This window comes from Sturnus vulgaris, chromosome 27 (assembly GCF_052056855.1).
Source record: "Sturnus vulgaris isolate bStuVul1 chromosome 27, bStuVul1.hap1, whole genome shotgun sequence".
NCBI lineage: Eukaryota > Metazoa > Chordata > Aves > Passeriformes > Sturnidae > Sturnus > Sturnus vulgaris.
In genome coordinates, this window is record NC_142269.1 from 674,944 (window position 1) to 735,991 (window position 61,048).

At 49.0% G+C, this 61,048-nt stretch overlaps 1 protein-coding gene and 2 long non-coding RNA genes across 3 annotated transcripts; all 3 read right to left on the reverse strand.

Annotated features, from left to right (window-relative positions):
• Nucleotides 1-318: 318 nt before the first annotated feature.
• On the reverse strand, nt 319-2,245 carry LOC148221029 (uncharacterized). Its single transcript, XR_015808618.1, has 3 exons — nt 1,917-2,245; nt 933-1,300; nt 319-833 (listed from the first exon to the last, which is right to left on the reverse strand). It is a non-coding gene; the product is annotated as an uncharacterized LOC148221029 (long non-coding RNA).
• Nucleotides 2,246-12,732: 10,487 nt separating this feature from the next.
• LOC106858280 (uncharacterized) lies at nt 12,733-14,117 on the reverse strand. The gene is made up of 2 exons (XR_015808596.1): nt 13,741-14,117; nt 12,733-13,456 (listed from the first exon to the last, which is right to left on the reverse strand). It is a non-coding gene; the product is annotated as an uncharacterized LOC106858280 (long non-coding RNA).
• Nucleotides 14,118-30,887: 16,770 nt separating this feature from the next.
• On the reverse strand, nt 30,888-60,348 carry MRC2 (mannose receptor C-type 2). Its single transcript, XM_014884785.2, has 30 exons — nt 60,196-60,348; nt 49,235-49,633; nt 48,786-48,959; nt 48,437-48,601; nt 48,164-48,277; nt 47,116-47,259; nt 46,438-46,626; nt 45,536-45,690; nt 45,155-45,262; nt 42,748-42,863; nt 42,461-42,609; nt 42,127-42,344; nt 41,762-41,904; nt 41,240-41,342; nt 41,013-41,151; nt 40,739-40,774; nt 40,094-40,254; nt 39,727-39,794; nt 39,357-39,457; nt 39,111-39,256; nt 38,605-38,719; nt 38,362-38,525; nt 38,041-38,149; nt 37,351-37,589; nt 37,095-37,263; nt 36,774-36,923; nt 35,600-35,719; nt 34,941-35,120; nt 34,509-34,535; nt 30,888-33,635 (listed from the first exon to the last, which is right to left on the reverse strand). Exons 1-30 carry the CDS (start codon nt 60,296-60,298, stop codon nt 33,415-33,417), a joined length of 4,425 nt encoding a protein of 1,474 aa, XP_014740271.1. The 5' UTR covers nt 60,299-60,348; the 3' UTR covers nt 30,888-33,414.
• Nucleotides 60,349-61,048: the final 700 nt, after the last annotated feature.

The window sequence follows — 61,048 nt, forward strand, 5'->3', positions numbered from 1 at the left end:
GTGTTACCTGCACTGCTGCCGGAAAAGAAAGAAAGCTTTTTTCTGGGTTACCTCCTTCAAAATGTGTGGTCACAGAGCGAACTATTTCCAATTGGTTTCTCAGGCTGTCAATAACCAAACCAGTCAACTGGTCCCATCAACTCACAGACGAAGTTCTCATAGAGAAAACCTCTGAGTCTGCTCAACCAGGTGTAACTAGCACACACAGTGTCACTGAAGCTGCCAGAAAAAACAAAAAACCCCACTCTCCAACAACATTTTTAGTGTTAGAGAATCAAGGCATTCCTTTATTCTGGACAGGGTATTGTTCTGGCCAGGATGTACAACATAAATAATTTCATACACACATTGCCCAGGTGTGTAGAGAAAATCGTTCCATGACACATTAATTTTACTAGATTTTTCCTAAACTTGATACAGTCAAAACCCATAGAATTTCATTGGTTCAATGTTCATTGGTCTGAAGTTATGCAGTTCTTAGTATTTGATTTCCTATCGGTTATGGATTTCTTCACCATTGATGCTAATTTGGTGCTCATTCCTTGGTTTTCTCATCAGTCTTTTCCAGACCAGATGTTTCTGACCACGCCAGGGGTGACATTTGGAGTTGATGATTGTGGATAATTGTTAATGGTCATTATCTTTTGTGTATCTTCTGTGCTACTCCCAGTCTGTTTTGGTTTTGTCAGCTTCTTTTTGCTGTTTTGTAACCTGTGCTTGGCAGGGGCCTGGGGCATCCTCATCCAGGCTCTTGGCTTCAGTAGCCTTCTTCCACTGCAATTATCCTCGCATGGGAACTATTAAGTCACAGACTGTACAATGAGACACAATTCCTGAAATAGAAATAAATTCCAGCTGTGGAAAATCTCACTACCACATTTAGAAGCACTTTAGCAGACACCTTGGAAAAAGCAAAGGTGATGTGCGATTACCTGGGGCCCCAGGAAACTGAGCTGACGGTGGAGAGCAAGCAGACGGCGAACAGCTTCCACTGCTTCTCACTCCAGCCACTACTGCAAGTGCAGCTTCCCTGGAATTTCATGTCCAGTGTGTCTCTTCCAAGCTCAAGACGTGAACAAACAAGTACTCCAGGATTTATTGCCTTTGTACTTTGGGCACCACAGACCCACCATGAAGAATTGGAACCCGAGGTCAAATCTAAAAATAGTCCTTCCTGCTTTCTCCCACTTGCTGCTCTCTTCGTTTGATTATTCCTGACTTTTCCAGTGCTATGCTTGCAATGATCCTTTGAGCACCCTAAGTACACATCCAATTCAGGGAACAGCAAGTTAGCTCTGAGCTGAGAAACAAAAGATAAGAAGTATTAAAAAATCATCTCTTGCCTTGAGGGTGTCCAGGCCTGGGAGTAAGCCTTTTCCACTACCGGCTTTGCCTTTTCCCAATCTGAGTAACTGGAAATATACGTCTAAACCCAAGTTAGACACACTGGAGTGTGTTCTGTGCACCAGACACCACAGCCTCAAGCACGAAGAGTCTGAATATGCTCTGGATTGCAATTCACAACCTCAGTATACCCTACATGGTAAAGCCTCCTCTGAGAGAGGAAAACACATGACAGCAAGGGCTGTCCTAGCTGACCCAGCCCTCGTGGCAGCTGCGTTGCTGAATGAGGTAATGCATTGGGTCTCACTCTGCTATTGTAAAATAATACAAACCCTGTGCTTCTGGGGTTTAAAAGTTACTTTTAAGTCAACAAAAAGGTCTCTTGCTGGGACAGTTCACTGAATTCACTGCTAGATCCCAAAATCTATTTCTAAGCTCATAAAAACCTACAGGAGCAAAGATTCCCACATGCATTTTTTTGTATTTCCAGCACACATTTCAAGACAGTGCACATCAGAATGAGGTCACTCGGTGCCAGCACAGTGTTAGAACAGGCACACTAGGAGACTCACCTGACAATATTCACTACAGACTCCCCATTCCCATCACTCCATCTGCAGCATCCTCATTTCTCACAGACACTCAGTTGACTCCCATTAGGAAATGGATCACTGTTCCCAGAAGAAATCCCATGGGTGATTTTTTTATTCACTGCAAACAGCAGGAATGACTGAGGACAGCTGCTGTCGTAGGAAAAAAAAAAAAAAAAGAAGATTGTCATGGTCAGACATCTTTAGCTGTGAGGGCTTTAGTTTCTGCCTGCCATTGCTAAGCAGCTCTGCCTTGGTACTCTCCATCTTCTTCAAAATGCCTCCATGGTGTTCAACTCCATCTCTTTGGATCTGCCACCCCCCTGCTCTGACAGGAAGTACTGACAATACAGTAGGTGAACATCTGAACAGGTACAGTCAGGAACACAAGAAGTCCACCAGGTTTTGCAGCACAGCTTATTGAGCTTCATGGCTTCAAGTTTTTGGTGCAGAGTCACAATTTAACCTAATCAAAAAAATCTAGCAAGACTTAATAATAACCCAGAGAATCCAATGAACCATCTGTGTGTTATCTCAGTCAGTTCAGTTGAGTCTTGTGGAGAAAAGCTGTATTTGAACCTTTATACAACCCTGTTCCAGTGATTTTTGATTTTGTTTTTCTCTGTGACAATGTGAGGGGTTTTGGTTTCTGGCTGCATGAATCCCAGGTGGTTTCTGGCTGCATAAATCCCAAACAGTATCTGAAAGAAACTTCACAGTTTCTTCTGGGAAAGACATATCTGCCTGGATTTATGCAGCCAGAAACCATAACCTTTTCCCAAAACACTTTCATATATTCATATAATTACTTATATAAACATAAAAATGTAAATAAATGTAATATAAATAAGATATAAAAATATATTGGAATACACTTTATATAAAATATATTAAAAACATAAATACATATAATTTATATATACTCATCTATTTAGACTATATGTGCACTTACTATATAGAATATCTATTTCTGCTTAACTTGTATTAACACTTGCACAAACAGTATATTTAGACTGTTTAGACTTGTGTATTTTGACACCAGTATCAGACTTCTCTATTTCAACTTAGATATCTACTTACATTGCCCTGCTGACACTGTGAAATGGATGATCTCCTCAGAGAACTACCACAGAAGCTGGGACCTGCGCCTGGAGCTCCCAAGCTGCTCCTGAGGACTGCTCATGCACCAGGGCCAGTTGGGAGGCAGCGGCAGCCACTGAAAGTGCTGATTCGCAGTACTGGATGTTCCCTACTGGGCAGCAGCATCAGTGTAAAAAGCCATGGCAAATGCATAGTCACCGTCAAATCGCTGCTCATCCACGCATTTTTAGGTGCAGTACCGCTTTTAGTCTGCAGGTGTCTGTACAGAGTCATTAAAAATAGTGTACATGCGCAATAGCTTGTACTTATCACCAGGTGGCAGCAGCGACTTAATTCCCAGCCAAGATCTCGGATGGCATTTCAGTCACGCTAAAAAGCTTTGAATACACAGAACGATTTCTGTTGCCTTCACAGAGATCATATTTTCTCCTGTTTTCAAGCCCTTTATTATTTAATTTATACAACAGAAGTTATATTTGCATTTTCAAGCCCTATGTATCTGTATTTAGAATTTCTTATTCTCTAAGATGCTGCACATAAAGCAGTATATATGGGGTTGTAGTTGGAAATAAATTTTTATTAAAAAAAAAATCTCTATATATAAATAGATAAGAAAGGTTGCCATTTTTAACTGCCCTAACCACTACTGCTAACCATTCCCCTGACCACTACCCTAACCACTGGCCTTAGAACTACCCTGATCACTACTCTTAACCACTACCCTAATCACTACCCAGCTGCCACCCTAACCATTACCTCCCACAACTACATCCAACTGGGCAACCCAGTGTCTTGTGGGCATTTCAGATGGCTTCCAGGAGTCCAAGGTCAGCCAGAGCCATAGATCTTGGCAGCTTTCTTCTGGGAGAAATCCTCATTCTTTCGCAGTTCTAGGAGGCAGAATCCCACTTTCAGCCACAGGTGCCTGGCCATTCAGTGCAGCTCCTTTCCCCAGCAAGGAAAGTCCAATGCCTGACTGTCTTTGGGGCAGCTGAGATATGGCCCCTTAGAAGCCAAGGCCAGTCTGTCCTGTAAGCTTTCATGGTGCCCGTGACTGAAAGTGGGGCTCTCTCTCCTAAAGCTGCAAACATCTAAAGATCGCTTCCTGACAGAAGCTCCACAACCAAAAAAGGATTTCTCGGTAAGATTGCAAACACCATTCTTGGATTTTAATGCACAAATTCTATTCTTTCATTGTTACTTTCAAGTTTCCTTGACTCGAGGGAGTTCAAATCACAGACAGGACTTCACTCTGCAAGCTCAACTAAGATATTAAAACTAGGCTTTTTAGCAAACTGCAAATAGGAATTGCCTTCTACACAGTCTTTCCAAAGTCTTGGGTTTCCTCTGAATGCCTGGTAGGAGTATGAATCCTCACTTCCACACATTAGAGTTTTCTGGTACTGGCAGCCAAGTAACAATGTTTGCATGTGAGTTTGCACAGAGTTTGGTTTAGAAGCTTTGAATTTGAACTGAGCCTCATTTCAAGCCTCATTTTGTAACTCACAACATCCTGCTTACACATTCCACACAAGGAGAAGTTGTAAGGCTCTTTCCCCGCCCAGCATTTTAAAGCTCAGATGAATTCCAAGTGGATTATTACTAGATTATTTAGAGTAATTGTGTTTATTTCTTGAAGTATTTTATATCTTATTATACTGCTGCAATTTTAGGCTATTATTTGTGATGCATTCCTAGTGATGCCAAAAGCACCTAAAACATATAGTTAGGTGTCCTTTTCAGCATTTCTACTCATGTAAATAAATAATTCAATGAGCCAGAGCCCTTCCTATTAACTAGAGAAAATGCACAATCTGGTAGAGGTGTCTTTCTCAGATTATTTGCAATAAACATTGTATATTCCTAATCTGCATGCCTTTTAGTTTTACTCATAAAATAAAATTATTTCCCAGAATACTCTGACAGAAGTGTTCACCAGCAAACTATTTTCTAGATGGTTGATTTGCCAGTATGTTGTAAAATACATATGAACAAAGCCTTTTACTTAGGCTGAGTTTGGCTGGCATTTTCTGAAAGCCTGAAGAATATCATTCTGGCTTGAGAAGAAAAGAATACAGAGAGCTGGGGAGAAAGGGTGGAGAAAGAGACAACAGTTAAAAGAACAATCTGAGGAACACTTATAAGCACACTAAAGCATAGAATAATACAGCGCGAAGAATACACCAGCCCAGTTATAGCCTCTCCTAGGGGTACCAGAATAGTTGACCCATGAGAGGGACACACCAGCACCCCCAAACGACCTAAACAAAAATCAAAGGCGTTTTGCTCAAAGCCTTGTGTCAGATAAATTCACAGTTAAGGGTGATGCTACTTTTATTTTTAGGCTAGCTGGTCCTGCCTCTTCCTACTTACAGTTTTCAAAAGGAGTATGGTAGCTCTCTGAAACACCATTGGTTGCCCGAAAGTAGATTTTATCAAGCTTGAATTTACATTCAAGATCCAGCATGTGCATTCTGTAAGTGCACATGCACAAAAATCCCTCCTGTCAGCCGTTCTGCTTCTAAACCCCCTTCAGCTCCGCCCCCCCGCCCCCATATGTACACAGCATTTTTGGTCCCTAATCAGTGGAATAGAGCCATCTCTGTCTTGAAATAAAGGCTATTCTTCCGTGACAGAAATACCATACAGTGTATTTACAGAGGAATAAATTATTAATTTCTATAGATCATTTCACTATTGGCAGCTGAGACTGTAATTACAGAGGGAACTGTAAACAAAACGCTTGCCAAGAGTGAGACAAAATAAATGTTTTGTCCTGAGGTTTGATTAGATTTGTGGGTGTTGTCATGATCCGCTGTTAATACAGGTGGGGGTCGTGATGGTTCGTTTTGATCTCAGTGGTGCAAAAGACAACAACAGAGGACAAATCAGTTTGCTCAAAGCAAAATACACTTTATTGAGTGCCAAAAACTCAGTTTTGTGATAGAGGGAGAGTTAAAGGAAACAAAGTAAAGAGAGAGAGAGAGAGAAAAAGGGGGGGATGGGGAATAGCTACCAACAGACGAGATGGATTTCCTCGTGGTCTGGCCCAATAGACTCCAGTGTCCTCGTGGTCCCAGCCAATAGACACGTCTTCTGTGGGGAGATCTCAAAGGCTTCTCCAGAGGGTGGCTTTCTTAACGTCCTTTTCCAAAGTGAGTGGCGTCTGGGCAAGAGGTGGGAGATTTATGGGCCATTGTGAGGTGCTCGAGACAGAACATGCAGTGGTTGCAGTGGTGGCTACTCTGAGAAGCAGCTGTAGGTGCAGTACCTGTTCAAAGGCTCTGTACTGTGGACAGCACAGCAAGCACAGAGCACCAGCAAACAGTCCCTTGGCCAGAATCCACCTCGGCCAGGCCAGAACTCCTGTCCAGAAGCGGGTGGGGGTCCTTGGGACAGCCTCTATCCTCGCGACGGTCATGAGGCAAATGAGGGAAACTCCAGACTGACTCTTACACCACACCGTGACTCACGATCGTCATCAGGATCGCTTCCTTGTAGTGTTGTTGTGAAGCCTTCAGTTGTGAGGTCTTCAGGACCTGTCCAAGCTGGTAGCATATCCCGGAAAACAGAGACAGACTCAGACAGAATAGAAAAGTAGGAAAAAGATAAGGGAAAGGAAAAGACAAGAAAGGAAAACAAAACAAATCAATTAAAATATATATTCCATTTTGATTGCTAAGAAAGAAACAATTTTTTCAATTTTTTTATAAAGAATTTTTTTCAATTTTTGATTACAAAGAAATAATTTTAATTCAAAATACCATGCAATTAAAATAAGCAATTTTAGTAAAAATAATATTTTATCCTATTTCAAGTACTCATGTAGTTCGTCTTGTGTCAAGAACCTTAGGGATGTTAACAGTGACTGGTTTGTGTACATCCGTTATAGATGTCAATTGTGTTAACTGTTTCATCATTTTCCAAGTCATGATGTATAGGACTGCTGATAAAACAAAATCAATCAAAACCAAAATCAAGAGAACAATGATGGGATGACACAATTTGTTCAGGACACCTGTAGCAGTAGGTGACCACCCAAATAGAGTATCCCACCACCTGTGTTCAGTACCTGTCTTTACTCTTTTCAAAACACAATGTATTTCTTTCACATCGTGATTAACAGTTATTAAGGTTTTTTTGTCTGTTTTTCTTGATCCTTTCCAAAATTTCAGTTAAATCCTGGTGAAGCAATAATTGCTTTACCAGAGTGAGGTTCATCCCAATGGGAGTAGGCATCAGACAGTGAATCAGTGTGTAATTGGATTGTAAAGGGTGATAAGAAGTAACTGGGGCTACATAAGAAAAATCACATCCTGCAATCCTAGTAAAGTTACAGACACAAAAGTTTGAATGATTTTTAGTATTCACTACTAAATTTTCTACAAAAACACTATCACAAGCAGTTCTAAAGCATGCACATCCATTGCCTATATACACCAGTACTGTTTCAGGAATCTCGTTTGGATGTATTTCAAAGTTACAAATATTCTGTTCTGTGTCCAAGCAGATATCTTGAGCACTATTTGCATTACTTTCACTGATAAACCCTTGTTGTTCCCAGACAATGCAAGTTTCCAAATTGGCAGTTTGCCAGTTCTCACCAATTTGACAGGCTCATTCTCTTGAAAGGATAGAGAATAGCTCCATCATGATTCAACCCTAATGCAATGATGGGGAATATTGAATGCACTGAAGCATTACGAATTGTCAGTACAAAAGCTGTGGCTCTGTTTGTGCTGGGGTCATAGGTAAAATTTACTAAGTTCCACTAAGATTGGAATTCTCTTTCAAAATCAGTGACACTATCCCAGATTATTTTCCGAATTTCAGTAGCAAAAGTGCCTTCCTCACCTTCTCTTATAATTGAAGCAGCAACTGACGGCATCCATAACTGAGCCTGGATACAGCTGAGAGCCAGAGAGATGTTCTTTTGTATAGCACCAAGTGCATCAATTATTAATTTGTGATCATTTACATTTACCTTCTCTCAATTTGGCATTATATTTAATAACAACTACTGTTGGGTTCCCAAAGCTGTTAAGGAAGACTGCAGTGGTTGCTGTAATTTGGTTAAACCTCCAGTTGTGGTAGCCAATTTATTCATTAATACTTCTGAATCGATGCTATTCAAAATTCCCAATCCTGTTCCCACAACACCGGTTATGTCTCTTGCCATTCGTTTTTTATAAGAATTCTGCTTTCACAACCAGGTTGTCCATCCCTCAAAAGAAGTTTGAAGAAAAGGCAAACAAGCTGGCTGAATTTCTGAGACATTGCATTGCATTAACAATTTAACTTGTTTAAGAGACCATGCCGTATTAAACAACATTTGTTGCTTGCCAGTTTTCCTAATTACAAATGGTCCAATTTCAAAAATTCTCGGGCTCAATACAACTGGTGGTTGGGTGGTAGGTGCTGCAATGTTGACATCAAGTTCCCCCCAGTATTTTATATTGTTTTTACCACACGTGATTTTATGGGAAAATTGTACAGCAGTTAAACCAAAAGTTCTGATTTTGAATTTCACAGTATAAAACACAGCCATAAAGTCCTGTGCCATAACTGTATACAGGTTCGATGAGGGATTCAGCAATTAATTTACGTGTTATTGTAACATCATCACCTCGTGTTACTATGAAAGGAGGAAAAACATTCTTTTTGTCATCCAACACTAAGGGGGTGCTTCTTCATGTCCCTCGGTGTTCTGTGAAAAGTAAACACAACAGAGTCTGCCTCCAGGAGGCAGAAAATTAAAATGATGGAACTATCCAGCACGTAACACAGACTGGAATTCTGTTAACTTACCAATCATTTTGCTGCCAAAAAGGGAGCCACTCTGTACCTCCTTTAAGCACAGCAAAAGGAGGCCACTCTGTACTGCCTTTAAACACAGCATAAGAGTCAGTGTAGATGTAAACAAGAGAGGTATTCTGTACCTCACATTGAAAAACACTGCAAACAACCCGAAAGCTGCCTCCTCCCGCATCAGTTACTGAGGCAGGTTTGTCTTGGCTGCTACCCAAGTTCTCAGTTTCTTGTAGTGTCAGATTTTTTACAGCTCCTTCTTTTAATCCTTAGAGCTTGTTGGAGATCTTTCCTGGACTCAGGCATTTTAATCTGATCTAAAGAGGTTAGGGTATCAGGTGGAATACATGTCATACCTCCTTTCCACCAAATTCCTTAAAACTTCACTTCCTGAAAAGGTTTTTGAATTTTCTGAGAAGAAATTTGCAAATTAAGGCTTTCCAAATGGGAGATTATTTTTTGTTTGGTATCTCCCACTACTTTTATTTCGTCTCCTCCCACCAGGATATCTACATTGTCAGGTTTGGGTATCTTTTCTAATTCCTGGGCTAAAGCATGGTGGGCCAAAGTAGGGGAGTGTTTGTACCCTTGGGAAAGCCTAGTGAAGGTATATTGCTTTGGCTCAACTCCCAGAGCCTGTGGAGAAGGTTGCTCTGGTACACTGCCCAAAACGTGTAGAGAAGGTTGCTCGGGAGGTGCATCATTGATATAATAATATTCTGTTTTAATCGCAGGTCTTAAGCTAGGGCAGCAGTGTTCTTCAAATTTTTCATCAAAGTTAGGTCTTTTTCAGGGTATATTTGATTAATGTGAACAGTTTCCTTCTCTTTCTTTTAGTGAGGCAGCATGCTTTGAATTTTTGGCCCATTCTTTTCTTAAGGCAGCTCGTAGAAATGGTTGTCATTCTTTTCTTCATCTAATTGTTTTTGCAAAATTTCGACCAAGTTTTGTAAAGAGTCTATAATTGTGCTTTCCTCATCTCTTCGCTTTAAGCGAGTTTCTATAGCAGCTATCAGACAAGCTCCCAAAAATGAACAGAGTATAGTTTTATTTTTACCCAGTTTGAATTTTGTTTCATGTTGCAAAGAACATATTCTATCAATCACATTTTCTAAATTAAGCCAATTACTGTTCGCCCACTCTTCCCCACCTTGGGAAGGTCCGGCATTGTATTTAGCTAATAGAGCATAAAATGCAGCTTTATCAGTCATTTTATGAAGGGGTAAGTAAAACCACAGCAGGAAGGTCTATTACTTAAGTCACAAAAACACAGAGAGAGCTTTCGCTGTGTGCCCCCCTTCACTTCCTTGTGTGGGTGAAGAGATCTACTGGTTGGGAGGTACACCTTAATTACAAATCTCTGGCCGTCTCTTCACTACACCAAGCAGTCAAAATTCACACAAAAACCAACAAAGAACAAAACCACAAAGTCCTGCCTTTTGCACCAAGGGATCCTTTGTGAAATTCTGATGGCAGAGCCCTTAAATGAGCATGGGGATGCTTTACATCTAGATGTGTGCAGTTTGCAGGAAATTCGAATTTCCCCCCCTTGCTTTCTAGACAAGCTCACTCCTTTCAAGGTGTCCCTCTAGCTGCGGCTGAGGCAATACATTTTCCCCTAATTTAAATGTCATGATCCACTTTTAACACTGGTGGGGGTCGTGATGGTTCGTTTTTGGATCTCAGTGGTGCAAAAGACAACAACAGAGGACAAATCAGTTTGCTCAAAGCAAAATACACTTTATTGAGTGCCAAAAACTCAGTTTTGTGATAGAGGGAGAGTTAAAGGAAACAAAGTAAAGAGAGAGAGAGAGAGAAAAAGGGGGGGATGGGGAATAGCTACCAACAGACGAGATGGATTTCCTCGTGGTCTGGCCCAATAGACTCCAGTGTCCTCGTGGTCCCAGCCAATAGACACGTCTTCTGTGGGGAGATCTCAAAGGCTTCTCCAGAGGGTGGCTTTCTTAACGTCCTTTTCCAAAGTGAGTGGTGTCTGGGCAAGAGGTGGGAGATTTATGGGCCATTGTGAGGTGCTCGAGACAGAACATGCAGTGGTTGCAGTGGTGGCTACTCTGAGAAGCAGCTGTAGGTGCAGTACCTGTTCAAAGGCTCTGTACTGTGGACAGCACAGCAAGCACAGAGCACCAGCAAACAGTCCCTTGGCCAGAATCCACCTCGGCCAGGCCAGAACTCCTGTCCAGAAGCGGGTGGGGGTCCTTGGGACAGCCTCTATCCTCGCGACGGTCATGAGGCAAATGAGGGAAACTCCAGACTGACTCTTACAGATGTATGTCCTAGAGTGATGTTACGGTGCTTGTACCCCCAATCGCGTGTTCTGTTTGTGCTTGGTATTATGTTCTGTGCTTTCAGGACTGACTCTGAAAGTGAAGGTTTGTTTTGTCTTGTTATCAGCCGGCTCACCTCCCCCATGGTCTGTGTTTAGGAGAGGCTAGGCTTGCTTGCTGGCTTGCTCGCTTGCTCTTGCTCCTACGATTTGCTTTTGCTCATTAGTTAGTTCAGCTAGGCAGTCCAATTTTTTCCCTGGACTGTTTTTTTTTTTCTCTCCCTTTCCTGAATACCATCTGAACCTGTTCCAGACGGCGACCTGGGAAACACCAAGAAACACCGGGAGTCTGCATTTTGTGATCTGTAGCAGTCATTCCCCAGTGCCAGAGACTGATAAATGGGCGACCACTCGCAGGAGATACTTTCTGATTTTGTCATCCATTCAGAGCGGTGAAAGAGTTTTTGTCATCTGATGTTGTTCATTTTTTTTGTGCTGGGGAGTGTTTTGCTTGTTAAATAAACAGGCTTTTTTTTCCCACTCCTCTCTGAGGAAATTCTTCCCAAACCCAGTGGTAGGGGGAGGAGTCATGTGGGTTTGCTTTCTGGGGGCTCCCTCCGGACGTTTTCCCCCAAATTTGCCCTAAACCAGGACAGTGTAAAGAAGGGATTACAGGCAATCTCACCCGTAATAAGTCACAGCTGTACTAATTACCAAAGAAGAGGAACAGCGTTGCCCTTAATGGGTTGTGGCTTTGATTAATAAAGATGAGTTTGTTAAGAGGGGTGGGTTAGCTGGTCAGTGGGATCCTTAAGGACATGAGAAAAAGGACCTTGAGGAGGCAGAGGAACCCTGAGGAAGAAGGAACGATTCAGAGAGATACAAAGAAGAATGAAACAAGAGAGCGAGTTGCTGCAGTAAAAGATCCACGAGAGGTGGGTCTGGGTCAGATGGAGTCAGAGCCTGCTATTGGAGTCTGCAGTCATAGTTGAGCTAGGTGAAAGCCTGCAGTCAGAGTCTGCAAACCAATACTTGCAGTCATAATCTAGCAGGAAATAGCCAGCAGTCAGAGCTGGACCCTACAGTAGGAGCTTGCTGTAGTAAGTCAGGATCACTAAGCTCTAATGAAGAATAAACTGGTACCCTTTTCATGTTGTTAAATGAGAGTCTGTGTCTTGGCTCATTTCTACCTCTAATGAGATGTCTGCTGCGACAAGATTCACTATTTTAAGAAAAAGTTCAATTAGAACCATAGAGTGCAAAATAAATTACCCTCATTGAACACTTCCAGGGTGCTGCATTTTTGTGACAGTTACAAGTACCATGAAATGTTCACTACCCACAGGTAGTCAAGAGCTCTTGCTGTATGTCCCTGAGAACTGGCACTTACAGAGAGCTCACACATCTTTCACGATCTGTTTCAGGAAAGCTTAACACAATCTGATTCTGCACCTGCGTTCCCACTGTGCTAGGATTTTCCTTAGAGACCTTCCATCTAGCAGTGCAGAAAATTAATCCCTTGTTTTTCATATTAGTGATTATGTAGCCGTGGAAAGGGATTTTAACCCTTTAAGTGCGTCGGAAATAAGATGCACGGCTACATGGTCATCTTTCATCATAGAAAGAAAGTTTATTCAGAAACACACTTGGTTTATAGCATGACTCGCAATTCCAAGAATAGAAAAAAGGTGATTGGTTCAGAGAGAAGGCACCCCATTCCCAGGGCCTGGTCACACACCACAACAGGTGTTCTATCTTGTTATTAATTCCTTTTTATTTTGACCAAATTATCACCCTGGGAGAAATTCTCCCTAGCCTTGAGCTGGACCAGCTTATCGGGTGGGAACAGAGCTGAAAAGCTCCAGCCTGGAATATTTTTTAGGCTGTAATTTTCTTACTTTCTCAATACGTGTCCCTACAGGTCCCCCTTCTGAAATATATTAAAAAAGGCAGAGAGAAGTGTTTGTGCTTCCCAGCAGGGCCAGGAAAAACAAACACAACCCAAAGACCTGAGGATATTTAAGTGCCAAGGGTTTGGTGTCTTTTCTCTGCCCAAATCCCATCACCAAGTGAAGTACAACGGTGGACAATTCACCACTAAGTGATTATACTAATACAATTGTGAAAACTGCAACCATTTCACACAAACACATATCAACAGTTCAATGAGCAGATGAATGTCCATTCCCCACATGTAGAGGGATCATCCCGTTGGTGTTTGGTTTGTTGTGCAGCATGGAAACTGAACAGTGACCACATTCTGCTTCCTCTGGTCAGGACAAAGTGAGCATTTCTTGCAGGTTACAGCAAGACGTGTCTCATCCAAAGCCTGTAATGAGGCAAAGGTGATTCACAAAAACAGGATTATTTTGATCTCTTTTTTCTCTTTTTCCAATTTCTCTGTTCTGCCTTGGAGACAGCAACAGAATTTTGCTGTTCTGCATTTGAGACAGCAATAGCTATAGGAAAAACCTGTGCTTCTCCCATTTGACTGTCATCCATGCAATTTGCCAGGAATTCTCCTGCAGAAATTGACTCAAGCACAGAAACATCTGCCTGAGAATTCCCTTTCCCCATGCCCACCCCAAGAATGGACCGAGACCCAGCCCCTACCCCTTTCGAAACGAGAACAGGGTTGTTGCTGGTGTCAGCACAGGGCTGGAGCGATGCAGCACGGTGGATCGGTGGGAGGAGTCCTTCTGAGACCGGACAGACAGACAGGTCTCCTCTGGTCAGTGAGATCGGCGCTGGGGTCAGCAAATCCGAGGAAAAAAATCATCTCTTCTTGGCGAATGAATGATGAGGCTGAGGGGGAAAGAGAAAACACCCTTTCCTCTGCTGGAGCAGAGAAAGAAGGCAGAGACCCAGGCCCCACAGAGGAGCTAGGCTCTGACACCAGAGAGAAGCGAGGAACCGGCACCATCCCCGGGCTCAGGAAGGGTGCCCGCCTCCGCCTCTCAGCAGCAAGCGGGTCGGGTTCCGACATCATCGTGAAAGGGCGGGCCAGCACCGCCGCTCTTTCTGAGAGCGAGGGTGTCAGCCCGGCAGGGGAGGGGGGAGTTGCCACGGCCCCTTCGGCTGGGGGGGGCGGCCGTGATGCCTTGAGGAGCTGGAACAGAGGTTGCACACAGAGTTAAGGGGAACAAACGGGTATTTATTGTGAGGCCCAAGAAAGGCCTACAAAGCCACACCCCAGCAATACAAGTGCCACAATCGTGGCCCCTGCCTGGATGGCTCCAAGATGGAAGGAAAGGAGGGGTTGGTCACGAGTTCTCACACCTTTATAGGCTTCAGTCCATTTGCATGCAGGAGTCAACTGTCCAATTAATAGTCTCAAATAGGGAAGTTTCATCCTCCTGCTTGCTTGTGTGTCCGCCCTCCTCTTTTCACGTTGTTTATGCTTAGGGCTTGAAGTTTAAAGATACTGTCCTTGAGTCCCTAGCTGGAATTGGACTGTTTTCATCACCCAAGCAGAACGGAAAAGCACATCCAAGCAGAACAGAACAGAAAACTTAAACTTAGAGGTATCAGCCGCATCACCCTCCCAGCATCCGGCGGCCCGGCCCCGGAGGGCAGGGCAGCCCCTGCTGGCGCTGGTCGTGAGGCTGCACACCCCCGTCAGAGGCTCGGGGGGGCTGCTGAGTTGGAGCGGCTGACGGCGAGCTCGCCTGTACCCAGCGGCAGCCAGCGGTATCAGCTCCGGGCGGGCGGCGGCGGCCACGTCAGTCGCCACGGCGATCGGAGCGCTCCCCGCCCCCGACCCGGTGAAGGAGGGGGCGCCCGGACCCGGCCGGGGAAAGGACAGAAAAGGCAGGTCAGCCGCCGGTGGCCCAGCTGCAGCAGCAGTGGCGGTGCCGGGGCTGGCCCCCGCCGGCGACCCCGAGACGGCAGCCGCCAGGGCATGGGCAGCAAAAGCGGGCACAGCTGCCGGGGACGCGCAGTCCCCGTGCGCTGCCAACTTTTCGCTCGCGGTGCCTCGAAGTGTCTCAGGCACTGCTGCGCTGAGTTGAGTGGCTTTTAAAACTTCTAGTTCCTTATTTACAGCTTGCATAACTTGTTCTGTGATAATGGCCATGAATTGAGTGACCACGCCACTTGGAAAAACTTCTGCCTCCGCGGGCGAGGGGGACACGTGAGCAGGGAGCCGGCGCTGGGAAAGCGGCTCGGCTGCCTCATCCCGTGAAGGGGGGGAATGGATGCCCCTTGGAGCGCGGCTGGGGGAGAGCAGCGGTCACCGCCGCTCCTCCCTTGGTTTGGGGAAGGTGGGGGACGAGCGGGGAGATCAACGCCCCTCGCTGGGCTCCGCGGGGCCCCCGGAGAGGCAGGGACCACCGCGCAGCCGTCCTGGCCGCTCGCAGTGGCAGCAGGCGGAGAGGGATCAGCCTGCATTTCTGCGTGCCTGGACTCTGCGATCTTGCTCGCAGCGAGAGCTCGGGCTTGTGCCAGCACAGCCCGCACGGTAAAGGGCCCCGCGCTTTCCCGCGGTGGAAAACCATCCCTCCCCGGGACGCAGATGGGGAGATTGGGAGAGGTAAAAGTTCCGGTGCAGTCCAAATCAATTAAAATGTCTCTCAGAGTTGAGAGCACGGTGTCCTGCTGTTTAGAATGATGAATTCCCATATTTAAAGAGAAACCCAGTCCTCCCAGGAGCGATCCTGGGGTTTCCACCGCCTAAAGCGAGGTAAACAATAGCTCTGGAGCAAAAGTGCTCCCGTTACCTCTGTGATGGAGGCACAGCCGACGAATTCCGTGGGATGTCCCGTCCCGCTGCAGTCGGGTGGGGATCCACGATCTTCCCAGATGGCTCTCTCGGTCCCGGCCGTCGTCACCGGTCCGGTCCTGACCCCAGGGTCCTGAGCCTGCTCCGGCACGACTCTGGCTAGACAAAGCTCAGTTCTAACGGCAAGCCCCGGTTATCGACAGCCTCGCTGGGTCTGTCCTGGTTCAGCAGGCTTCGGGCCTCGAATTCTTCGGTGCCCTTGTCGGCAGAGGTCTCGTGGACCTTCAAATGTCCATCGGTGGGACCTTCAAATGTAGCCATGGAAAGGGATTTTAACCCTTTAAGTACGGCGGAAATAAGATGCACAGCTACATGGTCGTCTTTCATGACAGAAAGAAAGAGACAAGTTTATTCAGAAACACACTTGGTTTTATAGCATGACTGCAACTCCAAGAGTAGAGAAAAGGAGATTGGTTCAGAGAGAAGACACCCCATTCCCAGGGCCTGGTCACACACCACAACAGGTGTTCTATCTAGTTATTAATTCCTTTTTATTTTGACCAAATTATCACCCTGGGAGAAATTCTCCCTAGCCTTGAGCTGGACCAGCTTATCAGCTGGGAACAAAGCTGAAAAGCTCCAGCCTGGAATATTTTTCAGGCTGTAATTTTCTTACTTTCTCAATATGTGCCCCTACATGATTATTATCTGCATTATAGTTGAATTAGTTTAAAAAATGAAGCAACCACCTCCTTCCAAAAACCATACACATGAGCCATCTCCCAGTTTTGGATTTTACATCTGTAGTCTCAATTGCACCATCACTTACTCCTTTTAATTGATGGTTCGAAGTTGCTATTGCTCTTATCTAGTCAGTATTTAACATTTTCTTTCTTCCTGATCTTCATTAATATTCACTGGGCCAGACACATATGTCTGATGCCTTTCAGTCATTTAATGTAAGAGAGATCAATGAAATGCAGGGTTACATATCTACCCAGCCACAAGACAGGTTGCCATTACTGCAACATGGCCTGAGTGTAGTTAGTTCTATCATCCTCATGTGTGAGAAGTGGATTTGTAAAGGATTATCGAAGCCTGACTGAAAGCTCACACAGTCCTGTCCATCTTATGCAAACTCTGAGATAAAGTGTGCTGACATAGAAAGGCCATAGAATAGAGAAGACATTGTTGAGAGAGAGACTGAACTAGAAACAAGTCTCGAACAATGGCCTTGCAAAAAGACCAGATATTTTGAAGAATTAGAACTGTGAAAGACGCATTGTAGCAAGACCACGTGGGGTAAAATAATAGGTGATTTGTGTTAGAAGTATCAGCACCATTGTGTGGCAAAAAGGTAATAGGCTGAAAAATATTTATAAGGTATTGTAACCAGGAAATAACTCAGCTTCTGATAGAATGGTGTAGAGTTTTTCATCTCTAATGTTTCAACCTGCAATGAGACTGATAATGGAGCAAAATCTTTTAAAACACCTCTCAATTGCCCTGTCTCTGTAGAGATGGGATTTTCTAACACTCATGTAGTTCAGCACAAAGCAGACACCAAGAAGGGAAGTACAGATTTGGGATTTACACACAGGCACAGCACAAACTTACAGATTCAGGCCTGCCTCCTGAACTGCATCACCTTTATTTTTAAAGACTTACAGAATTCTGAGACAGCAACATGCTGATTATCAGGAAAAGTGTAAGAAAGGTAGCAAAAGTACAGAATTTCTTGTTATCTTGTCGATAAAGGGTTACAAGGTTACAGGATCACATCCTCACTGCTTTTCTTCCGGGTATTACAGCACTTAACTAGTTCTCTTTTGTTGAGCTTTTTTTTTACCGGGAATGACTAAGGAATGAGGCCTATAAGGACTTTTTTTGACAGTGCTGATTTACATGAGGAGAGATACATCCCTTTCAGCTTCTCTGGCCGATGTTAACAAGTCACCAACTCTGTTCAGTAGTTTTGGCAGCAATGAAATAGGGAATCTTAATTAAACTAATGGTGAAAATGAGGGTTTTGATGAGGTCTTTTTCCAGCACTTATTCATACGACAAGCATCCCAATCCATGTGAAAACTTTTCTTGGCTTGGTGAATGCAATTTCCATCTTGAGAAATCCCTCATTTTTCCGCTCATTTCAGGCATATACACAGAGTTAGGATCCATTTGTGGTGCTGTCATTTGTGACCGAGTCAGAGGGTCAAGACTGAGGACATGCCAAATTAGAACCCACTTCTCTTCTCTTAGCTTCTTGCAAGCTGCAAAACAGTGGATGAAACTTTCCAGTAAATTGGCAGTCAAACTCTGCACCGAAATATGTTCTGTACCTTGCAAAGCTCTCTGGAATGCATTTTGATGTTTTTAAATTTCTAGAATATCTTTTCAGTGGAGCATTAGGACTGTAGTTTAGCTGCTCTAAAAAAAGTCACATCAAGTGATCCAGTAGCTGCTTTTGGTTTGTCTGAAGTCCTTCATCAGTCATTTTGAAACTACAGGGATAGTGACTTCCTGTCCTGACTGTCTTGAGGTTGGGAGGGATTTTAATTAGAACCCAGGCTATGAGATGTTGGATTTTTGTGAATCTTTTCTAGTCTTGTCATTTTTAAATGTCCACTTTAAAATAGCACTGTGATAAGAATAATTATTTTCTTTTATTGTTGTTATATTTGTATCCTTGAAATTAGTGGGTATTTTTGGCTTAGTTATGGCTGAACATCATTAAAAGCAAGACAACATCTCTCAAAAAACCCAAAGGACAAACCTCACAGTTTTCTCCTGAGAAACCATTCATTTATAATAAAAAGTGAAGTAACATTTTGAGATGAAGCACATAAGCCACTTCTCTGTGGTGTATTAGGTCTTGGTAGTTCCACAAATTCTCAGTCGAAAACTCACTTTGACTGTCTATTATAATATTAAAACCCTTCCATTTGCCATTCAGAATGCTGATTGTAGTGCCAGTGCTAACTGAACAAAGAATTTAGCACTCCCAAAAACTGGGCAAAAGGAGATTAATTTGAGATATTCCTAAAGCCAACATCAGTTGGCCACTTTTTAAAAGATCTCTGTAGAGTCTAAGATATAGAAATTTTCTATTCTATATGTGGTTCATCTTACCTTGCAAAAGATAAACAAACTGGTTACAGGAGCCTCACTGTGGAAAATCTCATCTTTTTAAGAGCATAACCAGGTAATACAGACATACCTCTGAAATGCTGGTTTCAGGTGGGAGATACCAAGCAACAGGTGAGAGGACTAGGTGTAGAATCTGCTCCGGTTGGTTGGACTCGAACAGCATCAGGACAGAATTATAGCCAGAATGAGTCTGGGTTCTGAGCAGCCTCAATTATTAGTTAATGACCCAGTATTACATGGTCAAATGTGATCAAATTAGTCCGACTCCCTCTGCTGTAACACAAGCCCAGGTCATACATGTGGTGCATTTACAGCAAGTAGGAGAAACAGTACAAAATGCCCAATATTTCAATTTGCCATAGTTTTCCTAAAAGAGTTGGAATTGAAGCGACAGCTTTAGTGTCAAAGGATGCAATGTTGCAGCCAGAGGTTACAAATGTCTGGGCTGAAAACTCTCCGGAGGAGGCTATTTGCAACAGGCAGAATGAAAGAGAAATCACTTTTAAACAAGCACTACAGAGGTAATACTGAATTAAAACACAGAGCCATGGCAGGGGTTCAGGGCGTATTTTCACAATCTTTTGTCAGGTAGTCATTCAAACATCTTGATACAGAACCATTTACATTCAGTTGTGAAGTCCATGTGCTTTTTGATACCTGAGTAAGTCCACTTCATGCAAATAGATTGTTGCGGGAAAAATAAAGGAGCAGAGATACTGTCTCAAAGGTGGCACAGTGGTGGGACTGCTGCATCTATGATGGACAATTAATGAGAATTTGATCCTGTTTTAATAAAAGTTTACCCTCAGTACTCTTCTGCTGCTGAGCTGTTTGCATCATTTCACATTTCACCCATGCAGGTCCATGTTTATACAGCTGGGATGGAGAGCAGGGACTGAAACCAGGAGCTTTCAGTTATAGGAGACCTTTGGGTTTTGAAAAAAGCCCTGTCCACCTCCCTCCTGTCAGCCAAAGCCCAGAGGGAGGATAGATATTTCCTCATGCTCCAGGTGCCATTCTGTGAGGAAGAGGCAAAAGACCTTGAGCTGAAATGACCACACAAGTCAAATGCCATGATCATACACCTCTCTTCTTTCAGTCTCAGTTTAAATTGGACTTGGAAATGACAAACACCAAGTGTAGATGCCACACTCTCTCACATGCATCTCAGAAGAACACGTTCTATTCTTTACTCCTAGTCTAAGTTCAGTTTTACTCCAATGTTTGAGTGTTATTAGAACATTATTAAATCCATAAAAATACTGGAGGGTTCTGGTAGTCTTTCCCCATGTAAAAAGTTGGTTCCAAAAGCCAACAACTTAAAAAAAATCATAAAAATGCACAACTTTAGATTTGTCTTGGTACCAGATGCTTAAATGAAATGAGCCTTTTAAGTATAAAGTAATAGATGGGTAAAATTTAATGGCAAACCAGTTATGTCTGTTTACAAGTAATTTTGATACTGAAAGCAATCCAAAGCTTTACTGTATCTTAAGTATTTCCGCACTTGTCCTGTTTTTTAAACATTTCCATACTTTATTTTCCTACAAAGCATTCTCTTAGCTTTTTCCAGCCACATTAAATTGTACGTCTAATCAGTGTTAAAATGGGAAACCTTTATTAATCTTTCTCTGAGTGCTCAAGACAGCCTAAAGCAGAGGAAAATGAAAGTCAGCTTTGGAGCTTAGCACTCCAAAAGATCTTAAATTTTTACAAAATTCTTGTTTAACTATTCCCATTAATTATGAACAATCTCATGAATTGTCAAGAAAGACGTTAGATATAAATGAAACACAATATACATCAAAAAGAGGTAGGAAAAAATTCAGGAAATGTTCAGAAAGGCAAGTTTCAGAAATTAGGAAAATTTACATAGTATCAACTGTGAAGTAAAGATATTTAACTGAAGTTCTCCACAATAGCAATAAAAAATGACAAGAAAAAATAAACCCCCACAGGGCACAAATTCTGGCTATTGAGCTTTAGTCTTTAATTCTTGACTCGGTTTGAAAGACAGGTATCTTCTAAAGAAAGGCGAGAACCCCTTTCCTGAGATGCAGAATGCAACCCCCTCCCTTTTAATCATTTTAGTTTCAAATCAGAGGCCTTCAGGCAGGAGATATGGGGATAGGAATAACAGTTCTTTACTGATATCTAACAAGGCAAAATAGCAGAAATAACAACAGCTATAAAAACTGACAACAGAACAGAACAGTCTAGCTCGGCTCCAGTCCCTTCTGGCCGCAGGCCGTCTCCCTGTGCTGTTACCGGTGCTGGGGGCAGGGCAGGTCCCGCGCAGTTGAAGAGGGCTGGGTGATGGCGGCCGCGGCCCAGGGGAGAGAGGGGATGGGGAAAGTGACTCCCCCCTCACGGTGTCGGTCGTGGTGCTCAGCAGTGTCCGGAGATAGTAGGGTGAGGTGGGAGAGCAGCAGAGCGATGTCCAAAGGCAGGGAGTGTGGATCTCAGTGCTGGGATGGCAGGGGAGATGCCAGAGCGGAGCCCCGGGCTGTCCTCCCACTCCATGAGCCAAGTGAGAGAGAGAGCCCCGCTCCAGACCCCCCGTCCCACCTTTCCTTTTCCGGTTCCCGCCCCCCAACACCCACCTCCCTGCGAGAGAATAGTATCATTCCTAATGTGTAGCCACAACTACTTAGCATAACAATGGGAGAAATTCCACAGAAAGAAAAGGGAACAATTCAAACCCCAACAATTCTTTAAAAGTTTACTGCAGTAAAATTCAATTGGTTACATACTTTCTGTGCTGGCCATCCCCTGATTATTCATTTCAGTAAGATGTGAAATTGCTTGTACCAGCACTTACAAGCTTTTTCTGGAACATCTAGAAAGAATGCTGTCACCTTTCTGAAGACTTTCCATTTAATAAGGCTTTTGTTCTCATCTAATTCTAACAAAGTCACTGTGATTTCTTTCCTTTGAGCTGATAAGGAGACTCTAGGTACACACCCTATTTACCAGAGCACTGTTAACAGTGAGGCATTGACATTGCAAACCAGGGCAAGGAGCTGGATTACTTTTTAAGGTGCAATGACAAACTAAGAAAATTTCTAATTTCTTACATTTTCTGTAAGAAAATGCTCTGCTTTTACTTGCAAGATGATTTTGGATTCTGTGGGTTAGAACATTGAGCATTTACTAATACAGCTCTGATGTCAAGGAGCAGGGCTATATCAAACAGAGGAGGAGGCCCAAGCTGTTTTCCACAATAGGTTCAGTGCCTGGACGAAGACCAGCTGAAGCCTCATCCTTTGAGGAAACTTCCTGGGTTTGTTTCTTCTCTCAGGGTTCAAGATCTACAACTACATTAAGCCATTGAATTTTTAGATACCCATCCCTGCTGAGTTCAGAAGTATGTTGGGACTCCTTGTAACCTGCTAAAACGTATCTGCAATTTTAATTTATTTTTACCTTGCATTCCAGACAGGAATTTTAAAGAAGTGCTGATATTAATGATTTAAAAAATATGTTTTCAGCAGTCTCTGTAGTTCAACATGCTCTTTCAGTCTGTGCCCCCTTTCCCACCCTTCAAACTCTGTTTTGCCTCACAGCTTTTCCTGAATGTGATATTATTCTGGTAAAATAAAATTATTTTCAATCTTGCAGTACATCTAAGCCACAGCAACACCTGTAACATCTTCTGTCAACAAGGGGGTTTTTAATGGAATCAATGAGAAGTAAAGAAAAAAATTTAAATGTAATCATGAAACTTGCTTTTTATTGATACTTCTATCACCTGGTGAGTCAGGGATCACTCACTTCCCATGTCTGAGTATAACACAGTTTACGTTTGCTCTTTGCCTTGTAGTTAATTATCTGCTGCCTCCGAAGTTCCTACTCACAACCTTCACTTTGATCTTAAACTATCCATTGCACAGGTATTTTATCTATTTTCCATTACAGAGATATTTTTCCTTGTCCCAGCTCTGATTTTTTTAATGGCTATTTAGGCAAAGTAAACTTCATATTTAACTGTTTAACTAGGTTTTGTGGAAAATTATTATTGGCTTAAAAACTCCCCGTTCCTGATGTAACACTGCTGAATTGTGTTACAGAACAGGGACTCCTGTCCATCAACCAATAGAAGGGGTTGTATTTCTTTAAAAGGTTGAAATAAAATACAAATACGAGGGTAAGAGAAGTTTCTCTATAGAAAATAATTTATTACTGTAGCATAATAATATTCTCCAGAGTGTGAATTTGCCTTCTTTGGCCAAACCAGATACTTTTCCTTCACCTTCCAGGTGCCATTACAATCCATTGTCCATGTAGTGAAGGGAAAAATGAGAATGCATATTTTAAATAGACTGACAGTGACTGACAGGTATTTGTTATCTTGCATATCCTTTTACCTAGGAGCTGATGATGAAATTGCTGATTGCAATGCTGCTGCTAAAGTGACATTTCTCTTTCAAACGTGCCAGTTACAGGAAAAACACCACCCAAAAACAGGACTTAAAAGGCTTGCAATGACTGGGAGCAATGGGAAATGCCAAGCGAGTGGAGCAAGGCTTCAGCCCCTCCGTCTGTAACACAATTCTTGTTCTCAGCAAAACTTAACAGCTGGAGTGAGTCTCGTTCCTGATGGATGCACTTCCCCTTCCATGGGTTTTGGCCAAAGGAGAGCACTTCTGGTGCTGTTGTCTGAGGTTGCAGTGACATCTAGTAATTGCCTGGCTAATTACAGCTGGAACTTTCACAGGCTCTATCCCAGCAGTGAGGAATTCCTACAGCAGGACTTGCCTTTCTACTTCCAGCATATCGCCTTCCGTAACAGCATGGGGCAAAAAGTTCTCAAACAGAGAGAGACAAAAAGTGACTTGCTCATACTGCCACATTCCTTAGAATATAAAATAGTGTTTTGAATTAAATCTTAATTAATTAATGATATCTCTTTCTAAATAGACCTTCCTGCTTTTTCTTTTTAACACTGTGCCCCATCGAGCCAATATGCCAAAAAAATTACGTCTGGTAGTTACTGAATGGACTGAATTTACTTCTTATAAAATATTGAAGAGAGACGCAGCCCGCCTTCTCCACCCTGCACCAACTCGCCCAGCTAGCTCCTGAAGGCAAGACCAGCGCCAAGAGTGGACCACTTCCAGGATTCAGGGGAACCCGGAATGTGGGTAGGGCTCTGAACCCTAATGGCCGTACACGCGTCCGGGGAAGAGCAAAGGATCGAGAGAGAGTCCTTCTGAGGTTCCGGTGAAGCAGGATTTATTGAGGGAGGGAGGACAACTGGGATCGAGGGAAGGGAACCACAGAAGGCAGGGAACACAGCTGTGCAGCAACTTAAATAGGGGCCCCTCCCCCAAGGGAGGGTACAATACAGCAACCAATCGCTACAGTTTGGGGGTGTAACATAAGGCGGGGCTGATTATACATACAACCAACAGGGGGAAACATAGGCGGGGAAATACATGTAACATCAAGTCATATGCTAAGAAGGGGATGACTGATACAGAAGATACTAGAAGGATAGGAGGGGCTAGGAGGGATTGACAATCTCTGGGGCAGGGACTAGAGTGAGGGACAGGGAAGGTTCTGGAAGGTGGGTTGGGACTTGGGTTGATTGATCAAGGGAAGGCTGGAATTAGGGCAACTGAATTATAACGGGGGGGGGTACAAACAATGGAACAAACCATCTAATAACAATAAAATAACGCAATACAACAGAAGAGTTAACAATGCTATAGATTTGACAAACTCATCAAAAAGAAAACAGTTTTTTTCAGATGTATTGTAAATAATAGCTAATCTAAGCAAGCAGGACTCTGTAGGTTTTGCATGATTTGCAACCAGTGACTTGAAAAGGTTTTCCACATATTAGGAGTTACCAACAGTACGGTAAGGATTACAAAATTCCCATTTTAAGCAAAAAGACACTGAGGCAGTGGAGTTCTTAGCAGTTTATGTGTAATGAGAAAACCTTATTTACACCTTATACTTTGTCACAGTAAGTCAAACTGTATAAATGAAGGCTACATAAATTTACAGCCTTTGATAAACAGTCTTTGAATGCTGAGGAAGCTGTTGTACCCTCAGATGGGCAGCAAAACCAAGTTCAGAAGCAGTCGTGCAGGTGCCTTGGAGAACAGAACAGCAAGATAATGCAGATAATTGGTAATCAAAATAATTATTCAGTGATTATTCTTTATCTCCAAGCTTAAGAGAAGGCAATAACTTTTCATATTGTTAACTTCACTTAGTTTTTTCTTGTTGATGAAGAAAGGAATTCTAAACCACCTTTCATTCTTCATTTACAGATCCTGAGAAAAGCAATTTAAACTCTCATGACCTTGGAATTCCACCAAGAAGCCTTTGTATCAAGTACCCTTTTCATTGTTTTTTTATACTCTTACTTTTCTCCTACTTTAACTAAAGCCAAAACAAGTGTGCTTATGTCACACAGTCCCTTTTGAACTTCTACTGTTGTCTTTTAAAGTCCAAACACTGACAGCTAATTACTTTCAAAGAGCACAGGTCAAGGTAACTAGTAGTAAAGTCAACGGCATTTCCGTTGATTATGTCCCAAAACTGCCTCACCTAATTGGAAACAGTTGGCTAGTAAGTGGTGTTTTTAGCTAGCCTCCTTTAACCTTTAAAATCACAAGCTGTGGAGATGTCTGTGGTCCCCTGATGTGCATCTAGAGTCACATTTAATACTGACATTCTTTGCTTCTGAGGTTTCTTCTGATTAGAGTTTGAGCTTATAAAGTCATTTGATCCTGTCCACAGCTTCCAGCCAAGGGGAACAGAGCACACTTTTACATCTGTGAACAGCACAGAGGGCTTTCTCTCAGCTGAAGTAGGATGAACTTTCGGGAATGTTCTTGTATTTAACATTCTCTATCAACTACATCAACCTCAGATGCCTTGGTTTGAAAGACAGGTGTCTACTAAGGAAGGCAGGACTCTCCCTCCAAATGATTATAATTTTGAAATTAAGGCACTCTCAGGTGAAGGTATGAGGATAGGAATAACAGTTCTTTACTAGTATGTGCAACAAGGCAAACAAAACAACAACAGCTATGGAATTAATAACAAAGGGAAGCAGGGACCCCGTGACAGCTGAGATGGGAAGGATGGAGGAGAGGCTTTGCCTCACAAAGCCCTGGGGTCAGTCCCAGTGCCCCAGCAGGACTCTGAGCAGCACCGAGCTGGAAGGGCAGGAATGAGCAGAAATCCCGGGCTGGGGGAGGAAATGGATCAAAACTCTGGGCAGTGTCTGAACTGCGGATCCTGGCAGGACAGGGACTGTGGGGCTGCAGAGCAAAGAAACCCAGAGCAGAGAGACCCCCAGAGCAGAGAGAGAGACCCAGAGCAGAGAGACCCAGAGCAGAAAGAGAAACCCAGAGGAGAGAGAGAGAGACCCAGAGCAGAGAGACCCAGAGCAGAGAGAGATACCCAGAGCAGAGAGAGAGACCCAGAGCAGAAAGAGAAACCCAGAGGAGAGAGAGAGACACAGAGCAGAGAAACTCAGAGCAGAGAGAGAAAAACTCAGAGCAGAGAGAGAAACTCAGAGCAGAGAGAGAAACCCAGAGCAGAGAGAGAAAAACTCAGAGCAGAGAGAGACCCAGAGCAGAGAGACCTAGAGCAGAAAGAGAAACCCAGAGGAGAGAGACCCAGAGCAGAGAGAGATACCCAGAGCAGAGAGAGACCCAGAGCAGAGAGAGACCCAGAGCAGAGAGAGACCCAGAGCAGAGAGACCCAGAGCAGAAAGAGAAACCCAGAGCAGAGAAACCCAGAGCAGAGAGACCCAGAGCAGAAAGAGAAACCCAGAGGAGAGAGAGAGAGACACAGAGCAGAAAGAGAAACCCAGGGGAGAGAGAGAAACGCAGAGCAGAGAGACCCAGAGCAGGCCGGAGGAGCAGCGGGGCTGGGGCAGCTCAGCCCGGCCCAAGCAGTGCAGGCATGGGGGATCAGGGCAGGGATGGAGGATCAGGACAGGGATGGAGGATCAGGACAGGGATGGGGGATCAGGGCAGGGATGGGGGATCAGGACAGGGATGGGGGATCAGAGCAGGGATGGAATCAGGGCAGGGATGGGGGATCAGGGCAGGGATGGGATCAGGATGGGAGGAATGTTGAATTTGTCTTTACAAATGAGCTGTGGATCTGCTTGTAGATAAGGCTAGTACTGAGAGATAAAAGAAACAATGGGATGGATTCCACTGATTAACGAATGGAAAAAAATACTTGCCTTTACAAACAAACTGTAGGGCTGCTGATAAATGAAATTGGATATCGAAAGATGAAAGAAGCAACGGGGGGAAAACTATGAATTCTATAAGAATTAAAAATTAAAAGGGAGGGTTATACATTAGATGGGAATTTCAGGTATCAGGCGTTCCGGGAAGTCTGTACCTCTCAAGTACCTCAGCCAATGGGGAAAGAGAGAGGGAAATGCGGCCGGGAAAATAGGATAAAAAGGAGACTGCGTCCTCCAAAAATTTGAGAGATCCCAGGGGAATGTCCCATGGCCTTTCCCTTTGTTCGAATAAAGCAAAAAGGACTCCTCTGTCACCTTTTTGGACATAAACCTCTGGTGTTTGTGGATTAATTTTCCTGACAAGGACAGGGATGGGGGATCAGGGCAGGGATGGGGGATCAGGGCAGGGATAGGATCAGGGCAGGGATGGGGGATCAGGGTTCCCTGAACCAAGCACATGGGGACAGGGCCCTCTTTTAGTGAGGTAGATGTTGATGAGGTCCCGGTCAGTAGCAGCTCTCACGATCAGAGGCTCATCCCAGGCTGGGTTATGGCGAATTCCCAAGCACAAAACAGCTCCGAGCGTCCCGTCCCCCTCTGAAGCTGCAGAGCCAGAGCCAGCAGCTGCCCCAGCTCTTTTTTGCCTGGGCCCGGCCAACCCTTTGTTTTCTCAGGTACCTCTAAGTACCGGCAAATCATGGGAAAAATTCAATAGGTGAGAAGGAACAAGAGAAGAAACCTAACCCCCTAACATCAACAAAGTGGGGATTTTTCTTTGTTTTATAAGGGAGAAGTAGGCAGAAGGAAAACAGTTGCTCAGATCTTGACTCGAATGCTGACACACAGAGTTGAATCCATGGAAAGCAACTAGAAAATACAGCTGTTGTTTGGAAGTGAAGCTAGGAAAGAGCCTGAAGGCTTCACTGCACTGTAAAGTTAAAAAACCTGGAGAATTTGCATCTCAGCAAAAGAATTGTTCAGTAAAAATTTGCTTTATAAATCCTTTTAAGTTTTTTTTTTAAGGCTTGCATTTGTACATGCACTTTCTGAATTCTTGCCTGATTCACACATTTTCTTAATTACATGAACTTGAAACATATTGCTTATACTATATAATTATTTTAATTCTGTGACAAGACAGCATAATTTTGTAAAGTTTAAGGGACTTAATGTCCCCTATGCTGCTGGTTAACACCGTACTGGTTATTGTCCATCACTGGAAACATGATCCATATGTGGGACCATGCTCACTGGTGTTCACATTGGGCCTTACAAACTGTGTACTAACTGCATGAATAAGAAGGTAACAATTAAGCATGAACTCTACATGATAATTTGACTGGTAACCATCCCAACTGAGGAGCACCCATCATATTTGATTATTCCTGAACAAAATTACTTACAAAGCAGACACGGCATTCACAGAACATTGGATTCTCCTTTATCCCACACAGATAGATACCTTCTGAGTCAGGCTTATGCCTGGCTTCTGGGAATGAGAAAACAAAGGTCTTGTGGTGACTCGTTTTGCATAAACTGGTTGTTTTCAGAGTAGCAGATTTTACCACAGGGTGAAATGAAAACAGCTGCCAAGTGCAATTTAATTCAAAAAGGCAGTGGCCACTGGTCACAGCCCAGACACGTCCATGGCTCTGCAAAGCCTTGACTTCTGCAAAGCCTGACTTCTGACCTGTTATACTGCAGCCCCTCTGCACATTCGTGTTCGTGAACGTTTAACACTGACTTGTGACCTTCACCAGCAGCACTGTATTGGACCCGAGTGGCAAAGAGCAGCTCAGCTGAGTAGGCTCCTCACCCTCACTATACTCTACTAGCTACAGCATGTAGACAAACCTGTTGCACGCCTTTAGTAGGGCTGAACGCTGCACGTTGGATCCTGCACCGCCTGTGCTGTAGGGCTCCCAAACGCGCTAGAGTGCTTCCCACACACTGTGGATATCGGGGCCATCTCAGTGCTACAAGTATTCAATGCAGATGATGAGCAAGTCCAAAGCAGCTTAGGTCTGCTTTTAACTATCAAATTGAGGGATTTAACCTCTGAGGGCAGGATTTTGTGCACCTACCATCAGGTATGATGTAGACACTGCAGCTCACCAAGCTGCCCCAGTCTCCTGTTTTTCTTCAGAACAGGGATCTTTAGGTCACTGTTCACATGACCTAGTTTAGATCTGCCAGCACTCAGTGAGTGCACCAGAGTGGACACAGTGGGAGGCTCAGGCTGTGTCAACACCTGGGGCTGACTCAGGTTTATCAGATGAAGCCCAACCTGGGGTCTGGGTGTGGTGTGCTGCACTTACATGTACTCTAAACTGCTTCTGAAAATAAAAGAGAAATTTTCCCTCCCACACCCCCACAGTAGCCCGTGATCCAGGGCTGATCTGTGGGCTGACGGGCAGCTCACCTGCCAGGGACTAATTTAGAATTAGTTGCCTGCCTTGGAGGTGCTGCCTTCCCTCTGTTTGATACCTTGGTATTCAGTAGGGAAATTAAAGGGGATTAAAACAACGAGGCTATTTTGTATCCTTCTCCAGATGAACTCACTCTGAACAAGATCTCATGGAATTTTCTAATGAGTCTTTTAAAATGAAAATGCTCAATTCAAGTTTAGAAGAGTTGATAAAAGGCAGACATTCTTCATGCCCATAAGAAAGGGCCTCTGGTTACTACAAACTGTGCTTTTCCCAAAGGCCACATTTCTTTTAGATTAAAATATAAATAAATAAACCACATTCTGATCTCCACTGTTTCACAACAGTAGTACAAGCTTTGCTGAGCTTCCTTTGAAGAGAAAACAGATACCTGATTTCAGGTCAGGTCACCCTTAGAGGGTTGAAACTCCAAAAGGAAGGTGACTCCAGTCTCCTTTTCCCTGCTGCAATGCAGTGTCGCTCCACATTATTTCCACTTCTGTTCGCAATTAAATGGAGCAGCCCTCCCTGAGATCCTCTCACCTCTTGGGTGAAAAACAATTGAAGAGAAAAATAATTTCTTCCTCCAAAGCATCCTGATATTTTCTGTTCCTGCCCTGTGTTCTTCACCCAATCAAAGACAAAAGCAAATGGCCTCAGTAAAGCCAAATGAAACCTCACCGAAATTTAAAAGCTGTGTGGATGAGGCAACTGGGGACATGTGCTGGGGGAATGGTTGAACTCGATGAGCTTAGAGGACTTTCCCAGCCTAAACAATTCCATGATTATGTGAGTCTGTGATTCTGTGATTATGAAATCACATCTCTTCCCAGCACAGGGGTCAAGTGGGACAGTGCTGGTTCTGACCCCACGGAAGGGAGGGGTGGGTGTGGACAGCCCCAGGCTACTAAAGGGATGGGGAAGCCCCAAAGAAGAGGGAGGTGAGGAAACAGCACCGAGTGACTGGTGCAAGCAGGGGATTCCTGGTGTGTAGGAGTGCTCCAGCCAACACTTCCAAACAACCAGTGGAGCACAGACATCATATCCATGGGACATGCAACCAAAAACACAAGGAATCAATACAATATCCCCCTCACCTGGGCACCTTGGAACCTCCTCTGCAGCAAGCAGGTAAGTGTCATTTCAGCTTTTTATTCATTATTTGTTGGGGTCATAGAGAAAGATAAGTTTTGCTTCTCCCAATTAAAAGGAAGGAAAAAAACCAAAAGGAAGAGAAGTGGGAAAGGAAATTTTATTTCCAAGCTTCTAAAAGGACCTTACAAACCACAGAGAGTTTAAAAACCAGCAAATATATATATATATAAATATATATATATAATTGACAGGGTCCTGTTAAGCAATTCTTCACATTATCTAATGGTGATAGGAGATAACATGTAACCATATATGCACTTCCCTGTAATCCTGATCACTGTTGACAGCTCACAAAACTCTTCTCAGACAACATTTTTCCTAGACTGTACAGATTTCTTTTCTCAAAAGCAAAGGAGAAGGAAAAATACAAAGTAATCCAGAAGAAAAAAAGAAAACTCTCTTAAGCAAGGTCTTCCAGGTTGGGCTGGGTGAGAGCCAAGTTTAACACCGCCTGCATGGCTGTTGGAGCTCCTTCTCAGCTTCTCCATGGCACAGAATTTCCTCTAGCACCTATTACTCCCCACCGTCCCACCCATAATGCCCCGTGTTACCCTGCTCCCACCCTGCCCAGGGTCTCATCACTTCAAAGGAGCCCCAACCCTGCCCAGCTGCATCCTCAGCACTGCTCCTCCCTCACATCTGCCCATCAGTCCTAACCTCAATCTTTATTTGTTAGGACTTCCTAACCCCTCTGCCCATCCAGAAGGAGTTAATCCTAGACCTCCATCCCCACCAGCAGCACAGCTTCCAGCGCAGCATGATATTCCAAGAACCCCTGCAGCAGGAATTTCAGCAGCTGGGGATGAGAAGAGATTCACAATTGGCTTTTCAGGATCTAGCTCCACATCAGGAAGTCATGGGCCCATGGACAGAACCAACTGTTCCAAATGAAAAAGGACCTCAGGAAATAAAGGCAGAGAAAGCTGAGAGAGAGATATGGAGCTGGGGCAGGTTCATGTGCTCCAGATTCTTCCTTACTCTGAAATGTCATGGCAGCTTTTGGAGGTTGCCAAAAAGTAAACAAAAACCTTGGTTCCCCCATCCCACCCCCAACAGTTTCTTAAACACTTAATGTCCAGCTTAAGTAAAATCAACAGATTTTAAAATCCACACAGGTGTCAAAAAGGAGACTTAAAAAAAATTTGCTTGCTCCTCTTCTTGCAGCAAAACCAACCCCAACTTGAGTCTCAGAGGCAGAGGGCTGAAGGCAACATCTCTTGTAGGGCTGTGTCACCCCACTTCAGAGATCCAAGGGGCTCTTTGGATCTCATTTCTAGCAGGGAACCCTCATCAGGGACCTAATAACTCTCGCTGTCTCCAGGCATCCTTCATCCCAGGGATGCTGCTGCACGCAGCTGATGGAGGACGGCTCCATCCCGGGCACCCCCACTCCTTCCTGCACAGCTCAAAAGCGAGGCAGGGGATTAGTCACACACTGCCTTTCTCCTTCTCCTCCACCTCCTCCTCTGCTACACCCTACATGGGAAGCAGGCAACCACACACACACCTCAGCCAGCCGTGTGAAAAAGCGTATATATTCAGTACGCACTCAGTACAGTATAGCAACAAAAGCTACCATCATTTCCTCAAAAACCAACAAATCACCAACTTCAAAACAACCACCAAAACTTCCAAATCCTCCCCACCCTACAGCACTGATTCTCGGCCCTCTGGGGTCCAACAAGGCACCAGTGGCAAGTGACCCCAGCTCCACACCATTCCTGCCTGACAAGGCACAGAGAGTGGCCCCAGATCTCTGGCAGCATCTCCTGCCTTGGCACCCAACTCCTCCTGTGGGGTCTGGGGTGCTGAGGGTGCTCCCACCAGAGGGACTGGGCCAGCAGTTTGATGTGGTGCTCTCCCAGGCAGTTATTTGGGGAACATACACACCAAAGAAAATGGGACAAGCTCTGGCTTGCAGAACAGGGAAGCTGCCACAGCCTCACTGGGGCTGGACACAGCCCTAGGAATGGGCCAGGGAGGAGGAGGGGATTCCATCACTGATCCTGGGGGCTGCACGCTGGCATTGCTGCAACAGTGTGTCTGCTGGAGGCAGGGGATGAGGCCAACGAGAGGAAAGGAGCAGCACAGTGGTGGGACTGGGAGCTGGCAAGGCCCCTGCCACTGCACACAAAGGGGAGGTAGATCAGCTTTGGAGACCTCTTGCCTGGGAGGATGTCTTGATGGACACCAGCTCAGTTCTTGGGGGGAAGAGCTTGCTGCAGGGCCCTGAATGCCTGCACCTGCCTTCTCCCAAGGCAAAGGTGTCTTGGAGCCTGTTCATGTCGCTGGAAAGCTCTCAAACTTGTGCAGCAACTTCCCTCAAAAGCTTTTAGCCCTGAAACTGCCTCCACAGCCACTGCAGGAAAAACCCCGGCAGCTGGGGACAAGCCCAGAGGTGACAGCAGTGACATGCGGGGCAGGAGGGACCCTGGTTCCCTCCTCTTGCCCACCTGTTGGAACCCAACCCTGACCCCAGCCCCTCTCCCTGCCCTGCCACACCAGTCCTGCTGCCACCCCTGCCCCGTGCACCATGGGGATAGCGTGTGTGATGCTCTATGTCCTCCCCCCTCCCCAGGTCCCCATCCCCAGCGTCCCCTCTGCCATTAGTCTTGCTGCTCATTCATCTCCATGTCCGACACCAGGATGTTCTTCTCGGCAGATTCACTGGGGTTAGAGGTGGTGCGACTGTAGCGAGCACTCTCAAAGGCGCCGCGCTCCGCGCTCTGTCGGCGCTTGTACAGGAAGACAACGACGCCCAGCACGGCGCACAGCGCCAGCAGCGACAGCACGACCACTGCAATCGTTGTTGTGTTCTCGGGCAGAGCTGCAGGGAGGAAAGGCTGTTGAGAGGCAGACAGAAGGCTCCTGTTCCTTCTTCAGCCTGCAGGAGGTGCTGGGACTGGTGGGGCTCTAGCCAGACCCGTGTTTCTGGGCAGGGCAATTTAATCACAGAATGTCCTGTGTTGGAAAGAATCCACAAAGGCCACCAAGGCAAACTCCTGGACCTGCATAGGACACCCCAAGAATCCCACCCTGTGCCTAACAGAGCTGACCAAACACTTCTTGAGCCCTGGCAGTCCTTGGACCAACCACTTCCCTGGGGAGCCTGTTTCTGCTGTGGTGGGTCAGAGCAGGTCATTACTGGAATGAGATTAGCTTAGTTGCTTGAGCATGATGCTAATAACACCAAGGCTGTGGATTTGATTGCCATATGGGTCATTCACTTGAGTGAATGATAGAGTTGGACTCAATGATCCTCGTGGACTCCTTCCAGCTCAGCATATTCTGTGACTCTGCAGATCTGCTTTGGTTTCTCTGGGGACATCTTGCCCTTGGCAGAGTTCCTGGGGCTGGGCAGACGCCCTGGGTCTTTCCTGGTGCGTATGAACATTTAGCAGCTGCCTGGGATGGATCTTTGGATCCTACCAGCAGATATGCTGGCCATCCCCCAGACTGACTAGGCAGTGTGGGCACAAGGAGAGTCTTGCAAGTGGCTGCACAGACACACACACACCTTCATGGAAAGATGGCTCCTGCTGCTGAGGCGTCCTAAGTCAAGGCCAAAGTCACTTGGGACTGGCATTCCCCACCCGCAAACCCCATTCCTTTGGTTATCTACACAAGCTGGGCTGTGGCACAGGCTCCGAGCCCTAGTTTCCAGTCCAAGTGCTGTGCCCAGGCTAATGGTGCTACTCACCTGCCCTGGAAAAGCTGCTCTCCTCCACTGCAATGACAACACAGACAGGTGAGTGCATGGCCACGACACCCTCCCATCCTCCCACCACCAGCACCACTGGACCCACAGCCTGCACTTCTCCCAGTGCCACACCACATGGGCAATGGGTGATGAACAGCTGGGGCAGTCCTCTGGTTCTGCTCTGTGACTGTCCCACTGGCCTCATCCCACCCCAAATAGCTGACCCAGCCACTGAGACATGCACAGCCAATCATGGAGCCCAGCGGGGACCTGCAGACCCCAACATCAACCCATACAAGTTCCTGTACTGGAATTACCCAAAACATGTGGTTGGTGCTGCCAGTGTGACAGCTCTGCCATGTGGCACCCTGCCCAGACCCCCAGCTCACTCTACATCAGCCCAGGAGCCTCAGGTAGCAGAGGGGGCCCTACCTCGGGGGATCTTGCAAATGACCCCCATGGTTACATTTGTGCAGGAGCCTAGATGCCACATGCCGTTGCTGCTCTGGATCCAGTAGCAGCTGTTCTGGCTAAGCATGCTGGGCCCTGTGTCGTGCTGGCCCCAGTTGGAGTAGTTCACGGCAGTGTTGTCATGCCAAACCAAGGTGCCACCTGGAAAATGGAAAAATTAGGTTTGAGGATGCTGAAGAGAACACCCTACCTTTGTCCCAGTTCAGAAAGTACAAGGAGGTGTGACAGGGCTTTGGGCAACCTGGTCTAGTAGAAGGTGGCCCTGCACATGGCAGGGGGTGGGACTGAATGGGCTTTAAGGTCTCGTCTAACCCAAACCATCCAGTGATTCTATGGTGGTAAAGTGTGATAGGGAGGACTAGGGGCTATAGCACACCTTCCTGAATCTGCAAGCTCCGGTGCCTTGGAGAAGGCTTTGGGTTTCCTATCCCACCAAGCCAGAGAAGGACACACACAGTATGTCCAGCACAGTCTGAGACACTGGTGCACCTGGTCACACTATGACACGAGCCTTCCTCACTGGTGCCACCACCAAGGGCTTCCTTTGCTCACCACAGACTTGGTGGGAATTCATGGAGGTTCCTGTGGGAGTAGCTCAAACGTCATTCCTTCCTTTATACCTTTGGGGTTGAAGGTCATGCCCAGCCAGGCTCCCTTGGAAAGGCCCTCGTACGCCTGGAGATGCTCCCACACAAAGATGTTCTCCATCTCATCCTGGATAGACAACACTGTGCCGCCAACTGCAGAGGGAAGACTGTCATGGAGGAGCCCAGAACTGAGAAGATTGAGTTATGGAGCAGCAGTGCCCAAGAGGACAAAGTTGAGGACCCACTCATGAACCACACAACAATTGGGGAACCCTAACATGGAACAGCAAGGAGACAATGACTGACCAGGGCTGGACACGGGCACAGGGACAAGTGGGCTCTGCTGCACCCACAAATATCCTGGGGATCCCACTCTTCTATTTCTAAGGATGCACCACCCTCCTTTACCACTGTTGGGGACCGATTTTTCTTTTACTTGTTGCCTGTGGAATTCTTCCCATTGAGTTGCTAAAAAAGAACTGATGGCTAAGTACTTAGGGGTGGGGGAACCCCTCTGGTTTTTGAGAGTTTCTCTCAGGGGGAGGGACAGAGACACCATGAAATTAAAAGCAAATAAAAAAAAGAGTGGGGGCAGCTGTAGCTCTCGCTTGGTCTTGGCTTTAGAGGAAGGTCACTGCTGCTGCTGCTGCCGTATCTCAGACGGGAGTTGCCTCTTCTTCTGTTGCTGGACCCTGCACCCTTGCCATTTTGGCATGCTGTTTCCCAGAGTCCTGCTGGAGCACCGGGACCGCCCCAGGGTTTGTGAGCAGGGCCTCCCTCCTCCATCCCTTCCCGGCTGGGCCCAGCCGCCATCACTGCGCGCTGCCTGAGCTTGTGCCACAGCGCCCCCTGCAGGCACGTGGGGATCATGGCACTAGCCCTGCCCACCGGCAACCGCCACCGCCTCCTGCCGGCTGTGACAGGAACTGCACCAAAGGGAAAGTGCCTGCAGCTGAGATGAGCGCTACTGCGTTGCTGTTCTGTTTGTTGTTAATTCCACAGCTGCTGTTGCTTTGTTTGCCTTATTATATATAATAATAAAGAACTGTTATTCCTATCCTCAAGTCTTTGCTTGAGAGCCCCTTAATTTCAAAATCATAATAATTGAAGAGAGAGAGTTTACCTTCTCCAGTCCAGGGGAGGTTTCTGCCTTCCCTAACAAACACCTGTCTTTCAAACCGAAACAACCACCCCGGCCCCCTCATACCTTTCTGGCACCTCCTCATGGCGTCCTTCTGCCCAAGGGTGATCTCCATGTGGAAGGTGTAGCAGTGGTCCCGGAAGGGGATCCAGGATGAGTCCTCCAGGGATTTGGGACAGCTGCCACTGTAGCTCCACTTGTGTGCATGGGAGTGACCTGGGGAGCACATGGTACATTAAATGTGTGGTGGGCCACAGGATTTTGGGGTCCCACAGCACACTGGGGCACCCACACCCACAAGAACACGCTCCAGAAGGTCCCTGGTGACCCTGTGACCAACCCTTGGTCACATCTCACTCAGACCACCCCAGACCCCCTGGCCAGCACCTGTTTGGAGCTGGCAGATGCCCCCCTGCAGCTTGGTGTCACAGCCAGCTGTGCGCCAGGTCCCATCTGTGTCCATGTAGGAGCAGCCAGTGATCTGCTGGGGCTCCCCATCCTGCCAGTTGGTGTAGATGAGGTTCTCCTCTGTCAGCCATGAGTAGCTCCGGCCTCCCTGGAAGGCCACAAGGAATAGATGCCTGGGGGGCTGCTGTGATCCCTCTGAAGACCCATGCCCCAGGTGCCTGCTCCCTTCCCTCACCTCATCATTGGCCAATCCAATCCAGAGTGGAGCCTGCAGGCTGCTGACAGCCTGTGTGAGGAAGGCCTGGCTGTAGGGGTTGGGGATGGTGGCCAGGGTGGCATTGAGGGTCTCGCAGAGCAGCAGTGCCTCGTGCCACCTGAGGGGTTTCTGCAGGATGCGGTAAGTGCTGTTGTGGTAAAAGAGGATGCCGGTAGGAGAAGGGGGGAATGGTGCCTGTGCAGGGCTCAGGGACGGGTCTGGAGGAGTAAAGAGACACAGTCAGAGGGCACAAAGCACACTCCTGCATACCAGGTGGGTCACCCTTTGTCCATCCCTACCCAGGCCAGGCTGTCCCTGGCAGTATTGTGCTTGTTGCATCTCGTGGTGCAAGTGAGGGGAGCAGAGGGATATCCCTAGGAATGACAAGCAGTGACACCCTAGCACCATCCCCACCTGGGAGCTGTCCACCAGGATGCAAGTCCCTGTGGGACACACTGAGTCAGGTTGGTGTCCACAGGTTTGGGGCTGTCCCACAAAAGGCTAGGACCAGAGACCCACCTGCCCAAGTTAAAGTCTGTCTCCCCAACTCTCCCCAAGCTAAACCTATCGCCCCAAGCTCCCCAGTCCCACCACAGCATGGGGGACCATGCTGGCAGTGGCAGATCCCCAGCCAAGAGAGCTGGGACTGTCCCCTCGTCCCCCTCCTACCTATGCTCCGCTGGCAGATATAGCCGTGTTTCTCCTCCAGGCAGCTCCGGTCATCCCAGCGTCCCGTGAAGAGGGGGGGTGAGCCATGCCACACTACAACACAGTTGGTCTACACAGCCAAGCCACAAGGTCAGCACTGTCCTTAGCACTGTTGTCCTACACCACAGAGATCCCCATGCCAGAAACCTCCACCCTGCAGGGCTGCATCCTGCGCTGCCCTTGGAGAGCCACCCCAGCCCATTAAATCCTTCCCTTTCCAAGGCTGGGCCTGGCACTGAGACCTTCCTGGGGGATGGGGGTGCAATGGGAAATCTCCCTCACCGGCTCGTCACGGGGGCTGGAAGAGCTGCAGCCTGAGGGCTCTCCAGGTGCCCAGCTCACGTGCCTCAGTGGCTCCCTGTCTGCCCACTGGAACTCCCCCTGGGCATCGTGCAGGCCAATCCAGAGGTCAAAGGAGATGTTGGGCAGCATGGATGTGATGAAGGCTGCAAGTGACAGGTGAGATGCTGAGGACCACCAATGGCAGGTAGAACCCTGGTGGGGTGGTGGGCAGAGGAGACCTACCCTGCTCCAGGGGGCTGGCAATGGTAGCCAGGATGGCGCCCTGGCTCTCGCACACCTGCTTCGCCTCTGGCCACTTCACTATTTCGCCTTTGTTGTGGCCACTGAAGCTGAAACACTGCACAGGCAGGGGCACAGGATGGGCCAGGAGGTGCAGCTGCCCCCAACCCTGAGCCCTGCACCCAGCCAACTTCTGCAGCCCTTCTGCCCCAATGATCCTTCTTCCCTTCACACCCTCACGCCTGTCACTCCCAACTCCTCCAGCCCTCCCACATCTCTCCTGGCAAACCTCTGCACACACCTTGCCTTCCCCATCCCACAGCATCTCTGCAAATGCATCCCTCAGTGCTCCCCACAAAATATTTGCAGGCATCCCTCTCCATCCCGCCATCTTGCAGCCACCCCCTCTGTGCCTCTGCAGGGCTGGTGGAAGACCAGGAAGTAGTCATAACCTCTTCATCTCGCCATCCCCTCTCCCATCTTGCTGTCCCCTCTCCCTCCAGTGGTACCTTGCTGAGGAAGGGCAGCCAGCCTTGGGGACAGCCCCCACTTGTGGCAGCAGGTACTGGAGGGAGGGAAGGCTTCACAGCTGTCCCATTGCTCCGCTTGCAGATGTAAGGCAGTGCCGTCATGCACTTCTGGTCCCCCCAGTCCTCTGCGGGAGGGACAGGCTGGGCATGATGCCCCTCTGCATCGATACTGGTGTCCCAGCCCCCCAGAGCCCCATACGGAGCCCTGCCCTGTCCTGCCCTCACCTCGGCTGGCTGTCATGTACACACACTTCCTGTCCTTGCTGATGGGCCGAGGCTTGCCCGGAGCCCAAGAGACAAAGTTGAGGAGGGACCCATCAGACCACCTGGAACAGCATCAGGAGGAGCACGAGGCTGATCAATGATTTGGTGAATGGGATCACTTGAATGCCCTAACCGGAAGCGTGCCCTCTTAGGTGAGGAACCTCCAGCCCAGCACCCCAGGATGAGACCCGTGAGATGCAGGTGCTGAGTCACAGCACTCCGAGAGGTGGGGACAGGAGTGTAAGGACATGCAGGGACATAGTGGTGTGTGGATGTGATGGTGACTGTAGTGTGGGGACGTCTAGGGATATGATGGCTGTCTGTGACTTACTTGAACCTCCCGTCATTCTCATAGGTGTGCAGCCCAATCCACCAGTGCTGCTCCTGGCCCCTGGAGAACTGCATGCCCAGAGAGAACATTTCAGTGCCCTTCCAGGACTGGGGGGTCTTTGGGGGCAACTGAGGCTGCCATGGGGATCAGAGACCCTTCCCCAGTTTGCAAAGGCAAGGCAAAAAACCATCACTTTGATGACCCCCAAAACCAACCCCAGGCATCAGGACCAGCCACCACACAAATCCATCATGAACCCAGCAAAGCCCAGCACCCCCAAATATTGTCCCTCCAGAAGGGCGAAAGAAGACAAGGAAGAGCAGCCCACAAGGCAGCAGAGCCCTGGAAGTTCCTGCCCTCTTGGTACCTTCTTCAGGTTCTGGCCCAGGAAGTGCAGCTCGGCCTCGCTGTGCACCGACGTCAGCTCAGCCTGGAACCAGCTGCAGATGCGTTGTGCCTGCAGCCATGTTGAGTGGTGTTCAAAGAACTTGTACTCGGCCTCCTGGTACTTCACCCACTCTTTGCTGCCTGCAGGCAGGGACCAGTATCACATTGAGGCTGTGACACCTTTCCCATGGTCACCCTGACCCTTGGTCTCTGCCTGTTAGGCTGCTTTGCTTTTGTTCCTCTCCTGCAGCAGAGCTGCTGCAGGATGCCTGGGTTCCCCTCCCTCCCACGACGCTACCCAGGATCCATCTTCCTCTGAATAATACTGCACCCATTGAAGACATCAGGTGGTCTACGCATGACTTGAAGTTGAGTCAGGAGAGGCTGAGGTTGGGTATCAGGAAAAGGTTCTTCCCCTAGAGGGTGGTCAGGCACTGAACAGGTTCCCCAGGGCAGTAACTACGGCTCCAAGGCTGCCAGAGCTCAAGGAACACTTGGACAACACTCTCAAGTGCAGGGTGGGATTGTTGGGGTGCAGGGCCAGGAGCTGGACTCAGTGGTCCTTGTGGGTTCTGTCCAACCCAGAATCCTCTGTGACTGTGACAAAAGGCTGTGGCCAACACACCTTGGGTCGTGATCTCTGGCTCCTTCACATCAGCACCTGGAGAAAGGGCAAGGAAAAGCTGTCAGTGGCTGCAGGCTGGGATGCTCCCATGAATGCTTCTTCACAAACCATCCATGGGCTACAATGGCAGGCTGCCCCTCCTCAATTACGCCACAAGTGACAGCACTTCTCCCAGTCCCTGAATTAGGAATCACCCTCCCTCCTCCCAGGGATTCAACCACCCCATAGCCCATGCTCCTCCAGTTCAGTCACAGCTGATGGGTTTTGCCAGTACCTTTGGGCAGTTTGCAGATCCAGTCCAGCTGGGCTTCACACTGCATTGGCATCCACTGCAGGGAGGCCAGATCAAGCACTGCGCAGCTCCGGATGTCATCGTCATCATAGTTGCTGCGGTCAAAGTTGTGGTAGAAAAACTGGGGGTTGAGAGAGATAGGCAGTGTTGGGCATTTCCACCAGCACCAGATTTTTCCCTCTCATAACCCAAATGTCCCCCGGACTCACCCCTAGCCCATCGCTCCACCTCCAGCTCTGGTCTCCAGCAGGGTCCCGCCGGTTCAGGCCGATCCAGAACCAGTGCTGCTCATGGAGCTCTGGTTCTGACTCCCTGTGGGGAGCCAGGCGAGCAGGTGAGCACACAACCCCCTTCAAACCAGAGGGGTTCATATTTATATATAAATATATATTTATAATCATGGCTTTTTCTGTTTGCTTTCAAAACCTGCCATCCTCACACACCTGAAGGTATGAACTAGGATAACAGGCATGCCATCTCAGGGCTGGAACTGCTTTAAACCCAAGCTCCATCCCCAGATTACACTGAAGTTCCTGCACATCTTCCACATTAGCCACACCAACTGATGTACCTTCTGTACATCAGTCTGTCCTCAGAGAGGTCCATCCATCCATCCATCCATCCATCCATCCATCCATCCATCCATCATGTGCCAGAGCACCAGGAGGGCTGTGGGCTTGTGGCAAGCACACTCTGGCAGTGGGCACACACTGATGCTGCCAGCCTCTCACCCAAAAATCTTGTTGAGGGTGTTGGCAACAAAATGCTCCTCCTCATAGCTGCCTAGGCTGAGAAGCTGGGCCCCCAGCTCCCGGCAAAATTCCTGTGCAGCGATCCACGTCTTCTTCTCTTGCAGCTTTTCGAAGTTGAACACCTGTGGAAGAAGAAACCCACAGCATGGGGGACTCTTCAGCAACAGAACAGGAGCAGAGCACTGTTCCCACCTGCAGGCAGCCATGTCCCAGGGCACGGTGCTGCCATCTAGTCCCAGCCAGGGTTGCAGGGTGCCTCTTGAAAGCACCAAAATGTGCCCCTTCACTCCCCTGCACTGGGGAGGCACGTGCATCCCCATACTGACATGTCCAGCCTCCTTCACCTTGTAACAATAACGGAGTTTGGGGTCGGAGCTCCATCCTGGGGGGCAGGTGGCAGTGATGCTGGGCGTAGGGAAAGGACCAGGCAGCTCAGGATTGACTGGGGTGCCCAGGTTCTGTCGACAGATGTACTTGGCCTTGAAGGTGCTGCAGTTCTTCACCTCCCATAGCCCTATGGAACTGCCGGTGGCCAGGGCCATGCAGCCACCCTTGTTGTAACCTGGAGCACTCACGAGAGCAGGGGAGATGCCAGCCTTAGGGTTGGACTGTGATGGGGGGCAGTGCCAGCCCCACCCTGCATGAAGGGGGAGTACCCATTCCACTCCCATCCCTTACCGGGCTGGTTGCGGTTCCAGTGAGTGTACATCACCTCATCACCGCTCAGCCAGCGAAATGTGCCCGTCTCATTGATGTCCTGCAGAGCTGTCCAAAAGTACTCCCCATCCCAGCCGTAGATGAGGCTGCTCACATACGCCTGCTCGAACCTGGAGGGACAGCGAGAGTGGGCGATGTAGTGAGCTGAGACATTGAACTGCCCATGATGCTCCAGTGACTTGGAAGTCACTCTCCACCTTGCATGGCTTGTTTCAGGGCAAACCCACCACCACTGGCATGGCACTGACCTGTTGGTGATGGTAACCAGAGTGGAGCTGTAGTCGGAGCACGTCTTGCGGGCGTCGCTGTAGGGGACACGGTCCTCACCCAGCCAGAAGCAGGATGGGCTGTGCCACTTCCAGCCCTGGAGACGGGTGACAGGGAACATCCACCACTGCCCACCTGGACCTCACAAGAAGGATGGAAGCAATCCCAAGGCACGAAAGCAACATCCCAAGTTCCCCACCACTGCCTCTGCTTTCTCCTGGGAGGTCTCCTGCCCCCAGCTGCCCCAGCTTGACTCCGCTCAGCTTTGACCTCTAACAAGCCCCTGGCCCCAGAGGACATGGCTGCAGGGAAAACAAACACCCAGACAGCTTCAAAGCTGGGGAAACAGCTCTCTCTGCCAGCGTCCAGCCCCAGCCAGGGTGCAGGCAGGGGAACACAGTCCTCCTCTTTACTTTGCAGGGCTGAGTCCAAAGTGAGTACCACCACAGCCAGCTTTAATCCCTCGCCTTGTTCATGTTGGAGTCTTTCCGGAGTTGGAGACACAATAGTGCCTGTTTTCTGCCAGAGCAGGGAGCAGGGTTGCCCTGGGGCTGGCAGCAGTGGTGGCATAGTGAGGAGAGACATGGGGGCTCATCTGCAAGAGGGGACAGACACACGTCAAACTGGTGAAGTGCCTCAGCCAAGGAGCCAAGTGGCCCCTAGCTCAGGGAAGGGGAGGCCAGGGAAGGGGAAGCATCACTAGGGTTCTACTCCTGGGTCCCCTGGGCATTGGAAGGACAGTGGGGACACATGCCATATGCAGTGTCATCAGCACAATGGGGAGGGAAGCAAAAGAGCAGCTTTTGGAAATGAAAACAACTGCAAATTCCATTTTTTCCCCCAAGTTCCTGCTCTGGCAGCCTTTCTCTGAAGCTGGCAAATCCAGGTACAGACCCATAAGTTGGATCCCTCTCAAACAGCATGAATGCAACTAAGCAGCCAAGACAGGGGCCTGTCCTGGGACAGTGCAATGTCCCCAGATGGGTCCCCAACCAGCAGTGGCTGCAGCACACCCCAATACCCCGAGTGTGCACTCCCACACACTGAGAACCACAGCAAGTCTCTGTGATCCAAACGAGGGCCAGGACAGGATCCCCCAACCATTGCCTCCAGCTCCCAATCCTAGTGCGCCCCCACATGCCTCTCCTGATCTACCTTCCCCATTGCCCAAACCTCTATCCTTCATTGCTTCTTTTAAGGCTGCTCCTGAAATAAAGGAGATTTTTAAAGTGGGGGAAAAAGCAGCAAGGCCACCATGGAAACCAGAAAAGTGGCTGGAGTGGATAGGACCAAACCCCTGAGCAAGATGTGCCTCATCTCAACCAGCTTCTGTCTCTGGGTGGCAAAAGTCCTCATTGAGAATGAGTAAGTAGAGGAAGGACGGTTCTTGGTCCATTTGTCCCTTGCAGTTTGTTTCCCAGTGCATCTATGCTGGGCACCCAGAGCCAGGATAAGACTGTGACTGGAGAGCCAGGAGGGAGTTAAATCTGCATGGAATCCTCAGGACTGCTTTGGGGACGCACAGATGCATAGTAGCAGAACTTTGCCACCGAGTGTCTCATCCCCAGTACCTGTGGACACTGGTGCTCTTCCAGCTACATCTAGCAACCCTCAAATCTGGCCCTGCATGGCACCTCTCCTGGCTGCTGTGCTCCCCTGAGCTCTAGCAGAGCCAAGCAGCTGCTGGAAATGGGGCAAGGACATGGGAGGAGCCCAGCATCACCTCTGGGAGCTGGCCTGGAGTGGTTGCTTACTAGTCAGGGCACAAGTGCACTGGCCAGCTCTGAAAGGCTGGGAGAGGTTCAAGAGCCACAGTGCTGCCAGACTCAGTGCTTGGAGGCTTTGCAGAGAACCACAAAAGTCACTTCCCATCAAGCGTGGGAACAGGGCAGCTTCAGCCCCATGCAACAGCTGAGGAAACAGGCAGGACACAGGCTGAGTGAGAATCCACTGGTCTGCTCTCCCCAAAATGCCTATGCCCTGCCTGGAGAAGGCAACCTTCCATCATGTCAAGGCATAAGGCTGGCAGCCACATCCATCCTGCCAGGCTCCCATGTGCTCCTGTGTTTTGGCGCAAAGAGAGGCAAGGGGGGAAAAAATGAACATCCCTGCTGGCAGCAAAGGGTGCCTGATGGGGAGGGTCTTGGACAACGTGCACCATGTGCTTTGTGTCCCAATTTCTTCCCACAGACCCCTCCACCATGGCAGCGAGGGGCTCAGCAGCCCCAGAGTGCTCCAGCTCAGTAGCTCTCAGGCACAGACCAGCTGCTTCGGGTACTGCTCATCGGGGCTCCTCAAAATGGTTTTAGGGAAAGGTCCCCCGAAGCCTTGAGCACTATGCAGAGCCATGGAGCAGCCAGAGCCGCTGCTGCCCCAGGTGCCCCTCACCTTTCGGCACCCGTGGTCATCCTCCTCCTTCTCCTGGCTCACCCGACCAGGCTTTTTGCAGATGGATGGCAGGGTCTGGTTGCAGGGGCTGTCGTTCCACCTGCCCTCCTGCAGGGTGGGAAGAGGAATGGCAATGAGCCCGTCTGACAGCCTGGGGAATGCCCCAGCCCCTTCACCCCTACCTTGGGTCCAAAGACTTTCCTTCCCTACACCAAATCCCCAAGGATGATGAGATGGATCCCTCCCATCCCAACAACTCCGATGAGTTAGGCTGAACCCAGCTGGAGACACTCCCTAAGAAATTACTTCCTCAGCAATGAGGATGCTGTGATGCTCCTTGCAGAGGTGCAGGATAACCTCCCATCCCCTCCAGGTTCTCACCGGTCCCCAGATGGTCACACAGTCCTCCAGGCTGTCACGGAAGTTGTTGGGCTCGAAGGGGTGCCAGTATGTGAACCTCACGGGCGTCCCGTCTGACCACTCGAAGTTCATCTGCAGCTTGAGGTCATTTAGGCCAATCCAGAGCTCCTCCACATCTGCCAGGACAGGAAGGGAGGGAGTGAAACTCCGTCCTCCTGGCTGACTCTGTGCAGAACCTTTTGGTGACCTCAGCCCTCGTGATGGGACTGGTCTCTGCACAGCACCTGCCAAAACCCACTCAGGGCTCAGCTCTGACCTCCTTGTGCCAGTGGGCAGAAGAGGGGAGGACAGCTCTTGCCTGCAAGGATGAAGCCTCAGAGTGGGAAATACAAGGACATGGACCCCCAGAGTGGGCAACACAGGGACATTTCCTGCAGCTTTCAGAGAGGGGCTAGCAGTATGGGAGTAGAAGTCCAGGTGTGCAGGCTCAGGTCCAGTGAACTACTGGTTTTCAACAGTTCCTTTCCAGCATATCCCAGTCTGCTCCCAGTCTAGGCGCAGCAGTATTTCCTCTCCTTCCTCCACTCTCCTATACCTCCTTGCTGGTCTCCTCCAACAAGTCCAGAAGGAATTTTTTTCCCATCTTTTCCTACATTAACCAGCTGGGACTAGAACCATTCATAGCAGCAGCTTTGTAGTTTTGACTCAGCACTGCAGGATCTGGGAACAGCTTTTACATTTGCTGGGTGGAGGATGCACCCAGATTATGGGCTCCTCCAAGGAATACAGCACCTCCCAGCCTGGGACCTCTGCTACCTGCACAACCACAAAGTCAGCTCTGCAGCCTCCAGCGCATCTAGGGACTTTTCCATGGACTCCGTAAGACAGGAAAGGGGCTGCTGGCACAGCAAGCTCCTCCTTACCTTGCTTGATCTCCTTGGTGACAAATTCCAGCTCAGAGAGGGTGTGGATGCTGACCAGATCACCCCCGCTCCGCAGGCAGGTCTTCTTTGCCTCCTGCCAGCTCTTCTTCTCTCCTACCAGCCGGTAGCAGTTGGACTGGAAGGGATGCCAGCTGGGCTCGCAGTCCACCTTCACCTCAGACCACAAGTCTGGCAGGACACAAGGCAGCCTGAGGGTTCCTGCCCAGCTATCCAGCCCTCTCCTCGGCAGGGAAAGGACAGCAGTCCTGCAAGTGCTCAGCAGACCAAGCCAAAGCCTCAGTGGGAAAGCCATGGCCAAAATATAACAGGTGGTGCAAGGTGTGGGAATGGTGGCTTCAGAGCTCCAGGGAAAAAACAAAATCCCTTCTCTCTGCAGAGGAATGAGGGCAGAGCAGAGCAGACAGCATCCCCTCCCCTGCTGCCCTCCATCCCTCCCTTACAGCCCACCTGGAATGGCACCAAGCACTTCTTGGAAATGTTCCCTGGGGATGACTTTTCCTAAATCTAGGGAATCTGCTCTGTACACCTAGGACACCAGCAAGCTGAGGACACCATGGGCACCTATATGGGCAGCATCCCCTGACCATACTGGGGTGGGAGCACACCCAGATGGGTAACAGAGCTGCCCATTCCCAGTGCTGGTCATCCCTTGCTCACCCGTCAGGAAGGGGTCAGCCGTGGCATTGGGCTTCTTCTTGCAGACGTAGGGGAGGGCAATGCCACAGTCCCGGTTCTGCCACCCCCCGGATGACTCGGTGCGAATCACCCCGCAGTTCTCCTCACTGGGGTTGTCAGGCTGGTCTGGAGAATGGGATAAGGAGGGGACAGGCTACTGAGGAGCCAGGACAGAGCCACCAATGCAGCTCTCCCTGCTTCAACACCAGTAAAACCCCTTTTATTTTGTTATTTTGCACTATGAAGACGACCCCAACATGCCCAGGATTATTTACAGTGACTCAATGCACAAGAACCGGAAGGCTCACTGTTTTACCTGGAAATGTTAATAACAGATAGGGAATCAAAGTACCAGACCTAACTGCTCCTCCGCAAACCTCCTGTGAGGGTATCACTCAAGTGCCTTTGGGTGATGGCACCAGGCATGACTAATGGGCCCTCTTACCTCTGAGTACCCCAGAGACAGGGATGGGTGTCTGCAGCTGGGGACCACTCCTCAGCCACACTCCAGCACTAAGCAGGGATGCAGCAACCCGCCAAACAAGGAATGTCAACCCAGGTTACCCACAAGGTCAACAAGTGATTGCAGAGGGCCAGTTCCCTCTTAGCACCCTCATATTCCTACTTAACTTCAGCTCCTTCTTCTCTCCAGGGTAAGACAACAGAAGCTCTCATTAACTTGAATTAGTTGGGGAGATGATTTTGTCAGTTTTCTATATTAATTCACAATAGCATAGTAAATTGCTGACAGAAATGAGAGTCCTGAATGCACAAGTAAATCAGAAATGTTTCCCTGTTTCATTACCGCCATCTGCATTTATCACATAGCGAGCATACACATGCCTCCCTGTGGAGCAGTTGGCCTGCTCCAGCTCCACAGATTTCCCAGGCTGTTACACAGGCCCCTGGGGCTCTCTGTCCCCATGCAGCAAGGGGATACCCTGCAGCAGCCTGGGTCACCCCCCTTGCCATGGGGTCATAGCTGGTGGTTCCTCAGGCCCCATCACCACCACAACCTCCCCTGTCTCACCACTCTCCCAGTTGAGGTACTTGAGGGGTGAGTTGTCTGACCACTGCCAGCCTCCATTGATGTCCAGGTCATTCAGCCCAATCCAGAGTGTGGAGCTGTACCCAGTCAACAGACCTGGAGCCAACACAGCCAGAGAGGAAGAATCAGTCCCCCAAGCCAAACTCAGTCCCCAGCTTGTCATCCCCCCAAACCTGGGGCAAGCAGAGCAAACTGGCAGTGGCAATCAGCTCTGCCCCAGATGAGGAGTGCACAGCCAGGCTGCCTGAATCCCACCATTGATGTAGGTCTGCTCATGGATCTCTGTGATGCTCAGCAGGTTGGCCCCTTGCTGCTCACAGCTATTCCAGGCTTCCCGCCATGACAGTGTCGACTGAAAGTTGAACTGGTAGCAGCTGTTCGTGAGGTGGTCCTTGTCCCAAAAGGTCTCACAGTCATTGCCTGTGGGGATGAGCAGGGTGAGCACCCAACACAGACACAATAACCCCAGTCACCCAGTAAACCCCAGTAACTTGCTGCTCTGGCACTGCAGACTGCTCACAGGGGGAGAGGAGAAGCCTGACTCTCCAAGAAGGATTGGCATAGAGGTTTTGCTTTTTCCCATTGGATGCGTCCCTTTACTTACTCTTTATAGGGCAGAAGCCCCACCGCTCGTCCTTGCCGTAGTCCTGGGTGGTGGCACACCAGAGGTGCCCGTCCTCCCGCCCCGTGCTGGTGCACTCGTGAAACCACTGGTTGTCGTACTTGAAGGGGATGGTGCAGGGCTTCCCATGGGAGTTGCCCTGGATGGTGTAAATCTCTGAGGGAAAAGAGGAGCCCTTGCTTGAGGATGTGTCAATGGGGGCTGGAGGGAGATTTGGGGTGAGGGGTGTGGGTTGGCCCAGTGTGGGATGTTATGGGGTGCCCAGAGGCTTCCCACTCCCCATCTCCCTGATCCTGCCTGGCTCTGTAGCCCCAGTAAGGTGGGACTGAGCTTCCCAGACAGTAACTGATTGCTGCAGGACCACAGCCTCAGCTCACGTTTTGGGGTTGGTCTGGGTTACAGGATAACACTAACGCCCAGGGAGGTGTTACCAGAGTAAGGCATGGAGCACAGATCCTCCTCGGTGCCGTATGTCCTCCACTGTGAGCCATGCGCCTGGTCCCCCCTGTCCAGAGAGGAATTGCCCATGCGGGCACTGAGATGCTGTGAGAGCTGCTCTCCGAGCCCGCGGCAGCTCCAGCGCATGTTGATTGACTCGCGGTCGCACTCGTAGGTGGCCAAGAGGTGCAGCCCTGCCGTGGCATTGGCCCCATGCCATGACACCCCCAGGCACTGCATGGCCCCCACATTGAAGAGGCGATTTCGGGAGACCCATTTCCACTGCTGGGCTGGAGCACTGGCGTTGCAGTCCTTGGCCAGGCGCACCAGAGAGTCCTTGGTCTCCAGGCAGCCCTGCACACCCGTGTTGTAGATGAGAAAGACTTTGGAGTCTGGGGAGAAAACAAATGGAAAGGGTGAAAGCATTACTGGGGATTCAGTGTGTGCCATGCATGGCCCTGAGCCCTGACAGAACATCCAAATAAGTTTTGGCATGCATCCCTGCGCACAGTACCCAGGACGCTGGGGACCACTCCTTCCCTTCAGCATTGACTCAGGGTTTGTCCCAGCACCATCCTCGCTGGTGGGCTCTGGGCAGAGTGACGAGGGTGGGTGCCTGTATCCAGTGTGGCATCACCAAGGGTGGCTGTTGGGCATCGGAGTCAGCACAAGGTGCTCGCCCACTCTAACTGCATCGTTAGAGCTGTTCAAAACTGACCTCCCATGGGCAGCACTTGGCTGCAGCATTTCCAGACATTGCAACGATGGCAGTGCTGGAGATGGCTTTGGCACCAGCCATCTGAAGAGAAAAACAGAGCAGGGAAATAGCGCATCCGGCATTGCTACGTGTGTTTGGGGACCTGCTAAAAACTGGAGCAAACAGGAACTGCTGGGGAAGGTCTCCCATCCTGTGAAGGAAAATGCCTGCACAGCCCCAGCTCCAGCAAATACAAAATGTCATGTCAGGAGCTTTTGGAATCTCAGCCCAGGCACTGGGAGATGGAAGTCAAGTAAAGGGAATTGCTGCCAGCAGATAGAGATTCAGCCGATGAGGAAAGACAGGCCGAGATCAACCCCAACTCCACATACATCCCACAGTCTTGCCTGCTGCCATGGGCCAACTGTGCATCCCCAAGGAAATTCCCTGACCCCAGCATCACTGGGGGCCACCCTCCCAGGTGACTTTATCCCAAAACCTGTATAAACCAGTAAATTCCAAACATTATGCTAGGACACGCTGCTCCAGCTGATGTGTCATGTTTAAAATACACTTTGTTTATTCAAATGAATGTTTCTAAGCTAAAAAGCCACCTCAGGGCTTCTCACTCCCTCTTCTTGCCCTAACACCCCAGTAAGAATCCTCCCAAAGCACCACATCAACACCACCACTTTTGTTGTTCTTTTTTTGTTATAAAACATCCCAATTTTTTTCCACCACAAACATTCACCAGAAGTCCAAGTGAACTCACGGGCCCCACTATATTTAGCTTTGGTTTGCTTTGGTTTTTTGCCATTGTATGCATTTTTGGGCTGAAAAGGTTTTCATTTCCTATTTCCCCACAACCTCACCCTGTCCCAGATCTGTTGTTACAGGCAGCTCTGGCACATTCATGCAACATCTTGGCTCACAGAACTTCTCTGCCTGTGTATGAAATGGAAAAAGAAGTGTAGGAAGACAGACATCCCCATTTCTTTTGGTTCAGTATTGACCCAGCTCTGGGACAGAAATGATGTCAGAGGCCCCTTCCCCAGCCCAAATGACATTTATTTGATGATGTCAAATAAACAAAAGTAAAGCTTGTTTGCAGGGCTTTATTTAAGGGAAATACTTCATTTCACTGAAAATGTTTTTAAAATCATGGCAAGTGAGAAAATAAGCAAAAATCTAGACAGGGCTGATTCTGGCTGGCTGAAGCTCAGGTTCCTTAAGCTAGTGCTGGTGCTTCTCCAGCTGGAACTGGCCTGATCCTGACCTGGACAGTGGGAGACCAGCTCATTCCCCATCAAACACCTTCTCCCCATGCCAGCATCACCCATGCCACACCCAGCCCATTGCTCTCCCCTTCCTACCTACAGTGAGGGCAGTGCAGCCCCTCCAGCACCACGGACATGGGGGTCTTTAAGCAGATTTGGGTGATGTAGCATTAGTGCTGTGACCCACTGGAGCAGGATGAGGTCTCCCTGGGGCACAGCTTCATGCCACAGTGGCTCCTCTGCAAGGAGCCAGACACTAGTGCTTTGCTTCTTAGAATAGAAAAAGCTGCTATACCATGAACATCACTACAGGGAGCATCAGCAACAGGACACTCTTCACTGTTATCTGTGAGCCCTGTCTTGCGAGAAAAAATAATATCGGTTTGGAAAATCCCTGAAGCAGCTCAGGAATCAGTGTCAATGTGCTCAGTGCCACGGTGGGGCACACTCACCAGTGGCCCTGCAGTGGCACCGAGTTCAAGGAAGCTATCCAGACTGAAGGGGGCAGGCCTGGGGCCAGAGAAGCATAAAATACCATTTTACTCTAAAAAGAGAAGAGCTGGAGGTAGGAAATTATAGGCTACGGGATTTGGGCAGTCCCTTGCATGCTGCAAGCAGCTCAGGCCCTTGGCTCAAAGAAGACAGGAGAGGCCACGCGGTGTGTGTCCTCAGTGCCTGCTGAGCCAAGGAAAAATGGGAAACCTCCAGCACCAGCTCAGCCCTGGCACCTCCCGAGCTCTTCCAGCAAAATCGCTGTGCAAAACCAGTCGCTGTGCACTGCTGGGGAGGAGATGGGCCGACAACCCATATGAGCTTAATACAAAGCAGCAAAGCTGTGCTTCATCAAAAATACACCTTTCTTTCCCTTATTGCTATGGAATTTGGGGTTGACTGGGTCCATGACATTGGCAGTGGTGCTTGGATAGGTTCCTGGTCACTGAAAGGAGCGTTCAGCATTCCTGACCTCAGGATAGATGTGCAGTTGTATAGGAGGAGGCAAGTTTGGATCAATGAATCCCTTTCCCCAAGCTGGTATTCTGCAGAGCAAACCCAGTCCTTGCAGGAGGCAGCTCCAGAGGAGTATCCCAAAGAGACAAGGAATGTCCCCATCCCTTCCAGGGCCTGCTCTCCTGCACTGCCCTCAGTAGCCATGGCGCAGCTATGGCTGATTCCTTTCAGAGATGTTCCTCAGGTTTTGGTACCCACCTGTGGACCTGAAATCACACAGGCAGAGCTTTTCCCCAATTATAGAAACCCACCCACAGCAACACCTGCAGATCCTTCCCAGAGAGGAGTTGTCCTCTGGCACGGGACAAAGAGCACTGGAAAACACAATTCTGTTGGATGTTCTGCCTGGAATCACCAAAATTAAACCAGGGCTGGGATTGGCATTCTCTGTCTCTCCCTCCTGCATCCTCTCTCTTTTGAGCAGGAGCAGCTCTGACCCATCACACCCTGGTCCTCCTCCTCCTCTGCGAAGGACTTCTGAAAGCAAAGCAAAATCCCACACACTCCCACCAAGGATGGTGTCTTGTCCCAGCCATGCAGCCACTGGGATGCTGCCTTCAGCCTGCTGGTGGGATCACAGAAAGCAGCTGGTGCTACAAGGTAGTGTGACGGTGGGGACAGGGGGAGGTGGGACTGAAAGCAGGACACTGGCTCTGCCAGCAGAAACACTCTCCTCTCCCACGTGGGAAATACTGGGATGCTCATGCCCAAGCACGGAGGGAGAAATTTTCTTTGGCACTGGTGGCTGAACAGTACAGGGATGGAGAAGCTGCCGTCTTTTGAGGCAGCCCTCAAGGGAGATTTTACACCCTGTGCTGGCTCCAGGTTCTTTTTCTTAATCAATAAAAAGCAAGTTCCTGGCCAGCAGGAAGCCTGAACTGAAGGAACTCAGCTCAACCCTTCCCACAACAGCATTACCACCCCCAAGCAAATAAAGAAAGCTTCATAAGCAGCAATTTTGGAGACTGTGGGCAGCACTGGATGAGAGGCCACAGAGACAGTAGACAGAGAAAGCCCTGCAGCATGACACGGATGGGCATCCTTGGCACCACCCAGCCTCAAGCACATTCCAGCTCAGCCACCCACAACAGGACACCCAGGGCATCCTTGCTTCATTGCATTTGTCATCCGCCCATCACCAGCAAAAAACGCAAGAAAGGACTGAAGCTACAGCTGGACCCTGGTCCTGGACTGGAGCAGCTCCAGGGCTCTGGTGCAATTACAACTGAAAGCAAAAGCTGTCCCAAACATGTCAGGGCTGTGAAGCTCTGTTACCACATCCCTGCCAGCCCCTGCCACATCTTTGGCTCCTCTGTGAAAGTGGCACTCTGTGATGCCAAGAGCCCCTCGCAAACCTCAGCCGTGCAGCTGTCCTGGCAACAGTGCTCCCTGCCCTTGTTCTCACTCAAGGTTCCCCTTTATGTGGGATGCCCCAAAAAACACAGCTACAAATCGCTTGTGCAGGAGGCTGAGAACACCCAGAGCCACAAGGACGATCCCTCTTGGAGGCTCCTGTGCTGCAGACACACCGTAGATAATGGTTGCTCCAGACCACCTGGTAAAGGCAGCAAAGCCTTGAAGCCCACAAGGTACCCCAGCCGTGCCAGCAAACAGGGCTCCATTGGCACTCTGAGGCTCACGAGCTCCCTCAGAGGCTGCAGCCCCTGTGCTAACTAACGCCTTCATTTGGATTTGTGAGCCCAGGAAATGTTTACTTGTAACATTCTGCAGCAAGAAACCCACTCTTCACTAACAGGGAGCAGAAAGGAATCCCTGTTTCAGCCTGAACCTCCTCATGTAATGTGTCTCACCTTCCAGCAAGCAGGGCACAGCAAACCTAAGCAACCTACTCCAAAGTGCCATCTTTTCACCCTATTTTTGCAGCCCAAGGGTGAGCAGTGGCTCTGAAACCCACATGGCACCAATGGGTGAAAAACAGCGGAAAGTGGAAACTCATTCACAATAAACATGGTGGGGATGCACCAAGTATGGGGGAAAGATCAGCAACAGAGAAGAAAAAATTCCTCTGAAATAAAAAAAACAAATAGAAAAAGATGACAAAAAAAAAGCAGACAGACTGGGAGAGCTGTTCACCTGGAGAAAAGAAGTCTCCAGGGAGACCTCAGAGCCCCTGCCAGTGCCTAAAGGGGCTCCAAGAGAACTGGACAAGGACTTTGGACAAAGGCCTGGAGTGACAGGACAGTGACTTCAAGCTGGAGGAGGGCAGTGTTCGATGGCATATTGGGAAGAAACTTCTTCTGTGTAAGAATGGAGTGGCCCTGGCACAGGTTGCCTAGAGAATCTGTGGATGTCCCATCCCTGGTAATGTACAAGGCCATGTTGGATGGGGCTTGAAGCAGCCTGGTCTAGTGGAAGGTGTCCCTTCCCATGCAGGGGGCGGAAGGAGATGGTCTTTAAGGACCCTTTCAACCCAAGCTAATTTGGGACTCCACAAAGAACTAAAAATCACTGCTCATGGAACACAGGATTGTTTCACCTGACAGCCTTAGCTGAGCCCAGCTTGCATAGCCCTGAAGAGGAGAGGGAACTGCTGGAATGGGGAGAGACCAACCTGACGACTCACCTTCCATTCACCCTCACATTTGCGAGGGCAGGACCGCAGGGCTGCCTCCCTGACTATGCCCAGCCAGCTCTGTTGAGGGATACAGCAGGATCACAGAAAAGCCCCAACTCTATCTTGAATTTCATGTTACTGGACAAATTATTCCTCTAGAGGAAAATCCCCTTCCTGGAGAGTAGTTCCCAGCAAAGTCTAGCTCCAGCAGTCAGTCCAGGGAAGATCCTTATGGTCTTGGTGTGCAGAACAGCAAAAAGCATAGCCATTGCCATGAAGAGCACCAACTTTTGGCCCAAGGAAGGAGCCTGTGCATCCTTCTGCGGGCTGAGAATGGGAAACAGTGATAAAAGCATCAGCTGTGTCCATGGGAGCTAGCAACAGCAAAGCTAGAGCATCCCTGCTGCCAGCAATCACACGACATGAGAACATTCCCAGCCTGCGGGAAGGACATCAGTGCTGTACCTCCCCCCCAGCTGCTTTTGGCATTGGTAACTCCATGCAACTCCTTAGAGAGGAACTTTAGACTGAAAAAAAAAATAAAAGGGAAGGAAATGCAGCCATACTGGCAGCCCCAGGACACGTCTGGCTCAGGAAGAGCACCAGTCCCGTCTGCTCCAGAGCTGAGAGGAGACACAACCCCCACTCCTGACACTCCTAAATTAGAGGTTTGCAGCAAATGAGCAATGATGCCCAGCATCCCACACTCATCCAGCACAGCACAACCCTGGGGCTCAGCTGGGGCCAGACTTGCCAGAAGCAGCTCTGGGTGCACAAAGCCAAGCTCCAGAATAAAAGTGGGTGGTTGTTGTTTTTTTAAAAACAGATGTCAGGGAGTAAAGGACCTCTTGCTACAAAGAAGAAAGTGAAGCTTCTGACAGTCTAGTTGTGGGTATGGAGCAACAGGATGTGCACTTGGAGCTGAGAAACTCCTCTTGGCTGCCCCAGCAGTCAGAGAGAAGCTCCTGTTTATATGGTGGGAGCTGTATGAGATGAGCCTCTTACTTGGCTGTGATGATAATGGCTACCTACCGCCCTGCTCACTCCTGCTGTCTCGTAAAGGTTTTGGAATGGACCACATACTTCACTTCAGCCTCTCTGCAGACATTAAGAAGCCCATTCTCCCAGCATCTTGCCGGGGACACAGATGAAAGAATGCATTCCAGAAGGGATGCCTGTCCCTGGGCAGCCCAAGGGACTCACCACAGCCGTGGCCACAAGGGAGACAAGAGCCCCAGAATCTGCTCTCTGGTACCCAGCAAAGGATAGAAGGATGGAAATTTTCCCCAATTTCTCCCTAGACTTGGCTCAGGCTCCAGCCCTGCAGCAGCTGCATTCATCCAGAGGTTCTGACTCCCCAGGAAGGCAGGGAAATGAAAGCAGCACCATCCACTGAATGGGCTCCAGCCAGGATAGAGGAGTGCAATGGACCCAAGAGCACAGTGGGAGAGGCAAAGGCTCCCTCCCAGGACATGGTGGCCAAGCACTCACCCCTGAGCACTGCTCTCGCCCCAGATCCTCTGACAGTTCCCATTCCCTCACCGACCAGCACCCCAGACCCCCTGGCCAGCAAACTGGCCAGTGGTGTGATGTGATATACAGGACAGCCCTGACATGTCCTCAAAGACAGGTGCTTCCAGCACAGTTGGCTGAAGACTTACCAAATTTTTCAAAACTACTCAAGAAACTCCCCCCAAAATGATGAAAGATCCATAGATTTCTCCTCCCTTGTTTCTCCAGTACCACTCCTGAAGTTACTTCTCTGAGCAGTGGTATCACTGTCTCTGGACAAGGACTCCCTATTCACCAGACCCAAGAACACTCACACTTCCAGGGGCAGCCTCTGGTGTCCCACATATATATTTTTTTGTAATTAAAATTATATTTACCATGAAGCTTCTCACTGGGTGCCCTTCCCCTTCCTCATGCCCAGCACTCCCAGACCAGGCATTACCAGGGTAATGGGGCCATTACTACAGAGCCCCAAGTCTCCACATCTGGATTCAGCTGAAGGAATGGGAAAAGCTCAATCTGTCCATTCCACCTCTTCATCATCCTACAAACAAGGCTGTTTTAAATGGAAAATCCCGTATTCGTCCCTATTGCAACAGCATGAGGTGAAGCGCAGGACTGAGCAGTGGGATGGAGGTGATACTGGAAAATACCCTGTGCCCCGTGAAACAGCCAAACCTTTGCTCCTAGACTAAAGAGCGCTCCCAGGAATTTGTAAATCAATCCACAAATCATTTTCTAATCCTTAAGAAATTACAGATGGGTTCTTTAAGAACAAGAGCATCTGTGTGGGTCTCTTTTGGGCTCCAAGCAATCTTTGGAATGAGAAAAATGTCGATGCTCTGCGAGCTGCGCACTGTTCAGATTAATTAAAATCCTGCTCCTCACTGCACATGAAGAACTAAATTTTACAAATTGCTTAAACAACCCTTCAGGAAATGCTGTCTTACGACGGGCTGGAATGGGTGGGAGGGTGGCCACCACTCCCACTCCCACCCAAGATCCAAATGCATTCACAGAGCTGAGCAGGGCATGATGATCCAGTGAGTAACACTGGGACCACTGGCAGAGCTGGACAAAGCCTTCCCTTCCCTGTTCCAAGCACCCGCCGAGGCAATAGGACCAGAGCTTCTTGTGATGGATTTATCATCTAGAAAAAATTATTTAGTACAGAGGGATGATAACACCCTCAGCACACATTTGCTTTGATTTTGGGGGAAAAAGTTTCCTTGGAAAATACTTAAGGAAGTAATACTTAAGGAGAGTGCCTCTGCCTGCAAGGAAAGGTGCAAAATCCAGACAGAGAGAAAATAAAGCCAGGGAGAAAAATCTGCAACGTGGCCTTAACTATCACCAAGGCCTCACGCCTGAAAATGCCTTCGCACATGCTGGCAAGGAGCACCTCCCCATGGGAAACCTCCTGGGATCCCCACACCAGCTGGGTGGCTTCAGGGGAAAGGGACAGTCTTTGCATGGAAGGTTAAATTAAATCTCTTTGCACTCTTCTCATTCTTACACAAGCACCATCCCCAGCCCTGCTGCCACGTCCTAGTGGCTGCTGTGGCTGCAGACGGTGAGGAGGTGAGGTCTCTCCACTCTCCCTTGTGCCCTGCCAGGCTCCAGCAGCAAAGCTAACACCTCTGACCCCTTTTCCTGCTCCCAAACAGTCCAAAGAAGATTGAGGTAAATTTTTTGGGGGCTGCATTTGCCATGCAACAAGCTATTTCCATTAGGAAGGGGAAAAGGGGGCGGGGGGAGGAGTTCATGCAAAGGCTGCTCTGTTTGCTCTACAGGCTGTAAATTCTTTCCAGGTCTCTTCTGTGTTCTCTCTTGCCCCACAGCTGACATGGCAGGGCCTACACTGAGCACTGGATAGGTGGGAAGTAGATCCAGAGTGAAGTCCTGGCATTGAGACAAGGACCTTGTCCTGCCTGCAGCCATGGCAGGATGGGAGCTGCTACCTCAGTTTCCCTAGAAAGGCATGTGGGTGTCCACACTATGCTGCACAGATGGGTCAGCTGGCTCCAGCAAGGAGCCCCAAACCTCCTGCCAAGAGCTCTGCTCCACCTTTCTGGCTGACCCGGAGGTGAGAGTTTGGCACAAACCTCTAAAGGAAGCAAGAGCTCCCCAGGGGAATCAATGCTGACTGCCGGGCTGGCCCCCACTGAAAGTGTCTTTGGAAACAAGGAACTCTTAGGACTATTCCATCCTGATCCCAAACTCCCAGAGAAGATCCTCTCTGAGCTGTAAACCAGCCTGCTGCTGGGGGATCCTGGATGTAGCACCTTCATAGGCGCCATCGTCTGCCCCCTTCATCCACTGGGTCCAAAGCAGGATTGATGCAGGGCTGGAGCAGCTGAAAGGGGAGATGGGGAAGAGGAAGAGCTGAAGGTGCTCAGCACTAGCAAGGCACGAGTGGCACAGCGGGCTGGCGGCCACTGAAAGCTGCCTTGTTCCTCTCTCAGGCCCAGCATGGGGTCAGCTGCCACCGTGCTCCCGCCCCACAGCCGGGACAGAGGTGCCTCTGTCCTCGGAATCGCCAGACCTGGATCCCACTGACATTTTTTGGGATGAAACAGACAGGATTGACCTGTAAAGGTTGTAAAACCTTGCTGAAATGAAATAACCCCCTTAAAGTCCACAGAAGTAGGAATCCACGGCCCTCAAGTAAATTATGGGGAAGTGTAACGGGGAAGTCCAGCTGAGATGTCTAAAAACAGCAGCAAACCCCGACTGCTCTTCCAAATTCCTCAGGGTACAGGGGTCTCCTTTCCCATTGCTTCCCACTTTCTCCATCTCCCAGCCAAGCAGTTTCTCTTCTGATCCCAGAACTGATCCCTTGCTTGGCATGGGATTGCTGCCCACTGTCATCATGTCCATGACCTCGTGTTTGCCCCTTGAGCGAGGCGGCTCAGTCCCAGGCACTGGGAGCCTAGGGGGACAGGGGGAAGCAAGAGGTCAAGGGATCGGTTTGTTCCTATTCCAAATCTGCTTTGGATTTGATAAATGTGCACTGATAAAATAGGCCAAGGGTTTACAGTTGTTATTTTCAGGGAAAAGCAGTCAATTTTGCTTTCTTTTGAAATTTTAAAGTTTTATCAATAGGGCCAAAATAATTCAAGGAAGCCCCTAAAGCAGCTTCTTAGTTCTAGGCTAGACTGTCCTGGGATAAAAAGGATCTCAAATGGCAATTTCAGGAGCCGTGCAGAGAAGCCTCCAGTGTCTGCTTCACGATGCCTCCAAAAGGTTAAAAAAAGATAAAATAAAACCCGTTGACTTTATTGTGAGGAGTTACCAAAAAAAAAAAAAAAAAAGAGTTTGCAAATACTCACTCGGGCCCCGATCCCGGGGGACACTTTTCCATAAGATTAAAACGAAGGGGGTCAGGATGGGAGAGGGCGGCAAGTTCCAACAAACCTCTTCGGCCCCTTCCCGACCTCCCGCTCCGCGAACTGGCCTCCCCGGACAGACAAAGGGCCGGAGCGGGGCCACTCGGCGCGGGGAGTTAAACTCAAGAGTGATAAAAGGGAGTGAAAACGCGGCGGAACGGGAAGAAAACCGGCGCGACCAAACTGGAGAAAACAAAATGCGGCGGAAGGCACCACGACCGAAGAGGGATGGAGTAAAACAAACCGTAGTAAAAGCAAATAAAACATTCCGCGAGGAAATAAGCCACAGCGATGTGATCCGCGTTAGAGCCAGGCAGCCCCCCCGCCCTGCCCGCTGCCTCCGGGGTCCCGCCGCTCCCTCCCCGGGGGAGCCCGGCCCGGCTGGGTCCCCCAGCCCTGGTTCGGCTCCTCGACGTGGTTTGGCTCCTCGCGCCCCCTTTCCCCCCGATAAGAAAACTCGGGAAAGTGGAGGGAGGGAGGAAGAGCGCGGTCCCACCTGGGTGCGCAGCGCCGAGCAGCAGCTGGAGCCCGAGGAGGCAGCAGAGGGGGGGGCACAGGGGGGAGCAGCCGGGTCGCGGTCCCGCTGAACCGCGCCCCATCCCCGGCGCTGCCCGTTCCGCTCCGCTCCGTTCCTGCCGGGCCGGGGCCGTGCGCGGGGAGGGGGTGGGGGGAGGGGGAAAAGGAGAAGGAGAAGGAGGAGAAGGAGAAGGAGGAGAAGGAGGAGGAGGAGGGACGAGAGCGGGAGAGGGAGGGAAAGAAAGGGGGGGTGGGGGAAAGAAAGTTACAAAATAAAATAAGATAAAAACCGCAGCGTGTGCGCCGGGCTCAGACACTGCGTCAGCAGACCGGGGCCCGGCCCAGCGGCGGCTAGAGAGCGGGGGCGCCGCCCGAGCTCGGGGGGCTCCGCCCGCTGCAGCGCATCGCCAGGGCGGGGGTCCGGGGGTGAAGTGGGGGAGCGGCAGAAGCGAAGCCCGGCCTGGCCAGAGCATCCCAGGGATGGCTGGCTCCCCCGGCAGAGTACCCACGCAGCCCTCTCCGCACCTCGGGTGGTCCGGATGCTCGGGTACGGGGCGGAGAGTGTGGGGAAGATGCCCGCGGTGCCGCCAGTCCCGCGTCGGGTTCCGCTGCGGGTCCTCAGCGTGGGACCCCACCTCGCAGGGGAGAGCAGCCAAGGGCTGCCGCGAGCTCCCACCACACATCGTTACTTGCACCTCCGCCTGCCCGGCAGAGTTATTTCACCCCAAGCACAGCCAGCCTAGCTGGATCCTCCTCCATCCATCCCTGTGGCAAAGAACTGGGCAGCTCCCAATCCAGCTGTGGATGCTGAAGTTGGACACAACTCACTGCAC

Bases quoted from the DNA above. Each gene is read 5' to 3' on its own strand.
- MRC2 (XM_014884785.2), bottom strand. From the start codon at position 60,298: ATGGGGCGCGGTTCAGCGGGACCGCGACCCGGCTGCTCCCCCCTGTGC. The intron at 41,152-41,239 runs GTGAGTCCGGGG...CTCAACCCCCAG, and splicing joins GGTGGAGCGATGGGCTAGGG to TTTTTCTACCACAACTTTGA. The intron at 39,795-40,093 runs GTACCAAGAGGG...CTGGGCATGCAG, and splicing joins TGGGCCAGAACCTGAAGAAG to TTCTCCAGGGGCCAGGAGCA.